Here is a 72,089-nt window from a genome sequence, read left to right as displayed (position 1 = left end):
AAGTATCTTCCTGCAATGTTTATATCTGTAACGTATTGCTTGTTTGTGTAAATAAACACAAAATAAAATCGTAACGTTTAAATTCAAATTTTATTCCAAGAATATAACTCCACGTATTAATTTGATCGATTTTTATTAGAGTTATTTCCACACAATTCCTTCAAATTCTTGAAAAAAAAAAGAACCTATAAATTCCTGACGTGCAAAAATCTACGGATCGATAAATCCAATCTACGCAGAATCCGTGAAACGACGCAGACTCTGTTCACGTCACTCGCGGTAATCGTAACTACCACGTGGTGGTGTAACGTATCGAGAGGCTTGTAATCTAAAATCTAAGGATCATAATTTTAAAAAATCTAAAAATTGGCCGTAAACCGAAAGTTACTCGTTAGACTCAATTTTTGCCGAATATTATACATAAATAAATATATGATTATCTAAAAAAAAAAACATCCGCTTCCATAAATTACTTGCTAAATTGACATCAAAATTGTATACCGTGCAACCTTAACAAATGAATATTTCCGTCGACAATCATTATTTCAGAGAATGATTACTTTATTTGAATATGGAAAGTAACGTGGCAATTGCTGTTACTCAAAATTACTGCTTTTAATAAAATTTTTTAAATAAAATTTAACAAACTACTTACGGCATTGCAATTGTCCCAATTGAATCATTTACACATATTCTTTAAAATAATTATGGAGCAACAACGTTGTGTATTCTTAAATTAATTATACTTTTCATTAATAAGTAATAACCCATCGGTGTTTCCTCGCACTCTCTACTCACGATCAATCAATTGGATTCTTCCTAGCACTATACGAAGACAGGACGAATCTATTCTGCGACGCGTGTGTAGGATCCGGCACATGGGATTTACTTACCGATATTGACAATCCTGATGCCCTCGTCCTCCAAGAACTTAAGTGCGACCGACACGTTCTCCAGTTTCTGGGAGCGGAAGGTGGGCCGTTGGTTGTGTTTCGGTAGCCGTTTCTGCGAGAGGACCTCGATGAGGCTCACCAGCCGGAGACCGTCGGACAGGTCGCATTCCAGGTCGCCGATGTGCTTGTTCGCCGCCTTCAGCCGCTCGTTCGCCCATCTCGTGAAGGTGTTCTGTTGTATTCGCTTCCACTGCGCGTCTTCGGCCAGCTCGCGCTCGAACATCTCGTCCTCCTCCTCCTCGGCGGAGTTCTCGCACTTAACTGACTTATCATTCTCATTCATTTTATCGGCTGGTCCGCTGCTACGCTCTCACGTACGAGGGTGGTGGGGGGGGGGGGTGCGCGCCCCTGTGTTGGTGCCTGAGGAAACACAGTGATGGTAGTTGCGAGCGCTATCGATGACGAGGACGAGGCACGGTTGTGTTGGTGACTCGAGAAGTAGCGATGGGCACAAACTGGCGTGGACTTGGAATTTTAAAGAGAGCTGCGCTCACGTGTGTTAGCTCAGAATTGACTTATTTGTTGACATACCCAGCTGACCTTCGGATTCACGCGCGGGTTTAATTTAGATCTTTGAATTTCATTGGCTTCCACGGTGAATATATGTAGGATTACGGGTTTGATATTTAAGAGAACGTCCCTTTTCTTTCTCGTGACTACCTTTAACTTTAATATAATTTAGAGAATACAAGTACGCGAAATATCTCTGTTTTCGAAAGCTAGCGCGAATAATCTCTTTCTTTTCGCTTTGTTCTCGGAACTCTATCTGCTATCGGGCCTTCGAAGACCGATCTTTCTCCTTGCCGAATATTACGTGGCCCAGTCGCATGTCAATATGCCTAGGAGCTATTATTATAAGGAGACGTGCGATCAGCTGTCGCGTGAAAACAATAGATACTGAGTCCTTCTCGAAAGCGCGATAATCACAAATCACAGTCGAAAGTGAAATATAAACATGAAATATAAACTAGACAACGATAGAAGTTTATTTAATTATTACATAATATTGCTAATTAATATTATTTCGTACAAGTTTAATTCATCAATTAAATTAAATGAAGAGCGATGTCAATTTGTCTCGCGTAAATAATCGCAAGAAGGCAGTTCGAGCATAATTACATTTATACGCCTTTATCGTTATCCATTGCTCTTTTCACTCTGTTTACTCATTTTTCCATCCACGTGTCTATTTTGCCAATTGGCAATTAGCAATAGACGTTGCTCGTATAGAGCGTCGCGCGTCGTGTCCATCACTAGCACGAGCACGCACATCTGCGCAACAATGGGAGAAGAGGACGTCGGTGAACTCACCTGCACGGCCGTACGTACGTGTGCCGGCGAATCGAACGCACCTTCTTCAGTATGGGTGCGTGTGTATGTATGTGTGTGTGGGATGCTGACGCGAGATCAGCTGGAGCGAGACACCGTTTCCACGCGATCCGCTGACGAGTCCGCCGAATCTGCTTTCACCGGCGGAGATCGCGGCTTCGGATTACTCAGGATGCGTGTCGGTCCGGGAGGTTTTCCTTGACAGCGGTGCGTCGTCGTCACCTTGAAGCGCCTTTTCGAGACAGTCGCTCGTCCTGCAATTCGCAGCGACGCGACGATTCACCTGCACCGCGAAATGTCATGATTAAAAGATTGCCGGCGATCGAGTTGATCTAATAAGATCGCTTATGCCTTGCGGCATAAAATAAAGTCGATATCGATATAATTAATTTTTGTATGCTCCAATAGTAATTTGTGAACTCGCAGTATGAATAGTATTTAAAAACTCGGAACTTTTCACGAAAGAAAAATAAGAATTATCCGATCTGAAGAAAACTGTTTAAAGAATAAAGGATTTTAATACAGATACAAGTTTAAGTTGATGGAAAATCGATGTGCCCATCACTTTTCATCAATCAAAGTGTCAGTTTCCGTATTTTGGACGCGATTGATCGAATCGGTGCTTATGAAAGTGCACGGAATCGATCAGCTTCGCTCGAGTGAAGATTCGCGCACGTGCTCGACTAAGCTGTCCAGCCTCAACACGACTTACGCGTTTGGCCTATCCATAAATAAAGTACCTAATTATAAATAGCGAAGCATCCCGAGGAAATGGCCCGTGTGTCTTTTTTGTTTACGCACGCTCTTCCACAATTTATTATTAGTTTATTTAAATATATTTCTTACTCAGATTTGCATCTCGATGGAGATAAGGAGAAACTATCTCAATTTATTAAGGCATCCTCATTTGAGAAATAAATCTTTATATAGTTATATCACCGTCTTCGAGCGGCCCATCGAATTTTCCGCGCATAATAGAAAATTAATCGGACGCACGTTAAATTACGAATCGCAGCGCAACGGCGAGATGCCAAGTTATTTTTGGTGCGCGCACGTATACGTGACTTTTTTCCAAGGTCTGATATTACATCCGAAAGATGAACTTCATAAGCGCGAACATTGTGTTGTTTACGAACACTGAACAGATAACATGATCGAAGTTGCCTTTTTACAGAGAGACAGTTTAGTTTACATCGCGTCAAAATACATGTGCGTATAACTTAATGATAAATAATTCGATATAATATAAGATATAGTTCGCGATTTAACATCTCGGCGTCGGAATGATAAGAAATGCTTGATATCCTGCACCGAGAGATTTTTGCAATTTATGAATCATGTTCTTATATCTGTTTTATCGGTTTTATCGGTTTTATCTGGTTCTCCGATGCTTCTTGCATTGAAGATATTATCATGAAATAAATATAATATATTTATAATAAAATATAATAAAATATAATAAAATATTATATTGTCAATGGAATTCACGTCGATACGCCATGTAATATGTTTATATGGCACATAATTGTTATCTATAATTATCTATAAAAGTTATTACCAGACGATGATGCTAAAATACGATTTGTTATCGCGGCACTCCAGAGTCAAGAAGAAGATTCGAGATACCACTTCACTCAAACGTAGACCGATCAAGCTGTCATCGAAAACAAATTTAGAGATTTCATCTATTCCCCCACATCAAAATACGATTCGCGTTGTCTTGAATCTAATTATACAAATAATATGCGAATAAATAAAAAGAATCGTCATGGATCCCACATATGTTTCTCTAATAAAAATAAAATTAATCTATATTGTCAAATCATTCATTGAAATACCAGGTCAATATTTTTCAATACACGACTAAAGATATTTTAATAATAATTAAAATAATTATTGCGTTAACACAATATTGTTATTCATGCTAAATCGTTTCTTTTATTTATATTCACAAACTTTTCAAATTTACTTTGCACAGTCAGCGAAATATCAGTTACTAAAATATAGAACAAACCTATAAATTCGTGAAAAGAATTTGAAAAATTTATAGAATGGAGGCACTGTTTTTTCGATGAATTCCTGATACTCCGGTAATTGGACAACAATCACACACAAACCTGTTTGCTCAGACAACAGAATTCTTTACTTCGTACGATCGACTGACTCTCTATCAGCGGTTCACGAAAAACTGCCGGCGAGGAGTCGCGCAAATTAAATTGCAAAATGCGACAAACGAATTGCGAGCAAGTTGCGCAGACAGATCGTGAATGAATCGCAAAGGAGTCGTAAGAGAATGCGCGTAAATCTCTTCGACAATTTGATTTTACTACAAAAACAACAGAAGATCATTAAAATTTCAACTCTCATCGTGAAAGTAAAGGAAACACTCTTCTGCACGACCTAAGACGATTATTTTGGTATATCTGGGACAATCGAGAAGAAATCAACGCGAAAAGACATAATATATTGATCATTTCAAAATAGTTTTCTTCATGTACGAAGCACTACCTGACCCATGAAAACTAAAGCATATATATTTATTTATATAACAATTGGTCTACAAGCATTTCTAGATTTGCGTACAACGCAACCTTATGAACTCGACATCTTCTCCTTAAAGCGAAGCTGATATCAGTCTATCAGAGGCATTTGCCCCCTTAATTCTGTACCCTAGTAGCAATATTCAATTTGGCGATACATTGGTTAAATATATATCAAGTATATATTTATATTGATATGACCTGGTATATTGGGCCAATATTACCTAATATAAAACCAATATCAGTTATAAATTAAATGCCAAAATAAATTAAATTGCCAACATTGTACACTGTAATGACATCAATATTGGGTAAAAACTGAAATATTGGTTTTGTATTATTGCATTATTTGTCAATACTACTAATTATATGAGTATCAGTGACTACATCTTATATACTATAAATTGAACATAATTATTGAAACTCTTATATATGTTAAAAATGTAAGTACTTTTGTGTCTTTAAAAACGGCAGAAAAGAATAATGTGGCCTCTCGCGGCAAATCGTAAACTTATAGAAACTTATATTTTCTTATTTTACGTTCAAAATATGGAAAGAATTTTTCATAGACCTTTTAGCTTCTAAATTTGTAATTCTTACATACTTCTTTATATCTTAAAATAAAAGTGAAATAAAAATTATGGACAACTTTATTATTGTAAAACTGTGCATAATATTATAATTATATAAATATATTAACATTTTAATGTATATAATGTGTACACACAATAATAATTTAAAACGTACATACTTCTTATTAAAAAATTAAAAGTGTTTTGATGTAAAAATTTCTGTGATATAATAATACTAATATTTAAAATATAAAATAAATTTCAAATTTGTAACATTAAAAAATGTATATAAATACTGGTGTATTTAAAAGGAAAAATAGATAGATTTATTGAAAAAATTTGTTTTGCAATTTTGGTAAAGAAGTGATGCAAAAAAATGTTATATCAATTTACTATAATTGCAACTAAGTAATAATGATAACCTGTTATTTTTATCAGATCATACATTTAAATATGGTCTTTATAGATTTAAGTCCCATATATTTATTTTTCTAGAAATCTTGTATGCTTAGTTGTTTAGAATTTAATAACAATCGGCCTAATATTATTTTTTATCATAGAGATATTGGCAACAGAAAAGAAATGAAAAATAAGTTTTATTAATATTACTTGAAAAAATATATGCATAGCCCAATATTGAAATTCGATATGGACCATAAAACACAAGACATATCTATTTTGCAAATGCCAACTAATGTTAGAAACCAGTTTGTAACCGATATTATCCTATTAAAGTATACTCGATACGCGTGCACTATAGTTGATTTAAATCAATTGTTTGGCCAACGGATCTTGAAGGAAAACACTTCGAGCACTAGGCATGCAGCGAGGTGTCGCTGCCATTAACAATGAGGTCAAGTTACACCGATAAACTTGATAAATTGATTTATGTGATCGCCCGCCTCTCTCCAGATAATACTCGTAATACTATATAACGATAATACCACATACTCATCAAGCATGATATCGTAATGACAAATTGTGTGATAGAATCGAATTCTATCTAATAAAAGTTTACCGCGCGTTTTAATTAGATATATAGATAAGTTTTAAGAAAACGAAAAGATATAAACGAAATCCTTTTCTATATAGTAAAAATTTGGCGCGCGATTCATTTTAACAGAAAATCTATTTCGGTCTTATAATAATTATCAATTCGGAAAATATAAACCCACGATAACTAACGATCTCTCAAATACTCGCTTAAATAGAGCAAATTGACACAATACAATGCAACATTCTACCAAAAGACCAAAACGATGATAGGTTTGTTTCGTTATCTTAAAACGAGAACGACCATCGATCGTCTTCAGACTTTGTCGTGAAAGCAAAAATAAAGTTGAATCAACATTGTGTTTCCCCCTAGATAGTACAATGTCCAAATTTTGGGCACTGTGTTCTGGGCCCGTTTCTTTTGCTCTCGCAGTCCGGTATCGTCCTCGGTTCAAAAGTTAATCGCGATCGCGAGTAACGGAATCGGATCGAACGCCGTCGCGGATCTTACATGCAGTCACACAGGGCGGCGATCTCTTCAGATCGGATTGACGCGGCGCTCTCTCGATCGGCACGGCGCGGTTCGCAGGCGATTACTGACGTTTACGCCGTCTGCGAGCCGAGAGTCGAACACACGTCGAAAGAAGTTACTCAGGATCCGTAAAGTCGTCCAAGAATAGTAACGCGCTCCCTCGCCGCCCCCTTGGCCGAGGGGCAGGGGGTCGATCTATATATATATATATATATATATATATATATATATACGTACACGCACAAATCGGGAGGGATCGGTCCCCGGTCCCGCCACCGCCAACGCCCACTCTCTCTTTCGGGGAGAGACGCAGAGACGTGTGTGCGAGGAGGATCGGGTTTAAATTCGTATACGAGGGAAACAAAACGAAACGAGTCGGTCACCCGCTAGCTGGCCTGACACTGAAGAGGAAACTAAGACGGTCATTGTTACGCGCCGCGCATCATATTATGCCATTATGCGCGATATTAAGTTCTTTCGTCACCTAGACGATCCCCTCCTTCTATATGCGGTTTTAGCAATCGCCTCCGAGTTCCTTCCTGGAGAAAATAACTCAGATAACACAATGTCGAAAATAGGGACATAAGACGTCTTAAAAACGTCATTAAGATATTTCAGACATCTTTTGAAAAAATGAGTAGATGTCAAAAAACAAATATCTGAGATTTTGAGATGAATAGGTGAAAACTGATGTTGTCGGAAAGTATTTATCATGTTTAAAGAGCGAAGAGCAAAACGATTATTCTAGTAAAATTCTAAGTAAAGCTTTATTTTTAAATTAAATTCCTCTACTCTCTCCCCGAACATTTTTACGTTTTACGTTACGCGCATCGAGATCTGTATGCCTAGTTATAAAAAGTGCGACACACTAACGCACGCCATTCGAAAGATAGAAAAAGTCATAGTCTGTTACAGTCGGGGCCTTATGCTAAAAATCACTGCCCATACATGGGCCGTCCTCTCAGGCGAGCGCCGCCCGTTCAAAGCGAGTTATCGCCTCGGCCCAGCGAAAGAGTTTCTACTTATAAAGACGCGGATACCATACATGGACGAAAAGTCGATTGCGCGTTCACGCGCGGCTATTGCTCCTCCTCTCGCGACAGCACGCGCGATTGGCGAGCTTTGAACACAGGATTCAGTCTTCGAATACGAAGGTTACTCACTTCGCCAGAATTCAGAGATTTAATTGACTCTCAGGTACTTCTCGATGCCGGCGATTAACATAGATAATTAAGTGACATAAAGCCTTATTTATGAACTTTGTCATCCTTGATCTAACAATAACTATAAAAAAATGCCATGTGAATTGAAAACATTACAAATATTCAAACGTAGAAAAATATGTGACTAAAATATGCAACAAAACTGCGGGAGATAACGATATACTTTAAAGAAGATCGAGTTTTGCATAGATTTCAGTTAAATCCTATAGTTAAAATAAAAATTGTCACAAATGTGCAGGAGATTTAAAACATAAATAATTAAACTAAAAAAATATATATATAAGGAATCAGAATTTTTATTAAAGAGATGTAGAAATATATTTATTTTCTCTTTCAGTATAAACCAATTTAAGTCCTGATAAAAATAAATATATTTACAACATAGTTACAAAACTAAAAAAAGGATATAAAATGTATGTATCGGATGTATACGAATATATACATGCATGAGCAATTCAATAACGCCGCCAAATTCAACTACGCGGCTCATAGACGTATATAATAGACTAAGCATTCCCATTGGAGAGCTTCCGGCAAAATCTGAAGGACAGAAGATATGCTTGCGGAGATACTTTCCTTTTCTAAGCGACACAATTAGAAAAGGAGAGCGTTTCCGCAAGCATATCTTGTGTCCTTCAGATCTTGCCGGAAGCTCTCCAATGGCAATGTTCTATTATATACGTCTATGACGCGGATTAATGCGACCATTTGTCCATTATTTAATAGCGGATCACAAAAACAAATCATATAATCGCATAATAAATTAACCACGTAAATTATAATCAAGTAACAATAATCAAATGGAAATCCTACATCGTCTATCGTTTGATTTAGCTACGAAATAAATGTTAAGAGACAACTTGAGACTAAGTCAGAACCTAAACCTGCATTCAATATCATTCTAGTATTCATATAACTAGGATTATAAACGCGTTAAATGTCTTTATCAGTGATTTTAAACTACACAAACACAACCCAACACGATAATATACACATTCCGATCTCGTTTTATAACAGGATTAAAATGAATTTGAAAATTCTCTAAATGATCTTACTTCCTTATAGATTCCTTATAGCAAAAAGAGCTACTTATAATCTTGGAGATATTAATCCAATTTTAACAGAAGTGTAATCGGAATGTATGTGCCTATGGATGATGATTGAATTGAAGATAAAGGTCAACAACAACATATAATACGCAACATTTTAGATGCGTATTTGAACATATGCGAATCCGTAAATCGTATAGTATATGAATTAATCGATATAACAGTATTCGCACAGAACATTCTTAAAAAAGTCGTTTGTAACAATTCCCTGCTCCAAGTTGTTCGCGTAAAGTTATTGTTTCTTTACATTAAAACCACAGGTTTCCAGTCTTAGATAAATATGAGTCGATAGTATACTGATACGATTATGCTTTTACTGAGATTACCGCTTTTTTCGCCGCTTCATCCAAATTATTCGCTGTAAGAATGGGCAATCCAGATTCGGACAAAACTTTCTTGGCTTCTGTCACATTAGTACCTAAGAAATAAATCATTAAAAAATACTTGAAATTTATTTATAAATTGTATTACAAGAACACAAATAAAAATAAACAAATTATAAATTTAGAGAACTTATAAATGATAAAAACAATAAAAGAGATTTAAGCTAATAAAAAAAAAAGAAAGGAGATTGGGGTCTTACCTTCTAGCCTTACAACAAGCGGTATTTTAAGTCCTAAATTTCGTGATGCTGCGATAATTCCTTTCGCTATCGTTGCACAATTCACGATACCTCCAAAAACGTTAACGAGAATGACTTTGACTTTTGGATCTGACGAAAAAAAAAAAATTTCCTTGCATTTCATGTTTGTATCTAACAAAAGTCGTCCTGTGCATTACATACCTTCACTGAGGATTCTAAACGCCTGGAAAACTTGGTCTTCTTTCACACTACCGCCGACATCCAAGAAATTAGCTGGTGATCCTCCATTTAACTTAATAATATCCATTGTAGCCATGGCTAGGCCAGCTCCATTTACTATACATGCAAATATAAAAGTATATTCCTATATATTTACAGGTCAACTGATTATATCATCCGTATGTTGTTCCTCACAGTTGTATACATTGGCTGCGTGGCGATATTCACTGCCAGTACTGAAAATCTATGTATACGTAACGTATAGATTTTCAGTACTGACAGTATGAATATTGGAACGCAGTTATTATAACACACTACCATGTAATAACATTATTTCATAATTCTCTATTTATTTAGTTGTTTAACTGTTTGAGTGCCGAAAGTAATTGCAAAAATTGTGCAAAAGTGCTAAACAATGTGTTTGCGTTTCTTCTATTCAGTGTCAAAAAGTAACCATGATAAGTAAAACTTACTATATGTAATTTTTTTATCCATTTTTAATAAGTTGAAAGAAATTACTTCAATTATAAAATCTAATCAGTATATAAAATCTTATTTTGTGAGAATTGCAGTAGGAGCTGAGTGCATTATCAAGCCTGCAACAGCACATTTTAACAATGCAATGATATCGAATGGCACTCAAAATGGTCAACAGTAAATTTGTTTATTGCAAAAATATTAGCAATAAGATATACTTTACCTAGACATCCAATATTACCATCCATACCAATATAATTTAAGTTAAATCGCGACGCATCCACTTCTCTGGGATCTTTCTCGCTGACGTCTTCCAAGGCAAATAGGTCTCGCTGCCTAAATTGGGCATTGTCGTCAAATGCGATTTTTGCGTCTACCGCTACCACTTGCTTGTCCGTCGTCTCCACCAATGGATTTATTTCAACTTGCAGGGCGTCAATATCCACGAATAACTTCCATAAGTTTTTCAATTCATACATGGCTTTATTAAGCATATCCGCATCGGAGAATCCCAGAAAGACGCACACATCCTTCGCTATCTCGTCATTGATCCCGTCATAAATGTCCAATGGAACGGTTTTGATCTGCTCGGGATGCTTCTCTGCGACCGCCTCGATATCCATTCCACCGGCTGGAGACGCTATCAACACTGGACCGTTGTGCTGACGATCCATAAGAATACAGACGTAAGTCTCGCGCGCGATATCCACCGACTCGGCTATCATAATTTTCTGCACCAGTATGCCATCCTTCGAGGTCTGTTTAGTGATGAGTCGATGACCTAACATATTCTTCACGTAATTCGCAACGGCATTACGGCTATTAAAAGAGAAAAAAAAGGGAATCGAAATTATACAATACTGTTTACGTTTATTGGGTAAATGTCTCATTTAACGGCCTCATCTTACTCTCTCTGATTAGATTCTAACAAAAATACACTCATTTGATATGTTTGTATGTAATAACTAAGGTTTAAAAAGCAAAAATTGTGACTCTAAAAGCAGAAATTAAGCACTAAAATGACCTAACACAAATCTAATCCTATAACTAATTTTAATTTTAACCCTCCGTCTGTTTTTTTGCACCCTTGGAGTGTATATGTAGGTCTATCACGTTTGACGCTATTTTTCCCTACCTTGAAGTATTCTAAAAAATGTGAAAAAATTCACAAAACATCTGTCTACATTGTAATTGACGATTTTATAGTCATTTTGATAAACATTGTTTATTTAATATTTTCTAGCAAGCTTGCAAGTTTTACAGTTACGAGCAGATATCATTTTGGCTCGAACGCCGTAGACCCACATATTTACAGACGGAGGGTTAATTAAATTACATCGATGCTTACTCTTTGGTAAGATGTACACCTCCCTTGAATCCATTATCAAACCATCCTTTGCCACGGCCACCAGCTAAGACTTGAGCCTTAATAACAAATTCATCGGCCTCTGCAAGAAACAGAAAGCTGCAGAATATATAATTATATCGGTTCCCACGTGAGTTACCGTCAACATATATTGGCCAGACGTGGGCATAATTGCTACGCTACATATTGACTGCAAAAGCATGATAGAACGTAATAATAATATTGCCATCAGCATCGCGAGCTCACTCACACACAAATGTACATACTCCGGGACACTCACGTAGCTTCTCCAAGGCGGAGTTCGTTTTGGTTAGGTCGTCGACGATAGCGAAGTTCTGCACCGACACACCGGAGTCACGCAGAAGTTCCTTGCTCTGGTACTCCAGCAGGTTCAGGTACCTCGCGGACGACACGCGGACGATCTCCGTGCTCCTCCCGAACAACCGCGCTGCGCGCATGGAGCGGTCGAGCACTCGCAGCATGGTTAACCTCTCCGAAGATTCGGTGCACCGAACGAGAGAAAGGAAGGCTGCTGCTGGTCTCGCTGTTCCGAATCACAATTGACGTCAGCGATCTTAGGCAATTTATCTCTCTTTGCATTCGCGGTTGCGTCACAATCGATATCGTTATCTCGGCATTACTAATGTCTCGACGAGATAATGAGCCGGCTATCGAACCTGTCGGCAGTGTCGGCTGAACCGCTGGACCATGATCACTCTAGACTTCTAGAGGAATTCCAAGCTCCAAGCTCCAATGCTCCAACCTCCAACTCGCATGGAACTCATGGAAGATGGAAGGGGCATTTATCACGATCTAAATGCGTCGCCGCTCGGTGGTGCTGTAAGCAGGGTCGAGGATTTTTTTTCAGGGAATTTCCTAGTAAAAAATGTCTCAGAATTTTTTATTTAATCAGAAGTTCTGTAAAAATTGTCAGACTTTATCAGAATGCTCAGAACTCAAGAACTTTTCAGATTTTTCATATACGAATTGGAACATTTTTCAGAAAAACTCAGACAAAATAATAATATAATAAAATATTTCAAATTTTTCCCGCCAACACATCTTTGTAAAAATCTGAATAAATATGAGAAATCATATGCAATTTATCAGAAATTTTTATACATACGGATACTGAAATAGTTCGAAAATTCTCATCCAATTATTTCTGAAAGTATCTGAGAAATTATATATATATATTTAGAATTTTTTATAAGTGATCAATTCTTAGAAAATTTCTGAGAAAATAATATAAGAAATTTTTTTCACCAGAGTTATGAATAATAACAACAGAAACTATAAAGAAAAAGAGTAAAAAAATATTGACAAAGACTCAGCGGATTAAAGATAAAAAAGTTTTTAAAAGTACTGTCCAAGCAATAAACATTATTATGGCAAACTTTTAATTAAAATATTTTAAACAACAATGGAAATATTAATCGACTCTACTGGCCATTATAATCGCAAAGATAATACGACCACGATTTGGTTCGATTATCGTCATGTAATCTTTGATACTTATATATAAGCATCTCATGCTTGATGCTTATATATAAGTATCAAAGATTACATGACGATAATCGAACCAAATCGTGGTCGTATTGTCTTTGCGATTATAATGGCCAGTAGAGTCGATTAATATTTCCATTGTTGTTTATTATTTGACTGGCGAAGTAAAAGTAATTTATTCTGTTAAAATATTTTAGTATTAAGGTATTTAATGTTAAGGTATTTAAAATTAAAAAAGAGCTGATTGACTGAGCATTTTAGCTTGCATTTTTAACAGTTGAATTGTGAAAGACAGATGTACTTAAATCTGAAAGTCTTTCAAAAGTATGTACATTCCTGCAATTAATATCTTTTCTTCTGAAAAAACACGCGATGAACATAGTGAATATATTTATGGTAAGGTTTATGTTGATGTTTGTTAGTTTAGGAGAAATCAACTGTCATTTAAAACCATATCCGTGTTTCAAAATTGTATCATTATATCTCAATTGCATCAAACATATTGTCACTTAAAAATTATTTTACTTTTCGGCATCTTCACCAAAAGGCCTTCATTTGTGTCTTACGTTCTCTGGATTGGTTTTGGTAAATGGATTTTACTTCTTTATAACGGCCTGCCGATTTTGAGTGTCGAATGCGGACTAGCTGACTAGCTCGTTGGACCAGGATGTTCAATAGGTAGGTCCAAAGACAGTAACCAGATTTCAATTAACACTAATTAAACGTCGTTTATTATAATTGTGAATATTACATTATTACGTGAACTATTTACATTACGGTTGCGCGTGTGACGCGCTCGATTACAAAAGAGGTTTACGCGGGCTGTACGCAGAACGGTTAAACGCAAGATGCGCTCAGGATTACAAATAGAAGTTTACGCGGGCTATGTACAAAACAGCTAAACGGCAAGATGCACTCCTGATCACGATCGAAGTTTATGTGTGCTATTGACTGCACTATATATGCGAATGGTCCGGCACGAGATACACACGTACGTATCTGCGAAGGCGCGAATTAAGCGCGGTCGGGATGATTTAGCGGGAATGAAAGCCGCCGCGCCGATGGCTATAGACGGACTCGCACGCACTAGCGTCAAGATATCTTGGCCGAGGACAAGCTTTCTTGATCCCGCGGTTTTGCCGGTGCGGGCGAGCAATGCGAGCATTTGCCGGACTGGAGTTTGAGCGGCGTCCAAGATCTCTTGGACCGAGGACAAGATCACTTGACCCCGGGTTCTATATGCTGCTCTTCGGGATACGCATTACGGAATGCTTCGGAGAACAGCGCAACGGAACAGTAGCTGGCTCGAGACGAAGAGTGAGGCGAAGTCCCGCTCTGGGCCCGGTTATTGTATGACTTATATCGGTTATTGTAGATCGGCCGGACGACATCCGGGCCGGATGATGACCGCCGGGAACAATGCCCTTATGAGGGTGCTAGATCCGTCGGCGAGATGCGCCTGGCCTTATTGCTGGTTTCACCGCGCGAGTAATTCAAAAATATTTTACTGTTTGCGCGTTCACGAAAAAGGCCTCGGAGCCGGTATCCAGGAGGGCGTCGAACGGTTGTTTATGAATGAGTACGGTCAGGTGATTTATAATTTATTCGGAGGACCGGGGTACGGCCGCTTTTTCCCCGGTTCGAGCGGTGCATTTCCCGGCGGCGGGTGGCAATCTTTCGTGAATACGCCGTCCCTGCCGCACTGGGAGCAAAATCGACGGGGCGGCCGTCGGCAGTCGAACCGTGTGTGCCCCCGTTGTTTGCATCTCCAGCAACATTCGTTTCGATCGTAGGCCGCGACGGCGGTCGCGGACTTTGGCGTCGCCGGGGGTTGGCGGGCCCGTATTTGTTCTTCGATGAGCTCGAATTCCTCCGCCAGGCGCAGAATATCTCTTGTACGCGTTACCGCGTCTCGCCGTACGTATATTTGGTATCGCGGATGCATATTATTATACAAGACTTCGACTTGGTCTTCTTCTGTGAACCCGGTGGCCCGTCGCATCATCGTGATCATGTCGGTAGCGAATTTACGGTAGGGCTCGTCCGGTTTTTGTAGGCGGGTCTTCAGATTCATCTCACGAACTAGTTAGGCGCGGTATCGGCGCGGGAGGTAGTAATCGCGGAAATCATTACAAAAGTCATCCCAATCCCGCCAGTTATGTCGGTTGTTCCGATACCAGAGGAGGGCGTCCCCCCGAAATAATTCTGGTAGGCTCATTAACAATTGTGTCCCGGAAAATGATAATTGATAACCGTCCTTAAGCTTCTCTAGCCGCTCAAGGAAAGCTATGGGGTCTTTCCCGTCGAAAGGACACCCCCATTTCCGTATTTGAATCATAACCTTGGCGGGGAACTTGCTCGGGCGCTCGCTTTCTGCCGCGTAAAAAATTTCGTGAGATGCCATCGTCAGCGTCGGAGAGCGGACGGCCTGCCGATTTTGAATATCGAACGCGGACTAGCTCGTCAGGCCAGGAACCAGATTTCAATTAACACCCCAGATAGCAAAATGTTAGCAGAATGCGCGCAGATTGGCAGCAAATTTGATCAAAATCCCACACCAAAACCATAGCCATCTGTGTCCGCATTAAGCTCGTGTTCTGTCGACAGAGCCTGTTGACAGGCAATGTAAAGGTGGAAGCACATAAAATTGCAGGAGCCATGGGCAGAATGCAGAAGCCATATGCGCATGCGCTATGGTATTTGTAGAGCCCTACAGATACCATAGCGCATGCGCATATGGCTTCTGCATTCTGCTCATGGCTCCTGCAATTTTATGTGCTTCCACCTTAAGCAGATTGCCAACAGAAACCGTGCAGAGCCTGCATACATAACCTGGCAGCAGATTGGCAGCAAAAACCGAGCAGAGCCTGCGCGCTCGACCTGAGAACAGATTGGCAGCAAAAACCGAGCAGACTTTGTCCATACCCATACAGCACAAAATATTTTGTAAATATTTTTTAGGAAGATTAAAATAATTCACAAAAATATTTTTTAAATCTTTCTATGTCCGCCAGATTATGTCAGAAAAATATTTTCGAAAATATTTTTAAAAGATTGCAAATAAATATATACAATAATATTTGTAAAATCTTTCTATCAGAAATATTGCTTCGAAAAATAAAATATGTTTAACCCAATCAGCAATAATTGTTTCACGTTTGAAAGATTTTTTTAATATTTGAAAAATATACATTATACACAATATACTTTACATCTTACTTTGGAAAATATTATTTTGCATATCTATATCATTGCAGCAATTTTGGTTGAGCCTTGCGTTGTATTGCTGACAAAGATATGTCTCGCGGATGTCATGATTTTGCTTCGCAGAAAGCCTGCTTATATTAGCCCTCAACTGAAATTTACTTACGAGTTAGTCTTACCATTATGCGCCGCTTAGTGGCGTCGTTGCAAACTATCACGGAAAGATGCGCTACCATGCATCTTTCTTAATTAAGAATCTGTTCGGTTTTTGCTGCCACTCTGTTTTCAAGTCATGCGCGCAGGCTCTGCTCGATCTTTGTTGTCAATCTGCTGCCAAGTATGTGTGCAGGCTCTGCGCGGTTTCTGTTGCTAATCTGCTCACATTGCCTGTCAGCAGGCTCTGTCGCATTTCTGGCTACAGTTTGACAACATCGTCTGATAGAGCAGTTTCCGCGTGCAATTTGTTGCCTTTCTGATACCAAAAATTTAATGCAGACTCTGCTTGGAATCTGCTGCTCAGGTTTGGCTATCTGGGACTAAATTAAATGTTTATTATAATTGTGAATATTACGTGAACTATTTATAACGGTTATGTGCGTGATGCGCTTACGATTACAAAAGAAGTTTACGCGGGCTGTACGCAGAACGGTTAAACGCGAGATACGCTCAGGATTACAAATAGAATTGTGTTGGAAATAGAATATTTAGGCCGTTGCGTTATGAACCTTGCGGTATGGTTCGCAATGTCAAATGATATGTAATCCGCGTGGAGGTTCGACTCGAGAATCATACGCGGAATTCAGCGGTCTCGAGCGTCGAGATAAAAGGCGCGGCGTGTTCTTGTTTATAGATCTATAAACAGTTTCGCTCGGCGAGATTTTTGGTCAGCCTATTCATAAGGCATTACGTCCGTGACATCAACCGTGATCGGTCGTGCGTAATCACACGCGTCTCTTTCGTTTCTATAACTGTACGATTTGTCTAATAAAATACACAGTAATAATACAACTGCATCGTGGTGTTGTACCAAATTATTACAACAAGAAGTTTACGCGGGCTATATACAAAACGGTGAGGAATGCGCTCAAGATTACAATATACGTTTACGCGGGCTAGATACAAAACGGCTAAACGCGAGATACGTTCCTACAATGACCACGATCGAAGTTTATGCGTGCTATAGGTATGCGAACGGTCCGGCGCGAGATGTACGCGTACGTATCTACACTGGGGACTGGGGCGAAGGGCGAAGGCGCGAAGCGCGCGATCGGGATGATTTAGTGGGAATGGAAGTGCCGGTGGCGGCCGGTCAGTTCGATGCTGGCCGGTCGGTCGGCTATAGACGGACTCGGACGCACTAGCGCTAAGATATCTTGGCCGAGACCAAGCTTTCTTGACCCCGCGGTTTTGCCGGTGAGACGGGAGTTCGAGCGGCGCCCAAGATCCCTTGGACCGAGGACAAGATCACTTGACCCCGGGTTCTATGCTGCTCTTCGGGATACGCGGAGTGCTTCGGAGCTCGAGAACAACGGATCGGAACGGTAGCTGACTCGAGGCGAAGTCTCGGCAGTCTCGCTCTGGGCTGGGCCTGGTGATCGGCCTTTTAAACCCCCTCGGAGCGATATGGTTCGGTGGGGGTAGAAGACCCCCCCCTCTCCGAGCGAGGAGAGCGCCAGGGGTTAAAACGGAACAGAGTGGAATTACGGGCTTATATCGGCTATCACCTATCATCGCTCATTCGCGTGCTGGCCACGGTCGTGAGCGGACGTGTGCGGACGCGTGCTCGGTTGCGATTGTGTTATTCCGTCGTAACGTTTCTTCATCGTAGTATCGCGGTGTGATTATCCATTGTGGAAGACGGACGATATATCGCCGTCCTTTATTGCGCGTTTTTCAACAAGCGCAGTTTCTTGCACGCGATTCCAAGGAATCAAATAATCGCGAGTGTGTGATTCCCTGACAAACCGATCGCTCACTTCAGTTCTTGGTGCCGTTCAGTGATGCAAGGGGCTTCGGCCTCTTGCACAAACTCAGAGGGGGGGCATCCTGGGATTCCCCCTCATCCCGATGTCAACCGTACCAATCCCACGTATATTTCGGCCCCATTAGGGCAATTTGAAAACTTTGCTTCCCAGCATGCGAGCGAGAGCTCACATGATTCATCCCTGCATCCAGGTGCATCCGTGCCAGATCCCCGTGTAATTAATAATAAGGACAACCCACGGGATAACTCTCTCCCCATGGATGACGATAGCGACGAGTATATGGACACGATGACTGCTAGCGCTAGCGGTAACGTCCCGCCCGCACCTAACGATAACCTCCTCCTCCCCCCTTCCCTTCCTCCCGCAAGCAACGATCGTAAAAGATCATCACCTCCCTCGGATTCGGAAACGTCCAACGACTCAGGTAACACGCCTAAAATGATTAAGAAAGGGTCGGACAAACGTGCGTCGTCGGATGGCGCACGTGCTCAACTACCTGAAGAGCCGGTATTCAAATATTCGCACGCAGATAAGCAGCCATATTCGGTCTTTGTCCAATTGTCAAAGGAAGGTGGCGACCCCTCCCTTCACCCCCTTAAAGTCAGCAGACTAATCTCACAATTCGCATACAAAGACGTCATAGAAGTTCGAAAAACCGGTCGCGGTAGAGTCACGGTCGACTTTCGTAGTAGCGAAGCTGCAAATAATTTAGTTAATAATCCTTTAGTAAAAGCAGCTAGCCTCAAAGCCTATATTCCGTCTTTTAAAGTACAAAGAATAGGCATAATTAAAGACGTGTCAAAAGAATTCCTTGCGGAATCACTTACAGATTATATCGAATCTTCTGCAAAAATTCAGAACATAGACCGGCTAAATAGAGGGGTTAAAGTTGGTGACGAATTTCAATTTCTTCCATCACGTACGTTAAGAATTAAATTTGCTGGCCAAATTCTCCCAAATTCGATCAGCTTATTCAAGGTCAAACACAAGGTTTATCCATTTATCCCCAAAATAAGAATATGTTATTCTTGCTTTAGGCCTGGCCACATCGGTAATCAGTGCAAGGGTCGTCCTCGATGCCTGTTTTGTGGTAAAGACAAGCACGGCAAAGACGAGGAGTGTCTCCACAAGGACAACCCTCCGAAATGTATTAATTGCGATGGACCGCACCGAGCTACGTCATTTGACTGTCCGATTATTTTACAGCAGAGGCAAATAAATGCATTGGCCGCCACCGAAAACATGTCGTATATTGAGGCTAAGAGAAAGGTTAAGGGTGCCAAACTGTCCGACGACCCAAGGCTCGATTTTGTTAATTTTCCAAACTTAAATACCACAAGGTCAGCACCCAATTCCTCCGCAGATAATGTACACCTCCAAAACAGATTTAATCCCCTGGTGGAAATAATTTTACAACAATTTACGTATTTCTATGAAAAATTACAATCTTCTACAACAAATCACAAATTTCTACAAATTTGTGAAAATTGTAGAAATTCACGGTGAATTGTAGTAAATTGTAGTAAATTGTAGTAAGTTGTAAAAAGTAATAGAAAATTGTAACAACTTTTTTACGAACATTTTTATGAGACGTAGTAAATCGTAGAAGTTGTAGATTATTGTAAAAATCATAACTATTTATAACTATCTACAACATTCTGCGAATATTTTTTATGAGAACGTAGTAAATTGTAGAAGTTGTAGATTATTGTAAAAATCACAACTATTTACAACTTTCTACAACGTTCTAACAAAATTTTTTATAAAAATTTTAGTAATTTGTAGAAGTTGCAAATTATTGTAAAAATTACAACTATTTACAACTTTCTACAATATTCTAAAAATATTTTTATGATTAAATGTAAGATATAAACAAAGTATACTTGTCCCACTCTAACTTATAGTGTGCACTAGTTTAGCAGTGCAGGAATAGAAACAGATCTTATTGAAAGTTGTAGATTTCAGCATAGCCTGATGTAAAAATGTCGAACATGTCGCATATTTAGTATGTTTATCCAGTGAGAAGGTTGATGTCGAATCGACGTCAATTCAACGTCGATTCACCGGAAACTCATCGACATCGAAATTAACATAAAAAATCAGCTGATTTCAATCAAATTGTTTTGGCATCAAGAGTTGCTTCTTTCTAAGTTACCTGTGTTCAAAACTCTAAAAATTTTGTCTAAAATTAAGAGACTAATGGCCGGTATTCATAGTCGGATCTTATTTCAAGACCGTCTTAAGTTATGTCTTAAGACGCTAAAGCCCCTTGCACAATGCCAGGCAACAGGCAATAGGAACAGGGAATAGAAATCAGAAATCATGTATAAATACATGTATAAATACAGAATAAACAGTGACACAGGCAATAGACACAGAGTTTCCGTCACGTTGGAAATTCTGTGCCTATTGCCTGTTGCCAACCAATCATAGTATTCGAATTTTTTAGGTTGTAATTCACGATTTTTTTGTTATTTCCTGTTCCTATTGCCTGTTGCCTGGCATTGTGCAAGAGGCTTAATACGGCTATGCGATTGGTTCATGACATTTTAAGATTCAACTTAAGACGGACTTGAATATAAGAACCGACTATGAATATCGGCCTGTCACCATATGAGAGTATGCATAGTCATCGGTTCGATATCGATCGACATCGAATCGATGACTATCTGCATACTATATGGTGATAGTCTCTTAATTTTAGACAAAATTTTTAGAGTTTTGAACACAAGTAACTTAGAAAGAAGCAACTTAATGCCAAAACAATTTGATTGAAATCGGCTGATTTTCAATGTCAAATTCGATGTCGATAAGTCATCGATTCGATATCGAATAGATGACCGACATCAATTTTGTAAGAAATATATATATATATATATATATATATATAATGAGCCGACCCTATTAAGGGCTGACACCTTCCGTACGTCTGCTAACAATAAGTATAACATATATAGACAATACGAAACGTCTTCATCAATCAATGTTGTAGCACAGTGCGGAAGGTGACTGACTCAAGAGCCAGGGGTTTCAGGTTCAAATCCAGCGGTGGTAAGCAAATTTTCTAAGTACAATATAAATTTATTTAATTAAGCTTGCACGTAATCAAGATTTTCAGCAATAAAATAATGTTCAACGAGAGAATTTAAGTAAATTTTATATTTTATTTTGTAGTATATCCAAAAAGTTGTAGTTATTCATAAAAATTTCTACGTACATTTATGAAAAATTACAAACATGGCCCAAATCGCGTACTTTTGACGTAAAAATTACGTGAAAATAGTGTGAAAAGTTGTAATTATATTATAAGAAATTGTAGTTTTCGCATAATTTTTGCGTGAAAATTTGTAAAATTATTTCCACCAGGGTCTCCTCGTTGGAGAAAATGATATACATTCAAATTCAAATTCCGGGGGGAAACCATATACGTACGCCAACATCATAGCTAAGCCTCTTCAAACGCACACCACTTCTACAAGAGGTAATGTCTCTAAATTGCTTAATGCACGAAACGGCTCTTTTTCAATTCGCAAACCGCAATTTTCAACTCAGCATCTAGAAGCACTTTGTTATCCTAACGGTAGAATACCAAGTAGCGATACAACCCCTTCTCCTACCCAAACTCCCACTTCGAAATCATCTGATACGTCGGATATGAATTCGGGGGAAAACTCTTCCCCTGTCACTAAGACAGATGAAAATTTTGCTTTCAACTTTTCTTTTTTGATAAAACCACTTCTACAGGAAGTAGAAGCTTTCTTTTATGAACAGTTAGCTAATTTGTTTCACTCTTTCAGCTTACAAGGGCCTGGCACATCCCAACCGATTCAGTCTACTCTCTTTAATTTTGGCAGTGTTACTGATAACGTTCCCACCCCACGGGCGTAACTCCGCGTCAGCAGAAATCAGAATCCTACAATGGAATTCCAGAGGAATTCAAAGCAAATTGCCTGATCTGCAACAAATTGCAGAAAATTATGATGTTTTTTGCATTCAGGAAACTCTCCTCACGGAGGTGAGTAACATTAATATCCGAGGCTTCCAGTCATTAAGACAAGACGTCGTCAACCCGGGATTATGCGGTATTTGTTTTTTCTTGAAATCGAGCTTTAAAGCTTCCTCAGTTCAATTGCCATTCGCTGTACATGACTCTATCGAGGCGGCCGCCATTACCTTACCGTTCCGAGATGATGAATTGCTCATTATTAATGTCTATAGACATCCTAACATTAATACGCCAACGCAGGCATTCAATGACTTATTTAATTTCGCGTCAGACTATAAGTATGCTCTTATAGTGGGAGATTTAAATGCGCACCACCGTCTCTGGGGCAGCACCCACAGCGATAGCATTGGCGGCCGACTAGCCTCTCGCATCGAATCATATAATTACTTTATACTTAATGACTCCGAATGCACGCGATATAATTCAAATAATAACAGCGGTTCCATTATCGATCTTGTCATGGCATCTCCGGACATCGCGGGTAATTGTCATTCCCGCACACTTAGCGATCCTATGGCCAGCGATCACTTTCCCATCGAAACTACTATTAACGGGGCGGCATCTAGGGTTAAACGTTACGCGTACAAACTCAAACTGAATGACTCACAGCTGGTCGAACTCAATATCAGACTGACAAAATGTCAAGAGCTCGCGATAACAGACTCCGACAACGAACTGGAGGAATACGAAGCTCTGGTAAACTGCATCAAGAAAACGGCCACGGAAATTCTGACGGAGGAAGGCAAAGATGGCAAAATTGGTCCCAGAAATGTAACTTACAAGGGCACTCCTGCCCCGTGGTGGAACACGAAGTGTACAGAGGCCATCAAAGCACGTAAGACGGCCTTGGAGATTTTCAAAAGAGATCCCTCCAGAGACACTTACCAGGAACTCAGGCGACAAAACAGGGAATGCAGACGCATCCTCTTTAAACAAAAAAGGATCAGCTGGCGCGCCTTCTGCACCAACTTCAACTCTAAAACTCCCACTACAGAAATTTGGCGGCTAGTTAAAGCTTTCAAGAACAGAGACAATAATGTCTTCGCGGATCACAAGAATCTTGAATCTGCACAGCAGGCGGCGATAGACAAACTTTGCCCTCCCTCCTGTTCGCCTCCACCGGCTCCTCCACTTCAGGTCTTGCAAAGGGAAGATGAAGCCACTCCAAATATACAACATTGGATGGAACTACCTTTCACAGAAAACGAGTTCAATTCAGCCTTGGCATCCGCTAAAACAAACTCTTCACCAGGCTTGGATCAAGTGAGCCATGCGATGATCAAAGCCCTTCCAAAAGAGTATAAGGCACACTTATTAAAAATTTTTAATAAATTCATTAATAGAGGCACCTTCCCGGACAACTGGAGGGAGGCCCTAGTGGTCCTTATTCCTAAACCCAATTCTAACGGTGTTCGTCCGATAGCACTGCTGTCATGCTTACTTAAAACACTGGAAAAATGCGTATACAACAGACTACGATGGCATTTCGAGGCCAACGACATCCTCTCAGAGTCTCAATTCGGCTTTCGCAATTTCAGATCATGCAGCGACAGTCTCGCGATTCTCTCGAACGTCATACATCTTGGATTTATCAACAATGAATTCACCGTTTGTGTGTTTTTGGACATCGCTGGAGCATTCAACAACGTCAGACCTGAGATACTCGACGAGGATTTAAAAAGAAACGGCGTTCCCGCTAAAATACGCTGTTTTATAAGCAATTTATTGCGTAATAGAAGAATATTCTTCTCCCGTGACGGCAACATACAAGGCCCATATAATGTCCATAAAGGCGCTCCACAGGGATCCATATTGAGTCCGCAGCTCTATAATCTTTACGTCAAAGATGTCAAGCGCCAACTGAGTCCGGGGGTGCATTCTTTAGAATACGCTGATGACAAGGTCGTCTATATTACTCACAAATCTATTAAGGAAGCCTTCCGATTATTGGAAAAATCTTTAAACGCTCTGAATGGCTACCTTCGAGATAGAGGCCTTGACTTGGCACCCGACAAGTCTCGCTGTATGATTTTCACGCGAAAAAGGAAATATCAACTTCCCAAGCCCAACATCATAATCAACGGTTCCGCCGTCCCCATGGTAAACGAACACAGATTTCTGGGAGTAAACGTAGATAATAAGATGACGGGCAAGGCCCACATGAAATACCTACTCAATAAGGGCAGGAAAATCTCCAGCATACTTACGGTTCTGTCGGGTTGCAGGTGGGGCGCCCACCCTCAGCTGCTAATTTCTTTGTATCGGGCGGTTTTCAGGGGAGCCATTGAATACGGCTGCGTCGTTTTTAAATATAAGGGCAACAAACAACTATTCCTTGCTATACAGCGTCTACAATGGAAACTCTTAAGATGCGCCATGGGATATCGTATGTCTACGCCCATCAACGTTATCTTGGACGAAGCAAAGGAACCGCCGCTAAGTTATCGCTTCGCGTACCTTATACACAACTATCTGGTTAAGAGCTTCTCTTACAATTTCAATCCAGTTATAGAAAGTCTTAAGCAAGTACAATATAACGCATTCGGAGTCACCAAACGAGCTAGGGCATGCCGCATGATACCTCTTTTTAGATCTTTCTTGGCAGTGCAGAGTATACGCGGAGTTATGCACCGCTCAGTCACACTTCCCTTTTATAACTATTCATACTTTTCTTTAATGGAGCAACCTAATTATTTACAGTTTTCTCATCCTAACATTAATTCTATTTCTCCATATGAAATTAATCTACACTTTAGAGAGTCTTTTGCAGAATATTTGACAGATTCGGTTACCTTTTACACCGACGGCTCTAAAATTGATTCTTCTCACGCCGTCGGCGCCAGTGTTTATTCACCGGATTTACCTCTAGAAATACGCTGCAGACTCCCCCCAGATGCTTCTAGCTTTTCCGCAGAGGCCTGGGCAATTTACGAAGCTCTTTTTATCATACAACAACTTCAAATTCCTTCAGCTATTATATTCTCAGATAGCAAAAGCGTTCTGCAAACTATCACCTCTTACAACATTACTCATAAAAATTACATAATTACGCTAATACGCAACATGTATTATAGGGCTGTCACCTCGGGTTCCAGAATTACGGTTGCATGGATCCCATCGCACAAGGGTATTATAGGAAACGAGAGAGCGGACTCCCTGGCCAAGGAAGCCATTACATTGGGTAGAAAGTCTAATTTTAAGGTTCCTTACCCTGATCTATATCATAGATCTAAGAATATCCTAGTAAACAAGTACAGAGATTATTTGCACAATATGGCATATGATAAAGGAAATTTTTACTACACTCGATACCACTCAGACGGAGTCAAGCCTTGGTTCTATCACTTGGCACTCTCTAGAGCGCAAATAGTAATTGCTAGCCGGCTGCGTAGTGAACATTACAACTTAAATTATAGTCTGTATCGAAAGAACATCGTTGATTCACCGGGGTGTCCTTGTGGAGACCCTCATCAGGACGCTAATCACGTAATTTTTGGATGCGATTTGACCCGCGAAAAAACCCCTCCCCTTTTCAAATACCTACGGGAAGAATACCCAACTCACCCTATGGACATATTTTCCGTTCTTCAAAAACCAACACCTAAATTGTGTCGCCTATTACTTTCCTTTTTCAGTTCCTGCAATCTATACATTTGAATCTTGCGCCTTTCCTCCCCCCCTTAGTGCGCTATCCTTGCGCCACCTGCTGAGCCGACATATCACAGAATGGAATAATGGCCGTTACTATCCGATCGGAACTTAAGTGCCATTAAACGGAAGAAGAAGAAGACCTATCATCGCTATCGGTAGACTCGTAGAGTGGCCGGACGGCATCCGGGACCTGGGTGATGACCGCCGGGAACGATGCCCTTATGGGGGTGCATTGTTACATTTTATGGGTTAGGCCCAATTTTAATTTCTGGTCTGATCATTTTGCAAACTATTAATATTAGCAGAATTTTGCTGATATTTACACTGTCTTTGTTCATTCAATCTTGAGATACCTAATATGCACAGTATAAGTAAGTATAAGATAATACTGTGCCTAATGCTTGTCGGAGAACAAGCCCATTTTTTCCTTGTTACTCGTTAATTTTTTTTCTACAACTATCTCTCGCATGGATAATCAAACACATATGACAATGCATTTTAAATAAATGTATACGTTCACCTCAGGATAAAAATGTAATTAATATTATAAGTTAATCGTTAAATTTTAATAGTCATCTAAACTTTTATAAAATCGCCGGTGCTGATGGCGCATAGAAATATACATTAGAATATCGAAGTGTTGCATTTAATAGATAAATGACTCGGAGAGGATGCTACGTAGTTTCTTTGCCTCGTGTTGTGAAATAATAGAACGATAGCGAATGCATTTTTGGCATATAAGGTGTTACTTATCGCGTTACCAGATATAATATATATTATATATAATATTCGAAAAGTATGTTAAAAATATATATAAATAACTAGGAATATATAAGCAAGTTATAAAATTGTTAGAAAAGATAGAGAACAATGTTACAATTGTAAAAAAAATGTATATTATATACAACGTGTATATTTCTGCGATATAATGCATATGCAATATATATGTATATAAAATTGGAGAAATTGATATTACTACTGTGCCTACTACCTTCTAATCAAGCAATCGATAATCGATAATCGGCAACAAACAATTAGAGCAATCCCATCATTCTCTGATTTCTCATTACTTGCATTGTGTATTGCTATTTAAACATAATATAAATAATAAACACATTTATGAAATTTCGTTGTATACTAATATTAAAAAAACGTATCAAAACATATACGTTCCTTAAATTGTAATATATAATATAGTAGCCAAATAATAATATAAAAAAAAATATATATATATATATATTTGATACTTATTATATCTTGTAATGAACATTTGATGAACACTATTATCGTTTCTATAAACTTTTTTCATATAATATCTTTGAACTATTCTAATACTGTCATCATATCTTTTTGACAGATTTTTAGATCAAATAAAAAATACATCTCTATACACAAATTTATAGAGAGTGATTAACAATACAAGAAATATAATGTAATTTTGTAAGCTATATAATAATAATATACAATTCTATAACTAAAATTTTAATAACTCACATTAGAATTATTAATATTAGAAGTATTAGAATAATTCAATGACTAACAAACATTCGCAATGTTGTCAAAATTAGCCGAGTGTTCATTACTTACATCTGTATACTTGGACGGAAAATTACGTTACACTAGCACGTTACATAATTCTTATTCGTTATCATTTGTTATAAATTCTTAGGCCGGTATTCATAGTCCGTTCTTATTTCAAGACCGTCTTAAGTAATGTCTTAAGAGGCTAATAGGATCATTTCATTGGATGGATCATTCACTGGATGAAGTCTTATTACTGCCTTTGACCAGATGTATATTTAAGACGATCTTAAATATACGATCTGACTATGAATACCGGTCTTAGTCGTTATTAGTAAATCGTAGCAATTAGTAATCGTACACGGAGAAAAAGGATTTGCTACTATAGTGATAACTAACATTTTTTTGCTGCGAGTAGTAAACTTTTTGCTATTGCAACAAAAGGTTTTGCTACTATTGCTAAATTAATTAGCTCTCGCAGCAAAAAAATGTTTGTTGTCACTATAGTAACAAATAATTTTCTAATACAGCAAATCCTCTTTTTCTCCGTGTAGCAATTAATATATAGTATATCTAATATATGTTTATCAAGCTATTAAGCCCTAGAAGGCTCCTACGTGCTTTCCTGCTTTAAATTTTAACTCCCCAGATAGACAGATGTGTTGAACATAGCATGTAAACATTTTATGCATACATTGTGCTACTAGTGTAACAGCATAAAATTACAAATAAGTAACATGAACTTTACGTGCACCTATTATGATGTCATATTGTTATTATATATTTTATATACATTTCATGATATAGCAATATGTAATGTAGCAGGTAGAAGTTTTTAATCGATCCCCTTGGGGTTACAATTTTCATTTATCGCTATCCTCATCTCTACACTTAACCCTTTTTGGACCAACGGTTTAACGTCTCTTCCGAAAGACGGAACCCAGTTTTCTCCACATGAAAGTCAATTTCTCGCGCGAGGGACGCAGTTTTCGGAAAATATTAAAATTCCATGTTTACGTGGTTCAAGTGGACTCGAACCTGGTTCAGATTACGAGTCTGTAGTGCGATTCTGTAACTCGTTATGCGTTGTTATGTGCTCATAACGACAGCATAACGAGTTACAGAATCGCACTACTTGCGCTCTACCACTAGACCACACTGCCGCCCATGATATAGCAATATGTTCCCACTATGTCTATCTGGGTCGGATCCTAATTAAAATTTTTAGATCGCAATCGATATTTAGGGGTAACAAGAATTACTCTTTCTGAAAAACAAGAGTAAATCAATAGAATTATTATTTGAGTAATGTATAACAAAAATTCTCAAAAAGATAGATAAAATCATTTATTAGTTGAATATTTGTCAGTAAAAAGGTAGAGGTCATTTATTTGCATTTTCAACCTTTATATCTTTTTTCAGGTATACCACCTCATCGTCGACTACATTTTCGAAAAGAGCATTTCTTTTTATACCTAAATATCAATTGCAATTTTGAAATTTTGATTAGGATCAGAGTTACAAGGATTTAAAACAGAAAAGAGTGTAGGGGTCTCCTAGGACTTAATCAGACTTAATGGGTTAACTGAGTATATAATTTTATGTCTTTCTATTCAAAATTTACAATCTTCTATCTCGCATTAGATCAAATGACATCCATATATTTCTAGACATGCATATTCTCGTTATCTTAGACTGTTTACAAACATCATAATAGTATAGCGTAAACATTTGTTATCAAATATTTATGCTCTTATTTTTAACAAGTAGGCTGTCTTATGTACAGTACAACTTTGTACATTGTAAAGTGAACGTATTCACATACCTTTTTTTAATAAATTGCTGATTTAATAATCCTCTGTGTAGAAATTCAACGTGTATATGATATATATTCCAAGTTACTTTGCTTATCTCGAAAATATACCGTGGAATGAGGTAGAATATTATTCTAGAGTTACAAGATAGAGATTTGACAATTTTGCAAACAAAAAACGAGCATTTAACATTTGAAATTAAAACATCTACGAGTTTTATAAGAATGGCAATAAGAAAAGTATATAAATATATAAAAATATATAAAAATTTTGCACAAAATTTTGTATTGAATACTTTTTGTGTATGTATGTACATACATACATAATTAGTTAGATAATAAAGGATAATATATTATTCGTAAATTTCAAAATAAAATATCGTTAATTGTATATGCCGAAAAATGCATATTATAGATAAACAGAGTATTCTTCTCTCATATATAGAATGAAAATTATATCGAACTCATTGCATATTATTCTGCGCGATATTCAGATCAAATGCAGATCGGTTTCAGTCTCCTTATAGTACCATGATTCTTCTTAAAAAATAATTGTGGAAGTACTTAAGTGCTGAGTTATACCGTTATTAAAACGCTGAGAACAGAAGTGACTACATCATTAAGTAGCATTAGTGACGTAGTAATACGTAGTAATAGTAATTGGCCCGTCAAAGATTAATCCAACAGATCATAAAATTACATTATTGTAAAAAAGGCCTTACCGTATCTCATTAAATCTCATTTAACTTTTGTTTTAGTCTACGTTAAATCCTTTAGCTTTCCTGTTTAATAGAACCGCACGAAATCATGGTTGTTAATCAATATAATCTTCACTTACTAGGGATTATTTTGTACTATACATAGTCGTAGATTCGTAAAAGCATCAAGAGAGCTATCCCCAGAGCGGTGTCCAAGACCTTGTTCCCAGCGCTACTCCTGAAAGCTGCGGCGTCGCCCATTTGGAATGTATGGGTAGGACTCGACATCCGGCCATCACCGCCGTTGCTGAATGCGAGCACTCTCAGATGGTACGCTTTGCCTGGGCTCAAGTTCTTGATGTCAGCCTCTAGCTTAGAACCACCCGGTATGATCGTGTCGTTTGCCGTACTCATGTCTTGATCAACCTCCCACACACGTATCTTGTATCCGATCAGCGGCTCTTCCTCCAGGCTCGGTTGCACATAACGCCAGACGACTCTCACCGTTGATGGGTTTACACCGTATACGTTCACCGACGATGGTGGTTTCTGCGGTGCCTTGCGATAAGTTCGCTCTAGATACCGTTCGCTCTCCGGACCTTCTCCGGCGGAGTTATAGGCCATTACCTTTGAGAAATTTATGATCCTTATTTAAATCTTTCACTTATAAGTTTGCCAATATATTTTAAATACTTTTCTATTTATGTATTCTTTAAATAATTAATATTACATGTAATAAATATTTTAAACAATTGACTTTGAAATTGAATTTTTCAAGTACATTCTTAGTGGATGTTCATATAGAAATACAAATAAGACTTTTTCAGCTTTACCTTTACGTAATAATATGTATCTGGCTGCAATCCAACGACCAGTGACCAAGGACGAGTGGTACGCGACAAGTAATAAGTAGCATCCTCCTCGCGATTACTCTCTTTCCAGTACTTAATCCTGTGACCGATCAATTTGCCTCGCACTCGCTCGCGAGTCTGTTCGATCGGTAGCCAGCTGACGTTTAAGCTGGTGCTGTTATAGCTCAAGGCGTACACTTGTTGCGGCGCAACCTGCGGCATGTCCTCCGCGCTGTACACCGTCACGATTTCAGATATCGACCCTTCGCCCATTGCATTAATCGCTTGTACTCTCACTTCGTATTCCGTGTAATAATACTTCGGCTGGATCGATACGACACTGCTACCGACATTGCCGTATTCCTTCAAAGACAACGACTGAAACTCCGTGTCGTATCCTTTGCGACGCCAGAATATCTTGTAATAGATTCCAGGGCCGTTCTGATCGGACGGACTGAGAGGATCCCATGTAATTGTGAGATCCCCGATTTTTCCTCCGCCACCGCTGATATTCGACGGTGTTTTCATAGGTTTGTCGGACGGAGTGCTGTATTGAGGTGAGGGAGTTGATGGCGGGCCGTAACCGAATTCATTAAAGGCAAGCACGCGGAACTCGTACGTGGAATACGGATCTAGAACGTTCTCTAGGTATGCCTCTTTTCGACCGTTATATCTATCCATCTCGACAGCCGTAATATCTAAAAGCAATTATATACGTGTGAGGTAAAGCTACATAGAAAATAGATACAGCGAAGAAACTTTTGAACATTTAATTTGAAATCGTAGAATCGAAGAAATCATAATTAAATACTAATTGTCGAAATCATGATTATCAAAGACCAAACTTACTTTCTACAAGAGGAAACCATGTGCGATTCCAATTTGTTCGCGCGCTGATTGTGTACATAGTTATCTGTTTGCCGTTCAAGGCACCGTCGGTCCACCGTAATGTGGCTGAAGTTTTGACGATATTTACAACCTGCACTCCACCAGGTGGTCCTGGTGGTCCCTGCACGATCAGATTAAGCTTGCTTGATATTTCGCCAACAGCGCTTCTCAAGATACATTCGTACTCGCCGGCTTCAGTGAATGTGGCATTTATAATATCCAGATATTCGCCACCGATACGTAATCGTGGATTATTCTGTAAGTCCTTATTACGGATACGCATACCATTATGCGTCCAAATATACGCTACGTCCAACATTTCGTCTGTTTGGGCCACACAGCGCAATGTCAGATTAGAATTATAGCTCAGAAGTATCAGTGGCGGCAGTCTTTGAATAAATTGTGGTCCACCTGGATAATAATATAATTAGCTGTTATGTCAAAATCAATTGTTATCTATATAAAAATCCCAAATTTTCATGATATGATGTAAATTTCAGTATACGATAAATATCAAAAGCATACGTGATAACTGATATTTAACCCTTAAATGCCACCCGGGGTCCAGCGGACCCCAGACCCTTTAGAATGATATATTTACAAATGTTCCCTCCAAAAATGGAGCTCATATTTATTTATTATTTTTTATTTTTTTGATTTTGGAGCCAATATTTTAACTGTTGACGATCTTAATTTTTTATACTATGTTGAAATTGAAATTTTAACAATATAAGCATTTTATTCTCTTTTCTAAGCCTTGAACAACATTGAAAATAATTTTCATAACTAAATATCAAAAAATCAATAAGTAAGGAGACATTTTTCATGCTGGGGTCTTTCAGACCCCATGTGTCATTTACGAGATTCTTGAGAGGTGTGGCATTTAAGGGTTAATATATTCTGTTAACATCTTTTTGCATAAATATCTTTGTGAAATCAGGATTTCCTTGAGCGTCAAATGATTGACTTACGTAGTACGATCAGTCGTCCGCGAGTTTCATCGCTGCCGTACTGATTTGTCGCTGTACACACATATGTTCCTTCGTCGTCTCGCGATACTGGACTGATAATAAGATTTCCAGTTTCTAGAATTCTTCGTCTGCCACCGGATCCAATCACGTTCCCATCTTTCTTCCAAACAAATTTCGGCCTGGGCGCAGCTTCAGGTTTGCATACAATTGTGACGTTACCTCCTTCTGCCGCATATGTCTCGGATTCCATAGGCCGTTTCTTGAAGGACGGTTTCAACGCTGGAATATATCAAAGAATTATATAATAATGCCTTACACAATTATACAATGACGCGACGAAAATAATGATCCGTTATTTTCATCACTACGCAATTAGATTTGAAAGAGATATACTCACACAAGACCCTAAGTTGAGCCGATGAGTACGTCGTTTTCAATTGATTCTTCGCGCGGCATTGATACATAGCCTGATCCCTTTCAGGCTCCAAATGTCGTATATTTAGTACATTATCTTGTATAGTATAACGATCCCTATCTTCAGGCGGTAGAGTATACATGTCCAAGAGTTCTCCGTTTCTAAACCAACTGTAAGTGACGTCTGGTATGCCGAATGCTTCACAAGTCCAAGTTAAATCTGCTCGGTTATCCATGTGCTTGTCGACTAAAGGAATGGTGAAATTAGGCGCCGCTTGTATGGTCAGTTGCACGGAATTTTCGATGGATAATCTGTCGTTATGCACTCGGCAAACATATTCGCCTTGATCCTCCACGCGTACATGTGGTATTATCAATACTCGATTGTAACTTGACGTGTATGATCCACGTGGCAAAACGGAACCTCTTCTCGTCCAATTGTACGAGGGAACAGGGCTGCGGAAATACATTATTTATTACAGTTACAAGATCTATATATTTTTACATATATAAAGTAAAATATCGCGAATAAACTCACTATCCGAACGCAATGCATTCCAGACGAACTTCTTCTCCGGCTACTGGTGCTTCCGGGAACGCTTTTGGAAAATTATTAGGGAATTTCAACTGTTGGAAGGAGGCTGAAAAATTTAGAAAGTTATTATTACGTTTATTAGTCCATTATTTTCGATTATGTTGTTTAAACAAATGCTCAAAAGACAATCCAAAATAATTACAGTGCATATCCACCCTTAACGGAAAGAACGGCCCGTTACGTCCGGTATCGGATGCAACGCTTTGAACATTACACGAATAGTTTCCTCGATCGATTGTTTCCAATGCGGAGAAGTAAAGCGCTCCATCGTGCGAGACAAATACACGTTTATCCTCTTCAACGAAATTGGGGAAGTAGTCGCGCGCCCAATAATATTTAACACCTGGAAAATGTTGTGGGGGATCGCAGTAAACTGCTTTGCCCCAGTGGTTATCTCCGCGTTCCTCGGAACGTTTTAAATTAAACTCCAAGATGTATCCAAACGACAGTTCAACGCTCTCGGAGATAATTGTGCCAAATTTGTTGGTTGCTTTGCAATGATACGAACCACGATCTTTTGTCTGTAAAGAATAAATAATAAATCAATAGAAGTTTCTAATATAACAATATTTTCTAATATAATATTTGAAAAAGAAATTAAAGAGATCTTTACTTGTTCTGGTTCGTAAATTATTAATGTTCCACCGCTCACGGTATATCTGCTATTTGAAAGAGGATTTATTTTTGTTGCGACAAGTCGATCGTTTTCATAATCCTCCTTAAACCATTCGTAAGTAGGAGTAGGATAGCCTCCCGCCAAACAGCTCAGCGAGACATCGTTGCTTATTCTCCTTTTCGACACGTCAAATACCTTGCTCACAGGCTGCTTTATAAAATATGGTCCTCTCGGTATTTGAAGGGGATTGTCAATGTCAATTCCATATTGATAAGTACGATCATCGTCCACCAAGTTGTGAAGAGTGACTATAGGCGCTTCGCAGATGTACAACAGCTCTTCTCTGCCAGTGACTTTCTCCAGTCCCCAACGCTGTAGATTATTGGAGTAAGAATACGCTAAGTAATCCCTTCCCAGTACATTGTCATTAGGCTCGGGCAGAAAGGCGTTGTCCATGTTTATCAAAGTCGTACTGTCAGCCTCGTTTATCCACAGGCCGCTCTGGAGCTTCATTCCGGTATACCATCTGCGGTGTTGCGGATCCTGCCACAACAATTGATAGAGCACAAACCCGTGCTCCTCCATTGAATTAATAGCGAGCAGATCGCTTTGGAATGCTTGGCAATTTCTGCGCGCATCCTCCCGCGGTCTCAACGGGCTCTTGATAAAACGATAACACGATTCTTGGAATCGTACCCAATGCTGGGGGCACTGCAGAGGCGCAAAGGCTTGTTCCCCATATAGAATGTTTTGTGCAAACGCGGGAAGCGAGAGGTTTAGCGAGAACACCGCGATGATTAATAAACGTGACATCATTCCGAACATCTTGCAATTATGTAACGGGCATCTTACAATTTTCACAAGATCACAGTATTATTGTTAATCTTGATTGTAAATATTACAACATTGGAAATGTAACTTCAGAAAATACAACAGACAGTGACAGAACACACAGCTCTCGGGAGACACTCCCTGTAGATGACCACCTTGTTAATTCGTGCTGTCTCGCCCACACATTTTCGGCGTGCAATAACTCGATTTTGTCATTTGCTATGGAACGCAGATAACGAAGTGGTATTCACTTAAATGTACTGGATCTTATATGGCGAGTGAAGCTTTCGGAAACAAGTAATAATAAAATAAAAAACTACGTTAAATAAAAGCACGAGCATCAAATCACAAACGCGACGCTACATCGCCAGTGATCGCCAGACACTCCCTGTGACGAACGGTAACGGAAATCGACGAACGTCGACGAATGTTCAATTGAGGAATGATCCCATTTCAACCTATCGGAAATTGTGTATAAAGGCGCGTTCAGCAGAACAAACCGCTCAGTAGCAATCGAACGTGATTGGCTCTTACTTTTAGATCCAACAAATCAACGTAGCGTGTTGATAAGACGACACACGACACTCAACAGTTGTTTTTGCTGAACGCGGCCTGCTACAGCTAAAGGCTATTCTACAATTGCGTAAACGTGGTCGTAAGTAGTTGTAAAGAGTGTTGTACGGCGTGGTTGTAAAGCGGTACTGCAGTTGTAAAGCCTTGTGTCCACGATGCTAGAACTGCGTCCGAGTTTCGGTTTAAGCCAATGAAACTGCTGCTTTTCTGTAAGAGTTGCTAGTTGATTGGCTTAAACCGAAACTCGGACGCAGTTCTAGCATCGTGGACACCGGGCTTAAGGCCCGATCTACAATAGATAGAGTAAGCTGTAGTAAGCCTCAAGATGTAAGAAATTGACCAATCACAGTCGATTATTCTCCTCACATTCGCCTGTAATTGGTCAATTTCTTACGGCTTGAGGCTTATGCTAATGCTAAAGCCTTGTGTACACGATACTAGAAATCGGTCCGAGTTTCGGTTTAAGCCAATCAACTAGCAGCTCTTACAGGAAAGCAGCAGTTTCATTGGCTTAAGCCTTGTGTACACGATACTAGAAATCGGTCCGAGTTTCGGTTTAAGCCAATCAACTTGCAGCTCTTACAGAAAAGCAGCAGTTTCATTGGCTTAAACCGAAACTCGGACCGATTTCTAGTATCGTGTACACAAGGCTTTAACCTTTAGACCGCCGGCATTTGATGAGCTTTAATCCTCTTAGAAAGTCCTCAAATTGTTGTGCTTATATCTTATATATAACATATACAAAGTTCCGATCACACGTAGAGTCTATATTTAGGTTTTCCGGCGGTCTAAAGCCTTGTGTACACGATACTAGAAATCGGTCCGAGTTTCGGTTTAAGCCAATCAACTTGCAGCTCTTATAGAAAAGCAGCAGTTTCATTGGCTTAAACCGAAACTCGGACCGATTTCTAGTATCGTGTACACAAGGCTTAAGGGGATGCTGGAGCCGCAGGCGAACTCGATCAGCGTCGATAAAGAAGTGCTCACCGACTATATCTGTCCTTGTATAGACAAGGATATAGACAAGGATAGCACCTAACCTTGCATCTTCCACTGGTCTAAGTAATATCTTTTTTTTTAGGCTTCAAATCTTACTTCTAATTGCACGATATTATTCCTGACAGTTTTTTGTAGAGGGCTGCATCACTATTTTCTATAGAAAAACTGCAGAATTTTTGTATAAAGCAAATATTGTCGTCAGGTGAAGACAATATTTATAAAAATAAAATTTTTTTTTAGTTTATCAGAAAAAATCATGTACAGCCCTCTACATTTTTGTGCGTACTTTAATCGTGTAAAAGGATTTTCCATTCTGTTCAGCCAATTCAAAGATATTGCTTAGACCGATTATGCCTTGTCGCTGTCACTCCAGGATCCCTTTAAAGGTTAAACCGAAACTCGGACCGATTTCTAGTATCGTGTACACAAGGCTTAAGGGTGCCGTCCCATGCAGGACGGAATTTCGGAAAACGGAATCTCGGAATCATTCTGATTGGTTAGCCCCATGGGGCACAGTACAAGCCCCATGAGGCTAACCAATCAGAATGATTCCGAGATTCCGTTTTCCGAAATTCCGTCCTGCATGGGACGGCATCCTAAGACTCCATAGACGCGGAAACGCCGTGCGGCAGAGTGCGTTGACCAATCAACAAATTTTGATTTTGCCGGAGGCGACTTGCGGCAGCCTTCTGATTGGTCAACGCACTCTGCCGCACGGCGTTTCCGCGTCTATGGAGTCTTAGCATTACTACAGCTATTAAGGGGATGCTAAAGCCGTTCAAATTACCGACAAAAACAGTCAAAGCTCCTATTTTGAAACGGCTTTACAGATCGCAAAATCCTTTTACAGGAGTAAAGTAGAGGTACTAATGAAGTGCGGGATTGTCAAATAATTAGTAATAATTGAAAAAATTTTTAAAATGCTGTCACCTCATAACCTTATTTTCTAATATAAACAGTTGTATACGTAATATGTACGAAATTAAACTTTCCCGCACTTCAGAAGACGTGCACAAACAATAACGTACCTTTGAAATTGAGATCGAAAGCCTAGAATAAAAATGGGAGCTTTGAAACGATCGTGTATATTTTTCACAAAAATATTCACGCAGAGCAGCAATCATGTCACAGCAGTAGTTCACGGATCTTGCGAGAGACGGCGCGATGGCGCACGCAGCTGTGGGCAGTTTCGGGGTTGGCTACATTGTCTGATTCCTACACAGCAATCGAACCAGGACAGATATATGATACAGATATCTCGTTAGGCATTTTTACATTTTTTTCAATTATTACTAATTATTTTACAATCCCACCCTTCATTAGTACCTAAACTTTACTCCTGTAAAAGGATTTTGCGATCTATGAAGCCGTTTCAAAGAACGAGCTTTGAAAGATATGTGGTACAGATATCTCGTTAGGCATTTTTACATTTTTTTCAATTATTACTAATTATTTTACAATCCCGCACTTCATTAGTACCTCTACTTTACTCCTGTAAAAGGAATTTGCGATCTATGAAGCCGTTTCAAAGAACGAGCTTTGAAAGATATGTGGTACAGATATCTCGTTAGGTATTTTTACATTTTTTTCAATTATTACTAATTATTTTACAATCCCACCCTTCATTAGTACCTAAACTTTACTCCTGTAAAAGGATTTTGCGATCTATGAAGCCGTTTCAAAGAACGAGCTTTGACAGATATGTCGTACAGATGCCTCGTTAGGCATTGGGCGCGTTCAGCAGACCAAGCCGCTGAGTAGCAGTCGAACGTGATTGGCTCTTACTTTTAGAACCAACCAATCAACGCAGAGTGTTGATCAGATGAACTCAACGATATATCTGTCTAAACTCGTTCTTTGAAACGGCTTCATAGATCGCAAAATCCTTTTACAGGAGTAAAGTATAGGTACTAATAAAGGGTGGGATTGTAAAATAATTAGTAATAATTGAAAAAAATGTAAAAATGGCCGCGTTCAGCAGACACACTGTTGACATGATGTACAGATGCCTCGTTAGGCATTTTTACATTTTTTCCAATTATTACTACTTTTTTTATATATTCCCACTCTTCATTAGTACCTCTACTTTACTCCTGTAAAAGGATTTTGCGATTTATAAAGCCGTTTCAAAGAACGAGCTTTGACAGATATGTCGTACAGGGCCTCGTTAGGCATTTTTACATTTTTTCCAATTATCACTACTTTCTTTATATTCCCACTCTTCATTAGTATCTATACTTTACTCCTGTAAAAGGATTTTGCGATCTATAAAGCCGTTTCAAAGAACGAGCTTTGGCAGATATGTCGTAACAGATGCCGCGTTAGTCATTTTTACATTTTTTTTCAATTATTACTAATTTTTTTATATTCCCACTCTTCATTATTAGTACCTATACTTTACTCCTGTAAAAGGATTTTGCGATCTATAAAGCCGTTTCAAAGAACGAGCTTTGACAGATATGTCATACAGATGCCTCGTTAGGCATTTTTACATTTTTTTCAATTATTACTAATTTATATATGTATACATATATCTTCCATCGCGTAAATTCTGCAAATGAACTTTGCTTGAAAAATACATATGATATAAAGGCACAAAAGAAATTTATGCAGAATTATTCTTAGTACAAAGTAATCGGAGCACGATTCTGGAGACGTCCCGTGTCCGCGATATTGTCATCGTGGACGAGGCTCCGGGCCCAGAGAAAAAATAATCGTACTAACGATCGATAGACCCCCGATATTGTCGTACAAAATGTATGTCTACCTATCCCACTATCCCTAGCTTCTTCTCCTCTGTATATTATAATGAAAAAAACGTATCCAACTGAAAAAGGCCCGTTTAGCGACATAGGAAGCCGATGCCAGTCTCACGCGAAAAGCGAACGTCGAATTTATAACACAATGGCTGCGTTCGGGAAGCGCGCTATTAGCGCTATTGCATCATTCTATCTTTATCGTTCATCAGGTGTAAAACAAGGATAAAATAAGCAAATAGCACTAATAGTGTCTTCCCGAACGCACCCAATAAATTAGTATTTAGCATCTCGAATTTCTATCAAGAAACGAGACAGGTAATTTTTTTGTTTTCTAACCGAATTTCACTAATATCTAAACGTCAGAAACGCACGTGGTCCGAGTTAGCACAGTCCGACAGATTTCTTCCTATAGACGGCATAGTTGCCAAAATATATTTCATGCATGAAAAGAAAATTAATCTGCACAAATCAAATAATATTATGAGCGCGAAAAATATACACGAAGAATTTATTTTGAGAATCAGAAAGATTAAAAAAACGCGACAAAGTTTTTTCCCTCCGGATGAAATTCCAACGTGCGCTTCTAAGGTCAACGTGCATCCTTTGCTAAACGAATGAATTCATACTCATTTTGCTGCCAGATTTTTATTGACGTGATACAGACGGGTGTACATCTGAGCCTCAATAAAACGCGAGTAATCGTAAATCAATTATGCGAAAGATATTAGATCTTATATTCGTCAATAAAGTTATAAAATCCGCAAACAATGCGAAAATTTGCGCATAGTCCCTCGTGATCAAATATAAATGCATCGCGTCGCTTCGCTAATGATCGGATAAACACTCTCGAAAACGCAACAAAATATTTGCTCCACGAAATAAGCTCGCACAAATTGCATCTGACAAAACTGAAATTTAACAATTATATATAAAATCAAAAGCTATAAATTAGTTTTTTGTTTTGAACAAGAGAAGTTGAGACACGTAGCGATAAAATTGAATGAATTCTCAACACAATAAAAATAAGTTTAATAATTTTCTTCTACGGTTTTCGTTTCCTTTTTAAGAAATAAAGATGTTAAAAAAAATCAATACAAAGTAATATGTTACAAAAGTTTCTCTTGGTGTAAATTTTCAAAAGGAGGAAAGCAAGTTTGAAAGAATAATATGATAAATCAACATTCTCTGAATACATATTAGAAACCATTTTTTTATATACAATTTCTTTTTTATTATCTGGTACATCTTTTTTCTAATTAGACTGATTGCTAATATATCTTTTAATATGCATAAAAATATATATTTAAATTCTTAGTGCTTCTGCATGATAGTGCAATAATTTCAGATTTTTTGCCATCACCTATTACTTCAGACTATCAATCTTACTGAAAAGGAACCTGCGTAGATTTAAACAAATAATGGAGAATTATGAATAATATGAGGTTTCCAACGCTGAGCTTTTTATGTAAACTCTTTCAAAGGATCTATCCATTCTTGATGGGGTAAAATAATAACTTCTATAACAAATGCAATAAATATTAAATTTATAGTATTGATTTATATAATTAATTTTATTCTGTCTTTATATAGAAAAATATACACTCAGTCTTAGCATCAGAGTAGAGGGTAACGCAGCTGATGAACAGTATAGATATAATAACAAACTAAATAAAAATCTTATTAATATATCATTATGTTATAATAATTAAGATTTTTATTCAGTTTGTTATCTATACTGTTCATCAGCTGCGTTACCCTCTACTCTGATGCTAAGACTGAGTGTATATTTTTCTATATATAAGGACAGAATAAAATTAGTTATATAAATCAATACTATAAATTTAATATTTATTGCATTTGTTATAGAAGTTATTATTTTACCCCATCAAGAATGGATAGATCCTTTGAAAGAGTTTTACATCATTCATTTACATTACAAGAAAAAAATTATTTGAGGTGCAAGAGATGCAGTAAATTGCCACGTCTAATAAGTACCCGTGTCAATACATACTATGTATACTAATTCACATTCTCAATTATGCTACTGTTATTATTTGTCATCAGACAATTATAAACATACACATAATAATTAGATACATATTATATATATATACGCACATGTGTGCATAAGAATATATGTAATTTATAAAAAGCGGGTGCTTATCAGCCTTGATACGTTACTGCCTTCTGCTACGGACGGCCAGAAAGCATTTTCAGGTTCAGGCCGTATTGCTAAAGAATCCATAGACGCGGCAACGCCGCGCGGCGTTGCCGCGTCTATAGCATATGTCTCTCTACCGTGCGTCCGTGTGAGCAATTCAGTGGTGTGTGTGTACGTGTACGGACATACACCACTTCATAGAACCTGAAATTAGTTGGTAACACTGAAACCGGAGTTTCGCGTTGTCACCACGCGAGGTCTCCAATATCAGTTCGGCCTTTGCTTTAGTTGACAGAGTTGACATTACCGACGTCGAGGAAGTTCGGCCTTAGCTTTAGCATCCCCTTAAAGGTGCGATTTCACGATGACGCTCGACGCTGGATTCGAGCGTCAAATCTGGTCACGTGATAATTCTCACTCTCTGTCTCTTTCTAACCTCAAAGGTTAGAAAGAGACGGAGAGTGAGAATTAACTACTAGTTAAGCTAACTGGCCACTGTGAAACTGGGCCTTAAAGGTGCGATTTCACGATGACGCTCGACGCTGGATTCGAGCGTCAAATCTGGTCACGTGATAGATTCAGAGGGACGCGAAATATAACCTAACCACTGGATTGGCTAAATTCGAGCGTCGAGTGTCAAAGCTAAACACAGTTTAGCCACAGATTAATAGACAGATAGCCAAAGGTCCGGGTTGAGACGAGACCAGCATTTCTCACTGGTTTCAGCGCCATACCGTGTAGCGGCCAATGCAGTAACTACGTTCTTAAGACAAAGCGCCGGGTCATTTTCGGACGAAGTCGCTCGATAAGTCGCGTCGTTAAGGCTATTTTCTGTAACTCTTATAACTATATACAATTTCATTATCATCGTTATATTATCGTTGTGCAGATATAATATATGATAAAAAAGCTGCGCAATGACAATATAATGATAATGAATTGTTGTTAATAGTTATAGAATCAGAGCACTGATCTCTAAGCCGAGAACTCCGCGTGACGTGTTAGAGAAGTTATATTGCAATCAAAATTAAGTATGTTAATTGTTAGGACTTTCAGCCCTTAGAAATTTGTTATGTCAATTGTAGTTAAAAAGATATTGATGATTAACATAGAGTCTATTGCATCAAAGTTGCGACTTATATAGACCATTATACATAGAGTTATACACAGAGTTTTTCAGGTTGCTAAATATTAATCTGATGTTAAATTGAGTTGATAAATTCAAAATGTCGGAGCCATATAGCGGCCGGATATCAAAAGTAAAAATTCTTTCATTTTTATTTTTAATATCCGCTATTTTTAATTAACTTTATTGCTATCCGATTAATATTGCGGTTATTTAAAAAAAACCCTTAACTTCGAATACATAATTAAAAAATAATTCATAAATTTTGAATGGTATTATGTATATAGTTGCAACTTTTAGACGCAATAGATTCTGTATTAATCTCGGTGTTAATAATCATGCATCAATTATATATTTTTAATCATAAATGACATAAGAAATTTCTTTTAAGAACAAATAAAGGATAAATATTTAATTCGCGATGCTTCTTTAATAAACTTATTCTATTAATTATATTTATTATTTATACTGTGTAGGAAAGTTTCATGTTTGTATATCAATTAAAATTTCAAATAAACTTTTATGTAATTTCCCTGGTAATTTCATAAAATTAATATTTTCATCAAATTAAACTGCCAAATACGGTCAGGCTGAATTTTGTTCACCTATATAGTAACAATTTTTCATGTGAATTTTAAAAGTATATTCTTTCGCTTCGTCAACTACACGCGCCGTACTTTCAATCTTGAAACGCAGTCTGAAACTGAAACGTACAATTACATAATTAAATTGATAATCAATATTTAACAATACCGATACTGTACCCATCTCTACACACACCGCAAAGAATGTTACAAAAATATTTTTAATTTATAGTTTATAAAATTATTGATTATAATTTTTATTTTCTTTAAATTTTAATTAATATCTAATATTTTTAATTTCAGTTTATAAAATTAATTTTTATTTTATTATTAATTTCTTAAATTTTAATTTATTAATTTAATCAAGAAATATATTTTTCACATATCGACTGATATCTTTCGGGAGGTCGTATCTTACACAATTCGAGGTCGATTTGACACAATTTCCGGTTTTTCTGCTTCCCCGAAGCTAATATCGTGTGTGTGAAGCTAGCGTCTCATTTTGCGGAAACACAAATTATTGAGAGTTCTGACTTCCTTTCAATAGTTCTAGAGTTCCTGATAGTTTAAACAAATAGTTCTGGCCATTAAAGCCAAAAAAACGCGTCAGTACAAACTGAGACGCTAGGTTCACGCAGCGTCTCACTTTGTCCTACACAAGTTCCACCACTGTATCTCATCAGATTTTGCGAGATCTATAGTTCTATAACAGTTCTATAAAGAGTTCTGCCATATAAAAGCAAAAAAATTAATTATAAGGTACTAAAAAGAAATTACAATGTAACGAGTATACCGAGTTGAGACGCCAGTTGAAATCTCGGAGTTCCGGTTTGTGTAAAATATTTTTCGAGTAGTTCTGAGCATATTGAAGCATTTTCTAAACAGTTCCGAGCGTTAGAATTTTTGTGTTATATTTTAAAAAATTAATATTAACCGAAAAGTACTCATGACGGAAAACGATGAGACGCTGTGCGAAATCTCGGAGTTCCGGTTCATCTCAAAGAATTATAGATTGAACAGGGATAGAATTTTTCGGGGAGTGCTATAAAGTGTATAATTTTTCGTTACCGATCTTTTTGGAAGCCGGTACCGAAATTTTTTCAATTTTTCGGGAATTAATCGAGAGAGAGAGAGAGAGGAGAGAGAGAGAGGAGAGAGAGAGAGAAGAGGGGAGAGAGGGGGGAGAGGGAGAGAGAGGGGGAGAGAGGGGGAGAAAGGGGGAGAGAGGGGGGAGAGGGGGGAGAGAAGGGGAGAGAGGGGGAGAGAGAGAGAGACTATTTGCGTGTCTTATTACATATGTCCTCCGGGGCGAAGCCCGGGTAACCAGCTAGTATAAAATATTTTTCGAGTAGTTCTGAGGATATAGAAGCATTTTCTAAAGAGTTCCCGGCACTATCAATGTTGTATAATTTTAAATAAATTAATAACGCTCGAAAGTCAGGAATTTATCGAAAATAGGTGAGACGCTGGCCGTATTTCGACAGTTCTGCGAGTTCTATTACAATTTTCGTGTAGTTATGAACGTGTTCTAACGTTTTCTAAAGACTTCTGGCGATAAGCGTTATTTAATCATTTTTTAAATAATTTTTATCGCCCGAGAAACACGCATTTACGGGTATATGGGTGAGACGCTGTAGGAAATGTCGGAGTTCTGGCTTATATAAAATATTTTTTGTATAGTTCTAAGTATATTGAAGCATATTCTAAAGAGTTCCGGGCATTGGAAATGTTGTATAATTTTTAAATAAATTAATAACGAAAATCAGGAATTTATCGAGCGTCTCACCCATATACCCGTAAATGCGTCTTTCTCAGGCGATAAAAATTATTTAAAAAATGATTAAATAACGCTTATCGCCAGAACTCTTTAGAAAACGTTAGAACACGTTCAGAACTACACGAAAATTGTAATAGAACTCGCAGAACTGTCGAAATACGGCCAGCGTCTCTGCACCCATTTTCGATATATTCCTGACTTTCGAGCGTTATTAATTTATTTAAAATTATACAACATTGCTAGTGCCGGGAACTCTTTAGAAAATGCTTCTATATGCTCAGAACTACTCGAAAAATATTTTATATGAACCGGAACTCCGAGATTTCGCACAGCGTCTCATCGTTTTCCGTCATGAGTACTTTTCGGTTAATATTAATTTTTTAAAATATAACACAAAGATTCTAACGCTCGGAACTGTTTAGAAAATGCTTCAATATGCTCAGAACTACTCGAAAAATATTTTACATAAACCGGAACTCCGAGATTTCAACTGGCGTCTCAACTCGGTACACTCGTTACATTGTAATTTTTTTTAGTACCTTATAATTAATTTTTTTGCTTTTATATGGCAGAACTCTTTATAGAACTGTTATAGAACTATAGATCTCGCAAAATCTGATGAGATACAGGTGTGGAACTTGTGTAGGACAAAGTGAGACGGTGCGTGAACCTATGTCTCAGTTTGTACTGACGCGTTTTTTGGCTTTAATGGCCAGAACTATTTGTTTAAACTATCAGGAACTCTAGAACTATTGAAAAGGAAGTCAGAACTCTCAATAATTTGTGAGTTTTCGCAAAATGAGACGCTAGCTTCACACACACGTCTACATCCTATCTTGAAATAGATTACCAAAAATGAATTATAGTTGTCGAAATTTTCTCGCATTTTCTCGTATTTGTAGATACGACAAATTTGCACTTCAAAATTATAATCAAATGAACAAGATACGACATATTTATTTTTAAATGACAATAATAAATGTTATTTAAAAATAAATATGTCGTATCTTGTTCCTTTGATTACAATTTTGAAGTGCGTCGTATCTATAAAAATTGCGTTTTTGCGTTTGTTTCCCACGAATAATATCAAATTAAACAATATATATATAAAGCTGTATTTTAATTCCAAATCACTATACTTTTGAACAGTAAAGCAAACTATCTTGTTTGTTGCTTATCAACAAAACAAAAATTTACGAATCCTGTAAAGTGACAGTTTTTGAGATACAATCTCCTGAAAGATATCAGTCGATATACGATAGAAACAATAAAAAATATGAACAGGAAAATATTTTGTCATCGTTGAAATGGAATTCGAACTTGTGAAGATCTATAAACGACAAAACATTTATGTTATTGAGTTATTGATTTTATTTTTACTGCCCAATCTATTGTATATGCAAAAGTTAAGTGAAAAAGCAAAACAAATGTAATGCGTTAAACATTATTTTAATGTACGTTGCTTTTTAGTATTATATTAAGTGTTATTTGCAATTGGGAACAAAGTTCTTTGAAAGTTTTAAACATCATCGCAGGTGATGACCATTACATGATTTATCGGGAAGATAAGTATAGGAAGATTTTTCAATTTTAAAATATTTATTGTTATTTTATAATAAAACATTACATTTACATTCTCTCACTTTATGAGATTTTACATTATTTTATATCACATTTTACTTTATTGATAATTGGATTTGCCCCAAAGAACCCTGTCTATTTTAGAACCCTCGCGTCTAACAACGAGACTTTGCTAAAATAAAAATTATTGTTAGAGGATCAGAATATTCTACAGACATAATCCTCTAAGTCGACATTGATGGTTAGAGATACACTCTCTGAAACATTAAAAAATATACTTTATAGCATTCTTTCATTCGATTTCTCGGCATCCAGGACATTTCTCCGTGGTGATAGTGGTAGGTAATGGCTACAATCAATTATTTTGAATATCCCTGACTCACATCCAGAAACTTGCAATTAGCTGGATCAGTAGTAACAAATTTATTTGTATAAAGTACTTCAATTGATATATTAAAATAGTTTATTATCCGTCATCACAAGGAGATGCCTAGGACGTCGAAAAATCGAATGAAACAAAGCCATTTTGTACATTTTTCTAATCTTTCAAAGAGTGTATCTCTGAACGGTATTAACTTACAATAAAGGATTATGTTTATACAGAAATATTTCGATCCTCTAACAATAATCTTTCATTTTAAGTCTCGTTACTAGACGCGAGGGGCCTAAAACCTTTATAAAAATGGGCAAAGTTCTTTGTAAGTGAGTTTAATGCCAAATTGGCAACAATTTGCTATTAATTTACTTACTGGATTATAAACACGCTGCTGTATTACAGACGGGTTGCAATCATATCTACCCATTAGATTATAGATATTTTGTACTCTAAACGGTAAGATACCCATGTGCACATATAGGTAGCAATTTACTCCATTTGCACGAATTCTTGTATGAACACAGTGCACAAGATGACACTAATGCAGATAGATGAGCGAGCGTATATTTTATTTGCACATTATAAACAGCGCTAAGCGCAGAATGCATTTTGACAGTAGTCACTGCGGCGAGCGCAGAATGCATTTTAACATTACTTATTACGACGGTCGACTTTATGCTTAAATGTAAAAATTAATTTAAGTGGAAAACTTTGAGTCATAATAAGTTGGGCCATAATAGACGATTTTACATATGTTTTATATTTTTCAGTTTTTGACATTTTGTCTTAATTTCTTTGATCTTCTAGATGCTGTATTTATTCCTTCTCTTCCTCCAGTGTTATTTTTTTTGCAATTGCATATATTTTAACTCTTAACATAAAGTCTAACATTTGGATTCTATGTGGATAACACTCGTTGTTCTGGTCAAACCAATGTTCATCTGCATGCTGGACGTGTTTTATACAAATTTCAAGAAACTTTTTCTTCACTTTATAACACGTATAATCATCGATAATTTCGAGAATTTTCTTCCTTTGAAAACTATAAATTTCCTTCAAAAATTAGTTATTAAGACTGTATATTTGACATTAAATTAATTATAATATAAGAACGCCATCAAGTCCGAGCTAGGATCTAAGTAGCAAATAATTTCCGTGTGAATTTCTAATACTATTTCCAACTAAACTGCGCGCCAACGAATTGTCGGTCTTGAAACACAGTTTTTCGTTAGAACAGTAAATTCACTTAAATAAATCGCAAATCGATTTAATTTTTGATGCTGATACAAATTGTATCTAACATCCCCCCTTTCCCCGAATATTACTGTAAAGAATTTATTGCGAAAAAATATTATCTCAGTCAGGGTTTTTTCGCAATAAATTCTTTACAGTAATATTCGGGGGAAGGTTTTTTGGGCTTTCAACTTGATGTGGCTTCTTAATAACTCCATGTAATTTGTATACTATAATTATTAATATTAAGAAAGTAAAAAAAACGACCGCTATGATTTAAATCAATAGAGAGGATAAATTCCATAATAAAAATGCTATAATTATTAATTAATGTTAATCTTATGATGTTAAACTTCCTTTTAATTTATTTCATCTCTCGACGGATTTTTTATGTAACGGGATTATTATGATGTACTAGCTGGTTACCCGGGCTTCGCCCCGGAGGACATATGTAATAAGACACGCAAATAGTCTCTCTCTCTCTCTCTCTCTCTCTCTCTCTCTCTCTCTCTCTCTCTCTCTCTCTCTCTCTCTCTCTCCTCTCTCTCTCTCTCTCTCTCTCTCTCTCTCTCTCTCTCTCTCTCTCTCTCTCTCTCTCTCTCTCTCTCTCTCTCTCTCTCTCTCTCTCTCTCTCTCTCTCTCTCTCTCTCTCTCTCTCTCTCTCTCTCTCTCTCTCTCTCTCTCTCCCTCCCTACCTCCCCCTCCCTCTCTCCTTCCCTCTCTCCCTCTCTCTCTCCCTCCCTCTTTCCCTCCATCTCTCCCTCTCTCTCCCTCTCTCTCCCTCTTTCTCCCTCTCTCTTCCTCTCTCTCCCTCTCTCTCCCTCTCTCTCTCCTCTCTCTCCCTCTCTCTTCCCTCTCTCCCTCTCTATCCCTCTCCCTCTCTCTCCCCCCTCTCTCTCCCCTCTCTCCCCCTCTCTCCCCCTCTCTCCCCCCTCTCTCCCCCTCTTTCCCCCTCTCTTTCTCCCTCTCCCTCTCCCTCTCCCTCTCCCTCTCCCTCTCCCTCTCCCTCTCCCTCTCCCTCTCCCTCTCCCTCTCCCTCTCCCTCTCCCTCTCCCTCTCCCTCTCCCTCTCCCCCCCCTCTCTCTCTCTCTCTCTCTCTCTCTCCCTCTCCCCCTCTCTCCCTCTTTCTCTCTCTCCCTTTCTCTCTCCCTCTCTCTCTCCCTCTACCCCTACTTCATGTATAATTCTTTGAAATTCAATCAATTATTTCCCAAAAAATTGGAAAAATTATAAAAACCGGTTTCCAAAAAGATCAGTAACAAAAACTATACACATCATGGCGCTCCCCGGAAAATTCTACCCCTACTTCATATACAATTCTTTAAGATTCGGTCAATTAATTCCCGAAAAATTGAAAAAATTTCGGTACCGGCTTCCAAAAAGATCGGTAACGAAAAATTATACACTTTATAGCACTCCCCGGAAAATTCTACCCCTGTTTAATCTATAATTCTTTGAGATTCGGTCAATTATTTCCCGAAAAATTAGAAAAATTAGAAAAACCGGTTTCCAGAAAATTGATAACAAAAAACTATACACATAGTGGCACTCTCCGGAAAATTCTACCCCTATTTCATATACTTTTGGTAAAAATTCGATTCAGGGGTTTGAGATTCGGTCAATTATTTCTCGAAAAATTAGAAAAATTAAAAAAACCGGTTTCCAGAAAATCGGTAACGAAAAACTATACACATAGTGGCACTCCCCGGAAAATTCTACCCCTATTTCATATACTTTCGGTGAAAATTCGATTCAGGGGTTTGGGCTGGGCGTTGATGAGTGAGTGAATGAGTCAGGACATCTTCCTTTATATATATAGACTAGCTGGTTACCCGGGCTTCGCCCCGGAGAACATATGTAATAAGGGCTTCACCCCGGAGGACATATGTAATAAGACACACAAAAACTCTCTCTCTCTCTCTCTCTCTCTCTCTCTCTCTCTCTCTCTCTCTCTCTCTCTCTCTCTCTCTCTCTCTCTCTCTCTCTCTCTCTCTCTCTCTCTCTCTCTCTCTCTCTCTCTCTCTCTCTCTCTCTCTCTCTCTCTCCCTCTCCCTCTCCCTCTCCCTCTCTCTCCCTCTCTCGATTATTTCCCGAAAAATTGGAAAAATTAAAAAAACCGGTTTCCAAAAAGATCGGTAACAAAAACTGTACACATCATGACGCTCCCCGTAAAATTCTATCCCTACTTCATATACAATTCTTTAAAATTCTGTCAATTAATTCCCAAAAAATTGAAAAAATTTCGGTACCGGCTTCCAAAAAGATCGGTAACGAAAAATTATACACTTTATAACACTCCCCAGAAAATTCTACCCCTGTTTGATCTATAATTCTTTAAGATTCGGTCAATTATTTCCCGAAAAATTAGAAAAACCGGTTTCCAGAAAATCGGTAACAAAAAACTATACACATAGTGGCACTCCCCGGAAAATTCTACCCCTATTTCATATATTTTTGGTAGAAATTTGATCTATAATTCTTTGAGATTCGATGAATTATTTCCCGAAAAATTAGAAAAATTAGAAAAACCGGTTTCCAGGAAATCGGTAACAAAAAACTATACACATAGTGGCACTCCCCGGAAAATTCTACCCCTATTTCATATACTTTTGATAAAAATTCGGTTCAGAGGTTCGGGCTGGGCGTTGATGAGTGAGTGAATGAGTCAGGACATCTTCCTTTATATATATAGATTACAGTTAATTAGAGGGATTTATTTGATTGATTGAAAAAGTCTTTGTAAAGCACGAAACGTCCCAGTTATTTTGACGGAATATTAAACTATATTATTTAGAATTCTGTTGTTCGGTTATTGGCTCTTGTCCTTGTTTTATCTAAGACGTACGAGCTTTATCTACTTATATATTTTTTAATTTATACATATTAAAATTATTGCAATGTTAAAAAAACTAATTTTTTACATTATCTCATGACGGAAGAGCACCACCTTCTCGCGGTTTCCGTTGAGCAACAATATGTACGTAATCTATTCGTAAAAGTGAAATACACAGAACTGTTATTGCAAAAGTTTGTCCTTTAATTTTACTATATGTATTTTACAAGACATAGTAACTTGTGCCAATGTCAAATAATTAATGAAATAAAATTGCTTAAAGTTTCCATGTGCGTAATCTATCAAGCCGGTAGAAGCAATTTTCTAATAGTAAACGTGGACGAGCGAGTAAGACGATCGGCTAGAATGCTGAAGGTCTCAAGTTCGAGTCCTGGTTTTTTTCTAACTTTTTTTGCATTTTTATTTTTTTAGGCAAATGAGTTGTTATGTAATACATATAAACTAGGAAAATTATTTGACAACCCTTATAGAAAAATACACTCAACCCATAGAAAAACCCTTAAAGTTGGGTGTGATTTCGGACCGCCAATAGAACGTTAATCATTTAAATGACGGTTAACCTTCTATTGGCGGTCCGAAATCACACCCAACTTTAAGGGTTTTTCTATGGGTTGAGTGTATTTTTCTATAAGGGAATCATTAACATTATTCGCATATTTTCTAACAACTTTAGAAAAGTTAACGATTTGCTCATAAAAAAATAAGAAATTATTTTCAAATTACAAAATAAGTTTTCTTTATTATTATATAATAACAATAGTATTGTTTATTAATCCTCGGTCTCAGCTTCATATATATATATGTACAATAAATATCATAAGTAATTAATTAATAAGTACGACAAGACCTAGGTGTGCGCGCGCGCGCGAGCGCGAGCGCCGAGATATTAATAAAGAAGCCCAGCACGATTCTCGCCGGCGACGCCGGCTCGCGGCTGACCGAGCGTCGAGCATCTGACATCACTGCTGAAATCTGGCATCACTGTATATTTAGTCCGGATTCGCACCAGGGGCAAAGTCTGTAGGTAAAATCGGGTATATTTAGTCCGGACTCGCACCAGGGGCAAAGTCTGTAATGTGATTTAGTCCGGACTCAATCCTAGGGGCAAAGTCTGTCGGTAAGGGGCAAAGTGTGTCGGTAATCAAAGCACGGAAATGCTGGTCTCGACTTTTGAGGGGCCATTGGCTATCTGTCTATTAATCTGTGTATATATGTATGTACACATGTTTCGTTAAAGCCCCTTGCACAATGCCAGGCAACAGGCAATAGGAAAGGAACAGGGAATCAAGGGAATAGAAATCAGAAATCATGTATAAATGCAGAATAAACAGTGACACAAGCAATAGACACAGAGTTTCCGTCACGTTGAAAATTCTGTGCCTATTGCCTGTTGCCAACCAATCATAGTATTCAAATTTTTTAGGTTGTAATTAAAAATTTTTTGGTTATTTCCTGTTCCTATTGCCTGTTGCCTGGCATTGTGCAAGGGGCTTAACTTTCGTAAGGGCCATCGCACACAAAATACAATAGTTTAGCATAAGCGTAGCATAGGCTTAGTTTCCACTGAGCGCGTCATGCGTCGCATTATCACAAGTTAATCAATCAAAACATCCCATTTTATTACATTACTTGTGACGGGATGTTTAGATTGGTTAACGACAGACGACGCGACGCGTGACGCGCTCAGTGGAAACTCAGCCATAATGCTGCGTTCCCACTATACGCGACGCGCGACGCGTATAGTGGGAACGCACCGACGTATAGTTGGCAAACAAATTAAAAATTATTGAAAATTATCTTACCCAATCGTTTGGAAATCATTTGGAAATATTTGGAAAAAACTTTTCAAAGTTTGGAAAACCATACAATAATCACAATTAATTAAAATTAATTAAGCGTATAATTAGCAGAAAGTATCTAAAAAATATTTTTTTTTAATCCAATCGCTCCAGAATCATTTGGATAAAGTGTCGATATAATTTTTATTATTTGGAAAACAACTCTATTCTAATAAAAATTAATTAAAGGTCAATATTTCGTTTTAATGTCTGCACTATAGTGCAATAAAGTGCACATACTTCTCCTGACGACGAGTGGCAAGAAATCAGCAACCTAACCTACAGAACCTTTTGCTCATAAAATTCTCGTAAAATGTCTGCAATTAAAGTTAGAACTAGAAGTGGAGCCAATATTCGCGAGTCTCGCATTATACGATGCCAGAGAAAAGAAAAAGGTATGATATTTTTTATCATTGAAATTACAACTTCAAGAATGCATAATGCTAATTACAAATTGTTATATTTCAGATGTCCGAAAATTTCTACGTCGAGATATGAATTCAGAGGGATTGAAAAGAATGCTTGGAGGACACATCGCTTATTATAGCAAGTACCTTAGCTAGAAGTTGCGTTTTGAGCATCAATAAACAGTCCCGATTTGTTTCTTGTCGTACGGCTCGAGAAAGTATTGCAGGGCGATATATCGGAGTGTGCCGAACCGTATTTACGCGAAGATAAAAATAAAGATAAGGTAATAAAATGTTAAAATAAAATACTGATGCATTCAAAATGACAATTTCTCATATTATTGTCTTATTCATTTCCGTATAGGTCAGAGCTGCCGCCGCTGCTGCGTGCGAACGCCTGGGTCATTATAGAATGCCTCTCGCGTGGACTGCAATTCATCTGTCTGGTGTAATCGGAGGCGGTGGTGATACGGATAGCACTGGCAGTGCTGGATCTTTAGACAGAAAGTCGGGCAGTCTGGAACAGTGGCGAAAGAAAGTGGAACCGCTGACGCGACGTGGTTCGCTAGAAAGACGGAGTTCGGATAAAAGACGTAGTTGGTCGCCGGACGATTTTGCCAATTTCCTCGATAGCTTTAGGTTTGTATAATGCTCCATTTTTCTATCGAAAGGCTTAACTAACATCTTGATATTCTTATAGGCCCATTACTTTAACAGTCTCGAGCTTCTTCAAGCAGGAAAGCGAACGACTTCGCGATGAAGATCTTTATAAGCTTTTGGTTAAACTACGAAGACATGGTTCCAACTTGAAACGATTAAAATGCTTACCAGGGATATTGAAATTGGATCTCAGTCTCAGACCCGAAGAACTACCGAGGTGTCTTGATCCCGACCTTAGAAGATTAGTTCCATATCCGGATGAAAAGAATCGACCGGTTAAGGAGATACTAGAGTTTCCAAGCGAAGTTGTTTCGCCCGATTTAACGTATCGTAATCTTCTATATCTTTATCCCAAGGTGCATATCGAATAAAATTGTACGATCAATTATTTCTTATTAATTATACGACATGAGAAATTATATTTTATTATGTGTAGGAAGCAAACTTCAGCTCCAGAACTGGCTCAGTCCGTAATATCGCTGTAAGAATTCAGCTTATGGGAGGTGAGCAAGAAGCCGACGCGCTTACAGCTATCTTAGGCAGATCATCGTGTCCTGAGATGACGCATGAGTACTTTACTTCCGTGTCATACCACAACAAGAATCCGAATTTTTACGACGAAATCAAGATGAGACTACCCGCGGATTTAAGTGCGAAACATCACTTATTGTTTACTTTCTATCATATTAGTTGCCAGAAGAAAGCAGAGCAATCAAACGTCGAAACGGCGGTCGCGTATACAGTAAATTTCAATCAGTAATTAATAAAACCAGGACTTAGTAATTTGATTGATGAACTAAATATGTAAAATTTTATTTATAGTGGCTACCGCTTCTAAGAGACGGTCATCTCCAATCAGGCGAATTCAGTTTGCCTGCTATGCTAGATCCGCAACCCGCAAATTATTCCTACATCGCACCCGATGTTCTTTTGCCAGGCACTCGATGGGTGGATGCTCATCGAGGGGTCTTCACTGTCATATTGGAGCCTGTTTCCAGCGTTCATCCGCAAGACAAATATATCGACAGGTAATAATGTATTATTTTTTTCCTTTGTGCAAATAAAAAGTGAATAAAAAGATATGTAATAATTTTTTACATAATTTCCATATTACAGATTTTTATCATTATGCGGCTTTTTGGAAACCAGTCAAGTTCCGCCTCGTATCGGCGAAGCGGGCATGGAATCAGAATTGAAATCAGCTCTTCTCGAATTAGCGCGTGCCTCGCATTCCGCCTTGGTGCCTTCACTTCCCCAATTACTGGATCAATTACCGTGTCTTCTAGTGCGACCGTCAACATTACCGTCTCAATCGTTGAACGTTGCCGCCACCATCTTCGAGGCTCTGGGACTGCTCGTACGAAATATCACCAATTTACCGGACGGTCGCATGGAAGACACGCCCTATTGGCCACTTACATCGCGTATCAATGCTCTTTGCCGAGCATGACTCACAACGGGGGCGTCGTGCGAGCACAGAGCAATCCCGATCTGTCTCTGGAAGACCTGGAGATGGAGATCCACTCGCGGGGGTTGGACAGAACCGCGTCGATGCGACAGGAATCCCCCTCGATCAACAGTCATCCCACCAGAAGACTTCTACACGAGGAACTTGCCTTGCACTGGGTTGTATCCACCGGTCAGGCACGCGAACTGGCGATAACTCATTCCTGGTTCTTCCTGGAGCTGATAATGCGCTCGATGGTTGTCACGCTGTCTGAGATGGCGTCCTTGGAGGCACTGCGAAAACTGAGATTCTCACCGCAGTTCTGCGACGATGTCGCAACGCTCACCGCTGCGTTAACGTCCGAGGTGATATCGCGTTGCGGCAAGGAAATCCGCGTGGAGTCCAACTTTATATCGAGCCTTGGCAATTTCCTATCCGACTTGCTATCCGTGATGGACAGAGGATTCGTGCTGTCGCTCGTTCGCACCGCCTGTTGCTCGCTGTCGGATGGGTCAATGCATATTCCCGACTCCGCAGCGTTATTCGCTCTGAAACTCGATCTCGTGAGAACGGTATGCTCGCACAAGCACTATGTAGCATTGAATCTTCCCTTTGGCACTGGCTATACGTTGGGGTCGGCTCCGGCATCGCCCAGTCCATCGACTGGCAGCTCAGGCATTCTGATATCCACTCTCGTGCCTGGGGATAGAGCCCGGTTTTCGGAACTCAGTCGAGAATTCAGGCAGCAGCACTTCTTGGTCGGCATCGTTCTGTCCGATCTGGCAAACACCTTGGAGATACCAAATCCGATGCTACAGAATAAAGCTATTGGGACCGTCCGACATCTTATGAGCTGCCACGATGCTGATCCGCGATATTCCGATCCTGCGGCGAAGGCTAGAGTTGCCGCGCTATATCTGCCGTTACTTATTATCTTGATGGATGCCTTACCCCAGCTTTATCATTGGGACTCCAAAGACAAAAGCGTTTATCCGGATGAATCCGGATCGATCACGCAATCGTGCATTGGCTATTGCTGGCGGAATGTCGGCGGACACCGCGGGCAATCAGTGCCGTGTATCTCTGAGTTCCGAAGCTACTCGACATTTATTAATGTGTGCCTTATGGGTGCTGAAGGGATTAGAACGAACCGCTCTAGCACAGTGTGTTCCAAACTCAGCGCGAGACATATTCTGAGCTTGCTGCAAGTATTGAATATCGCCACCGCAGCTTTCGAGTACAAAGGCAAGAAAGCACTTAAAAGATTGCCACCTCAAGCAACGGCCACCAGCGATATTAGATCGCGACGTGATTCTCAGTCAGGGAAGTGCCAAGAGCGAAATGATGCTGCGAAGAAAGGAGAGAGTGACCGGAGACAAATTGAGATGGCGCAAAGATCAAATGCCTTACAGGTACAAATATTATTATATTATTTTAATTTTAATTTTAATTGAAGTCATAATTATATAAATATATTGATTCTTCAAGATCTTGCGAACAACCGGAAGGAAGAGCTGGGGAACAAGACGCTCATATAGAAGAAGCCTTAGCGGCTGAGGCTTCTCTTGTCGTATTAGATACCTTAGAATCCGTAGTTCAAGCTGACGGCGGTGGAGGTATTCGTCGACTTTTTATTTCACTACTTAAATATGACAAGATAGATGAATTAAACGTTTGAAATTACTTAGGTGCGTTTGTCGGTGCGGTATTGAAAGTGTTACTAAGAGCGTTGGCTAGAAACCAAAGTACATCGGTGCTTCAGCACATGTTCAATACACAGCGGGCTTTAGTCTTCAAGTATCACAGCGCATTGTTCGACGAGGAAAGCGAGCGTTGCGGGGATTTGTGCTTAACATTGCTCACTCGATGCAGTTCGCCCTTAAGCGCTATTAGAAGTCACGCAGCTGCGAGCCTGTATCTGCTGATGCGACAGAATTTCGAAATTGGGAATGTAAGCTGTCATGAGATCTCGTGATGTTGTGAACTATGAAGCGTTGTTTTAATCTTACATTCTTCACAGAACTTTGCGCGCGTCAAGATGCAAGTCACAACGTCCTTATCTGCTCTTGTTGGAAGAGGAAGAACACCTAGCGAGGGTGCGTTACGTAGGGCCTTGAAAACGGTGCTGATATACGCCGAGAGAGATACGGAGCTTTCAGACACGAGTTTTCCTGAACAAGTGAAGGATCTACTATTCAATCTTCATATGATCCTCTCTGATACTCTCTTCGCTGTGTCAAAGATCACGGGAGCGATGGGTGTGTGTCTCGATCAATGTGTCCTTTAAATTATATTCGATTAAAAAGGTTGTAGGCCTATTTGTGCGCTCGCAAAGGATGTCGTACACTATGAATAAAAATGTTACACTGTGTTTAATCGTAGTAATGTTCACCATATAAAAGTTTTATTTTTTATTTATTTATGTTTTCTTTATTTCAACTGCATATATATATATATATATATATATATATATGTTTGAGAATAGTATATTAGCGGGACCGAAAAACTTAACCAAATTTTTCAGTATACATAGCCTTACATTTGTCTACATATGTGTACATATGACGAATAATTCTGATGTATATGATATTAAGAAAGTTATTGTAGAAAACAAGTATGATATATATAAAGGATTATAGCGGTACCCTTTCCTACCTATTATATGTATATTAAAAGAACCCCAAATAATGTAGCTTAATTTTCGCAAAACTATAAAAATTATACAGAGATTATATTTATATACATTTATAGATATATAAATAAGAAGCTTTCAATTCGCTTTGTTATACTACACGGCAGTAAATCTCGATAACTAAAAATAATAGAAATATGAATCCTAACGAAACCAACGAGCGATGTTTTATTTATATTAAACGCTTATATCTCGACAACCGGAAAAAATATAAAGATTTTAGAAGCACTTTTTACTTCGTAAGCTGCACTATTGGAATTTTACAACTGGCAACTATACATTTTCGATTATTAGTGACACAGCACGCGCAAGTTTAGCGAAACGGGGGCCGAGCCCGTTTTCTCAATTTCACTCAATCTTTATATCTCATTAACCACCATAGGTATCAATATTATTCTCCGGAAGTAATAAAGTTTTTAAGTGTTCAGGAAATCCTTCAAAAACGCCTGATGGTAGCCATCATGGGGGTTTTAGTGGGTAGGCTATGCATGCGGTATCTGATGAACATGCATAGAATCCCAAATTACCTTCGGTTTCCGACATATGACTCTGGCCTAGAGAGACTCTAGAAGAGAGAGGCGACAACGGGTCATGTGACCAGCCACTCCGTGATTGGCCGGCAACAATCATTGAGGGGGGCATTGGCGAGATTGCGACACCAATGCAGAAGAGCGTAGGAGTGGGTTAGCGCGTGATTCGAGTGACTGAGTGACAGATTGACATCAGTTAGAAGGAACGGTAAGTCTTTATTTAGCAAATGTTAAAATAACATAAAGAAAATTATTAAGATGTTATTTACGTGCTATAATAGTATCACAAAGCTATTTATATACGAAATCTGCCGCACAGAGCAGAAGTGTCATTATTTTTTTAAACCGATTATATTGCAGTTTCCTGATGAATAGTGTGTTAAAAAATAAATAAATACTACAGTACTGTTAATTTATTGTCCTTGTATTACAGGCACCAATCTTGTATCATGCCATCGAGATGCATCGCATATAAGTGCTGTAAGAGCAGCAATGACGGCTATGGACTGATGAGATATCCGCACAATGAGTCGTTGAGGCAACAATGGGTTACTGCGGTTGGAAGAGGAGAGAACTGATCACCTAGTAATTCTCAAAAACTTTGCGAGGTTAGTAACAATATGCAGTATGCTCTGACTTTGCACTTCGGAAGATGAATAGATGTAACAACGTAATTTATTGTTAGACTCAAGTATATATTTGTGATTTCCTTTCTCTAGATACACTTCCAGCCATCGGAAATAGAATTTGTCGCTGGGCGCAAACAAATAAAACTTGGTGCTAGTTCCTACTCGTTTTTGTACGTGTCCTTCAGAAGATCAAGAGAACTGTCCAAGAAAGATTAAAAAGAGTCAACAATCAGAAATAAGCAAGGACATTAAAAGTGTGACTAAAAATCATTGTGATCACGCATCGTATGTTACATCGGATCAGCGAAAGCCATTAATTGTAATATGTCCAGTGGAAAGACATATATAATATAAGAAAAAAAAACGGAAAATCTTGGCCCGCAAATGTTCATTATGATACTCCTCGGTAAATTCGCATTCTCGTCCATTGGCTGCATTTCATCCATTTGTTCTACAATTTCTTGAGACTTTGTAGTAGTTTATACATCTTCTTTGGTTAGTGGTTTGCAAGTCTGTACACAGCCATCTTGATGTTGGGCCAAGATTTTCCGTTATTTTCTTATATATGTCTTTCCACCGGACATATTACAATCAATGGCTTTCGCTGATCCGATGTAACATACGATGCGTGATCACAATGATTTTTAGTCACACTTTTAATGTTCTTGCTTATTCCTGATTGCTGACTCTTTTTAATCTTTCTTGGACAGTTCTCTTAATCTTCTGAAGGACACGTACAAAAACGAGTAGGAACTAGCACCAAGTTTTATTTGTTTGCGCCCAGCGACAAATTCTATTTCCGATGGCTGGAAGTGTATCTAGAGAAAGAAAATCACAAATATATACTTGAGTCTAACAATAAATTACGTTGTTACATCTATTCATCTTTCGAAGTGCAAAGTCAGAGCATACTGCATATTGTTACTAACCTCGCAAAGTTTTTGAGAATTACTAGGTGATCAGTTCTCTCCTCTTCCAACCGCAGTAATCCATTGTTGCCTCAATAACTCATTGTGCGAATATCTCATCAGTCCATAGCCGTCATTGCTGCTCTTACAGCACTTATATGCGATGCATTTCGATGGCATGATACAAGATTGGTGCCTGTAATACAAGGACAATAAATTAATAGTACTGTAGTATTTATTTATTTTTTAACACACTATTTATCAGGAAACTGCAATATAATCGGTTTAAAAAAATAATGACACTTCTGCTCTGTGCGGCAGATTTCGCATATAACTTTATGATACTATTATAGTACGTAAATAACATCTTAATTTTCTTTATGTTATTTCAACATTTGCTAAATAAAGACTTACCGTTCCTTCGTAACTGATGTCAATCTGTCACTCGAGCACACTCGAGTCACTCGAATCACGCGCGGATGACCGTGCAGCGTGCTTAACCTGCCTGCGCTAACCCCTTCCTACGCTCTTCTGCATTGGCGTCGCAATCTCGCCAATGCCCCCCTCAATGGTCTCGTTTCCACCGAAGTCGTTAATTCGCTCCTTGCGTTCGGAAACGTCACCCGAGTGCACATAAGTATACTCCTTTCTCTTTCTATATTAGCGAGTTAGAAATAGACTGCGTTTACACGGCACCGTTAATCGGGTTTTATAACATCGGTAGTTCTTAGGCCGGTCAATCACAGCTATTCCATTCTTCTGAAGAATGATTACGATTGGTCTTCCTGACAACTACCGATGTTATAAAACCCGATTAACGGTGCCGTGTAAACGGAGTCATAGAAGAGAGTATACCCATGTGCACCCGGGTGACGTTTCCGAACGCAGCCCTGCCCCGGGATTCTCTAACTCCTTAACGACAGTTTCGGTATCGTTGCGCAGGTATTATATATGATAAAAAAGCTGCGCAACGATACCGAAACTGTCGTTAAGGAGTTAGAGAATCCCGGGGCTGGAGCCCTATTCTCGAATCGTTTTCATGAAACTCGCATGCGAAATTCAATGCTTTTCAAATAGAAAGTCGCATACGAAAATCATTAGGGCAGGCTCGAGAATACGGTCCCTGGCCCACAGGACGCGGCGACGCGGCAATGCGTAATGCTGCGTTCCCACTATACGCGTCGCGCGTCGCGTCGTCTGTCGTTAACCAATCTAAACATCCCGTCACAAGTAATGTAATAAAATGGAATGTTTAGATTGGTTAACGACAGACGACGCGACGCGTATAGTGGGAACGCAGCATAAGGCTGAGTTTCCACTGAGCGCGTCACGCGTCGCGTCGTCTGTCGTTAACCAATCCAAACATCCCATCACAAATAATGTAATAAAATTGGATGTTTTGATTGGTCGAAACGGATGACGCGACGCGTGACGCGCTCAGTGGAAACTCAGCCTAATGCTGCGTTCCCACTATACGCGTCGCGCGTCGCGTCATCCGTCACGACCAATCAAAACATCGTATTTTTTTACATTATTTGTGACGGAATGTTCAGATTGGTTAACGACACATAACGCGACGCGTGACGCGCTCAGTGGAAACTCAGCCTTAACGTGGCACCGCGGTAACCAATCAGCGTCTTGCCTTTCCATTCTACTTCCAAAAGTAGTACGGAAAGGCAGATGGTAATTGGCTACCGCGGTGCCGCGTTCCCGCACTGCGTCCTGTGGGCCAGAGCCAATAGGAGGTTGAAGGTGTCTTTGGAAGATTTCCCCCATGTAAATAAAAAATAAGGTATCAACAACATACAAGAACGACGGAAAATATAGTGATTGGCATTATGTAATTTACAACATCAACTGTACATTTCGTATTAGCGAGGTGACAGTGACGGAAGATTTTTTGGCGCCAAGACACTTGGATGATGTTGATACCTATGTTGGTCAATGACCTACCCTAAGAGCACAGTTGACGGAAAGTCGACGGCAAGTCGACTTATAAAAGTCGACTTCTAGTCGACTTCTAAAAATGGCGGAAAGTCGACTAAAAGTCGACTTCTAAATAGTCGACTTCTAAAAATGGCGGAAAGTCGACTAAAAGTCGACTTCTAAATAGTCGACTTATAAAAAGACGGAAAACAGTCAAGCGGCGCGTCATGCATCATCAATATGGCGGCGAATCTCGAGGAGGCTGGAGGACCAGATGAGTGGACCAGAGTTTACGCGAGTGCGAGGAATACGTGCCGCGAGACAGGACACGATAAGACGCCAGATAGTTCTTGCAGGTATGGCGGATCAAGTCGCGAGAAAGGTTTTGCCCGACGAGGTAAAAGAGGATCAGGATAAGGCCAAGTGGAAACATGCTTACAGGTTAGGTATGGTGTGTTATTAATTATCATCGATAATTAAGACCTATTGAATGCGACCTCTCCATTCTGTATCATCTTTCAGAACACCAGAAATGAAGGAACCTGTGTTCATGCATTCTTCGTGCGTTCTACGGAAAATCAGTCCGGAATAGGTGGTTTATAAAGAGGTGTACGAAACGAATAAGATGTACATGCGAGGTGTCACGGTGATAGAACCCGAATGATTGCCGAAATTCGCCCATGCTATGCCATCTTAGTGAACCATTGGTTGATCCACCGCCAAGGTATTTTTATCACAATTGTTGCTTTATAATGTTTTTCCTACTTATTTATAAAGATATTTATAGATATAATCAATGAACCGGGAAGATCATTTGCCGGGTGTCTGGTACATTCGGAAAGGCCGAATGGGCACTACCATCGATGGATATAGAGCATCCGTGGACGGTGTCAAGTGGTTAGCGTATTTCTTCTTGGAGGGTCAAGTGTGCCCTAAGCTGAAACGATTTGTCCCGTCGCTGCTGACGACTCCTGGGAGCATCACTAAGTCATGGGCCAGGTAAATCGTTATTCTATCTCCTTTCGATTTCACGTTGATTTATCGAATAGATTACATCAATTCAATACGATTTTTTCAGGTTGATACCACGCACTCAAGCAATAGTACAAACGCTGCAGTCGCAGGGAGTCGTGTCCAAACACAAACTGCTAGAAATCTGGGGTTCGGATAAAAAATGTGAGATTTTAATTTATAAAATAATATTTAGATATTATCATAGACTTCTATACAATACTAGACCGCTGACAGACATCTCGGCCGTGATGCTTGCCGCCATGTTGATTTTAGTCAAGATATGCTATACTACTATTCTATACAAGTGGTTTTATATAAGATTTCTATACAATAGTCTGGCATATACAGAATGTCCAAAAGAAAGTGTTTAATACTACAGGAGTAGTGGTTCGATTTCGGCATCCAAGTACGCTACACGTCGAAGGCATGACTTACAAACTTATTGATAACATGTACCAATATTTAACACAAAAACATTCGCCTGCTTCGTTATGTACTGTAATAACGAATGCAGATAAACGCACATCATGAGCAACTGAACACCCGATAGTGACTTATTGTTAATTCAATATGGCCGCACCCTTCACTAACACTTGCACCTTGCACTCGCATCAGCTTTTCGGCAGTGCGTCCATAGATGTTAGTGGTCTAGTATAAAAGTCTGTGGATATTATATATTTATAATAATATATATATATATATAAAACAATATTATTATATATTTACAACATTATGATAATAATATGATATATATTTATATAGCTAATTTTGCATATTGTTTCGCGATTAACGCTGGAATGTTTTAATTTTAGTTCTGTTATTGTCAGCTTACCAGAAGTGGCTGCCGGAATCCGCGCACGCAGAAGTGGCACAGATATGGCCGCCTTTGTAATTAAGAATAAAACATTAGGATTGTAATTATACAGTTTTTTAGATAATTAAATTATTTTTTATATGAAAAAAAATCGAAATGCATCAGTTTTAGCCCTCCAGCAAGGGGTCGATTGTGTATCTTGAAATAATGAGGTAAAAATTACAAAAGTGAGAAAATTCATTAGCGTATCTACGATTTTATTTATCAAAATCTAATAAAATCTGTTAACTTTTGTTATTTTTACCTCGTTTTAAGATACACAACCGACCTCCAGATGTACGCGGCGGTTTATTTTATCGACTTTAAAAGTTGGCGGGAAGTCGACTTTTCGTCATGACGGAAAGTCGACTTTTCATCATGACGGGAAGTCGACTTTAAGTCGGTGGTTTTTGCGACATTCGCCGACTTCAAGTCGACTTCAAGTCGACTTTCGTCCTTAAAAATGTCGACTTCTCTGCCAAGTCAGTTTCGGTAGAAGTCGACTTCAAGTCGACTTAAAGTCGACTTTTTGCTCTTAGGGTAGTTTACACCGATCTCTTGATACGCGTATCAAATAGTATATTTGAGCTGATCAGCCAATAATCAAACTAATTTACTAGTTATTTACTATTTAATACGCGTATCAAGTGATCGGTGTAAACTAAGCCAATATTGAGATCTAACAATAAGCATTTAAGGCTGCATCCCCATAGAGAGAGAAATAGCGGAACGGAACTAAAACGGAATTGATCTGATTGGCTAATCTTCAGGTGGGGGCTCTCAAGATGGGATATTAGCCAATCAAAGGAATTTCGTTTTAATTCCGTTCCGCTATTTTCTTGCTCCATGGGGATACACCCTAATGGAAATTGAGAAATTGCTCGTCGTTCGTTTCGGTACGAATTCACGCGCTTTATCATCTTAAGCTGCGGTCCACTTGACGCTACAAATGCTTTGGAGCGTTCTTCTTCTCCTTCTTTCTTCATTGAAAGAAAAGAGAAGAGGAATGCTTCGAAGCATTTTTAGCGTCAAGTGGACCGCAGTCTTAATAAACGGAACTGTGTAATTGTTAGTAATGAGATCTAGTAATCTTTGCTATTGGAATTACTCGATCTTACTGCTAGCAATTATGCAGTTCCGTTTATTAAGGCAAAGAAGCGTAGGAAATTTTAACGAAATGGACGCCAAGCGTTTTCTTATTATCATTCAATTTTTATATCTCATAAATCACCATAGGTATAAATAACATCAAAGAACGACGAGAAATATTGTAATTAGCGTGATTGGAGTTATATGTGTTTTACAAGCATATATAACATACGAACATTCCCATTGGTGAGCTTCCCTGCAAGATCTGAAGGATAGAAGATATGCTTGCAATGACGATTTCCTTTTTTAACATTTAGGTTAGGACACAATTAGAAAAGGAAATCATCACTGCAAGAATATTTTCTGTCCCCCAGGTCTTGCCGGAAGATCTCCAATGGGAATGCTCAGTCTATTATATACATCCATGGTTTTACAACATGGTTTTACAACATTATGAATTATACATCTCGTATTAGCGAGGTAACAATGACTACGTTTATACAGCCCAATTTAAGCCGAAGTTATAACATCGATATTATAACTAAATGACGTTATCGTGTAAAAGCTCGTTTACGATCGATTACATCGATTAATAACTTCGTCGTAAAAGAGCTTTTACACGATATTTAACGTCATTAGTTATAACATCGATGTTATAACTTCGGCTTAAATCGGGCCGTGTAAACGTAGTCAATGGCTGCGTTCAGCCGATACTCCGCTAGCCTAGCAATCGTGAGCAGTCGCTCGTTTGGTAGCGGTTTTGATTTGCAACGACCAACCGCTAACAACCGCTAACTACTAGCGCTTCTGTCCAGCCAAATTTTTCCGTAGCAAATGGTAGCAAAGCGCTCGCTGCTTACGTGCGCTAGGCTAGCGGAGTATCGGCTGAACGCACCCAATGACGGCGTAAACGACGATGCTTTGGAAGCTAACCAATCGCTAATTACAATTAACTTTTAAGAATCAGGCGATAGTAAAAAAAAACTGAAACATTTACATAAGCCAGTGTCGTGCACACCGCGATTCCCCCTTTCTACAATAATAATCTCGGTCAGAGCACAGCTGATGTGACAAAAAAGTCCCGCCGCAAGATCAAGGCCACGTCTGTTGGCGCCAGAAAGTCATTTATAAACAATCTCAGCAACCGTATGAAATAGAAATGTGTTTCAAAAAGCACTTTTTAGATTGTATTCTGCTTTATTGAACTTATTGATCTCATTCCTGGCAATTATGCAGTTCCATTTATTAAGACGGAAGAGCGCTGGAAATTTTAGCGAAACGGGCGCCAAGCGATTATTCGTTTCCATTAAACAAGCTTGTATATTGACAACAGTAATTGATAGAAATATTTAAATCATATTTATATCTTTTGCGGTTGCTGAGATATAACCATTTAATGAAAATGAATGATTGCTCGGCGCCTGTTTCGGGACAAATTTGCGCGCCTTATCATCTAAATAAATGGAACTGTACAATTGCTAGTAATGAGATCGAGTAATTCCAATAGTGCAGATTACGAACTAATGAGTGCTTTTTGAATCATATTTCTACATCTTGCGGTTGCCGAAATATTTGCGTTAAATCATGCGGAAGATTTTTTGTCGCCAAGACACACGGCCTTGACCTTGCGACGAGACTTTTTTGTCACCTGGGGATCGATCATGTATCTTTTCCCCTAGGACGAAACGTGAAAAGTGAAAAGTTTATCTCTTTCTATTCAACACCAATAGAAAGAGATAGTTACATGAAACTTTTCACTTTTCACGTTTCCGCTCTAGGGAAAAAGTGACATGATCGCTACCCTGTTCTCTGTCCGAGATTATTATCGCGGAGATCAGGCATCGTAGCATGCATGGCATCGACGTTTGTAAATATTTCAGGATTTTTATTATCGCCTGATTTTTAAAAGTTCATTGTAATTTCAGCGACTGACTAGTTTTCATATTACAATTTCCCGTTGTTCTTAGGTGATGTTGATACCTATATTTGTTAATGTGATATAAGCATTTAATGGAAATTGAAAAATCGCTTGACGCTCGTTTCGGTACGAATTCGCGCGCTTGATCATCTCAATAACGGAACTGTATAATGCTAGTAATGAGATCGAGTAATCTACCTACGCTATTGGAATTACTCGATCTATTACTGCTGACAATTACGCAGTTCCGTTTATTAAGACGAAAAAGCGTGAGAAATTATATTGAAATAAACGCCAAGCGTTTTCTTATTTTCATTCAATACTTATATTTCATAAACCACTGTAGGTTATAAACAACATCAAAGAACGACTGAAAATATTGTAATTAGCGTGATTGGAGTTATGTGTTTTACAATATCATCAATTATATATCTCGTATTAGTGAGGTGACAACGATGGCGTGAACAATGATGCTTTGGAAGCCAATCGCTAATTGCAATTAACTTGTAAAAATCAAGTGATAGTAAAAATCCTGAAATATTTACATAAGCCAGTGCCATGCACACGCAATTCCCCTCTCCCCGATAATAATCTCGGTCAGAACACAGTTGGTGAGACAAAAAAGTCTCGCCGCAAAGGTCAAGGACCTCTATTAAGCTGGACCCCCCACCAGCGCAAATCAAGTTCGCACTAGGTCAAAAATTTAGTGCTATTTAGGTGCTAATTAAGTGCCCTAGTCCGAATTGTGGTGCTCGAACGGTTTAGCAGGAAATCACGTAAAAAATGGGGGGGTCCAGCTTGCCATTAAGCTGGACCCCCCCATATCAGAAAATAAAAAACAAGTACACTATAATTTAGTGCTAATTAAGTGCTAATTAAGTGCCCTAAAATAACGATAAAATATTGACAGATTATAACATTTATTTAAATATACAACTAAATATTGAACACAGTACCGTCGCGGTCGACACAAACACTTAAAAAACTTGCTGCATGAATATATTCGTTACTAAAATGATCGAAAACATATATTATCAAAATATTCCCAAATCTGAGTTTATTGCTAACAGTAAAACAATTACGATAATTAACTTAGACCAGCCATTGGCGCTGAGTACTAAGTTCCGTCACCTGATCGTCTACGAATTAGTTGCTCGCATGATTATAGTATTAAAATAATTTTCATACATTGTACTTTAAAAGAATATCACGATTCGAAGCGCGCCGCGCTCCATGGATAAATTAATTAATTTCAACGCTATGCAGCTAGCACTAAATTCGAATCGTGATATTTTCTTAAAGTACAATGCCTCAGGATTACTTTGGGACCATAATAACGCAAGCACCTAATTCTTTGACGATTCAGTAACGAACTTTAGAGCGCGGCGCGCGCATTCCATGGGTTAATTAATTAATTTCAACCTTTTGCAGCTAGCACTAAATTCGAATCGTGATATTTTCTTAAAGTACAATGCCTCAGGATTATTTTAGGACCATAATAACGCAAGCACCTAATTCTTTGACGATGCAGTAACGAATTATAGAGCGCGGCGCGCGCGCTTCATGAGTTAATTAATTAATTTCAACCCTTTGCAGCTAGCACTAAATTCGAATCGTGATATTTTCTTAAAGTACAATCCCTCAGGATTATTTTAGGACCATAATAACGCGAGCACCTAATTCTTTGACGATGCAGTAACGAATTATAGAGCGCTGCGCGCGAAATTCATGAGTTAATTAATTAATTTCAACCCTTTGCAGCTAGCACTAAATTCGAATCGTGATATTTTCTTAAAGTACAATCCCTCAGGATTATTTTAGGACCATAATAACGCGAGCACCTAATTCTTTGACGATGCAGTAACGAATTATAGAGCGCTGCGCGCGAAATTCATGAGTTAATTAATTAATTTCAACCCTTTGCAGCTAGCACTAAATTCGAATCGTGATATTTTCTTAAAGTACAATGCCTCAGGATTACTTTGGGACCATAATAACGCAAGCACCTAATTCTTTGACGATTCAGTAACGAACTTTAGAGCGCGGCGCGCGCATTCCATGGGTTAATTAATTAATTTCAACCTTTTGCAGCTAGCACTAAATTCGAATCGTGATATTTTCTTAAAGTACAATGCCTCAGGATTATTTTAGGACCATAATAACGCAAGCACCTAATTCTTTGACGATGCAGTAACGAATTATAGAGCGCGGCGCGCGCGCTTCATGAGTTAATTAATTAATTTCAACCCTTTGCAGCTAGCACTAAATTCGAATCGTGATATTTTCTTAAAGTACAATCCCTCAGGATTATTTTAGGACCATAATAACGCGAGCACCTAATTCTTTGACGATGCAGTAACGAATTATAGAGCGCTGCGCGCGAAATTCATGAGTTAATTAATTAATTTCAACCCTTTGCAGCTAGCACTAAATTCGAATCGTGATATTTTCTTAAAGTACAATCCCTCAGGATTATTTTAGGACCATAATAACGCGAGCACCTAATTCTTTGACGATGCAGTAACGAATTATAGAGCGCTGCGCGCGAAATTCATGAGTTAATTAATTAATTTCAACCCTTTGCAGCTAGCACTAAATTCGAATCGTGATATTTTCTTAAAGTACAATGCCTCAGGATTACTTTGGGACCATAATAACGCAAGCACCTAATTCTTTGACGATTCAGTAACGAACTTTAGAGCGCGGCGCGCGCATTCCATGGGTTAATTAATTAATTTCAACCTTTTGCAGCTAGCACTAAATTCGAATCGTGATATTTTCTTAAAGTACAATGCCTCAGGATTATTTTAGGACCATAATAACGCAAGCACCTAATTCTTTGACGATGCAGTAACGAATTATAGAGCGCGGCGCGCGCGCTTCATGAGTTAATTAATTAATTTCAACCCTTTGCAGCTAGCACTAAATTCGAATCGTGATATTTTCTTAAAGTACAATCCCTCAGGATTATTTTAGGACCATAATAACGCGAGCACCTAATTCTTTGACGATGCAGTAACGAATTATAGAGCGCGGCGCGCGCGCTTCATGAGTTAATTAATTAATTTCAACGCTTTGCAGCTAGCACTAAATTCGAATCGTGATATTTTCTTAAAGTACAATCCCTCAGGATTATTTTAGGACCATAATAACGCGAGCACCTAATTCTTTGACGATTCTGTAACGCACTTTAGAGCGCGGCGCGCGAAATTCATGAGTTAATTAATTAATTTCAACTCTTTGCAGCTAGCACTAAATTCGAATCGTGATATTTTCTTAAAGTACAATGTCTCAGGATTATTTTGGGACCAAAAACACGCGAGCACCTAATTCTTTGACGATGCATAGCGTTGAAATTAATTAGTTTATCCGCGAAGCGCGCACGCCGCGCTCTAAAGTGCGTTACAGAATCGTCAAAGAATTAGGTGCTCGCGTTATTATGGTCCTAAAATAATCCTGAGGGATTGTACTTTAAGAAAATATCACGATTCGAATTTAGTGCTAGCTGCAAAGCGTTGAAATTAATTAATTAACTCATGAAGCGCGCGCGCCGCGCTCTATAATTCGTTACTGCATCGTCAAAGAATTAGGTGCTCGCGTTATTATGGTCCTAAAATAATCCTGAGGGATTGTACTTTAAGAAAATATCACGATTCGAATTTAGTGCTAGCTGCAAAAGGTTGAAATTAATTAATTAACCCATGGAATGCGCGCGCCGCGCTCTAAAGTTCGTTACTGAATCGTCAAAGAATTAGGTGCTTGCGTTATTATGGTCCCAAAGTAATCCTGAGGCATTGTACTTTAAGAAAATATCACGATTCGAATTTAGTGCTAGCTGCATAGCGTTGAAATTAATTAATTTATCCATGGAGCGCGGCGCGCTTCGAATCGTGATATTCTTTTAAAGTACAATGTATGAAAATTATTTTAATACTATAATCATGCGAGCAACTAATTCGTAGACGATCAGGTGATGGAACTTAGTACTCAGCGCCAATGGCTGGTCTAAGTTAATTATCGTAATTGTTTTACTGTTAGCAATAAACTCAGATTTGGGAATATTTTGATAATATATGTTTTCGATCATTTTAGTAACGAATATATTCATGCAGCAAGTTTTTTAAGTGTTTGTGTCGACCGCGACGGTACTGTGTTCAATATTTAGTTGTATATTTAAATAAATGTTATAATCTGTCAATATTTTATCGTTATTTTAGGGCACTTAATTAGCACTTAATTAGCACTAAATTATAGTGTACTTGTTTTTTATTTTCTGATATGGGGGGGTCCAGCTTAATGGCAAGCTGGACCCCCCCATTTTTTACGTGATTTCCTGCTAAACCGTTCGAGCACCAAAATTCGGACTAGGGCACTTAATTAGCACCTAAATAGCACTAAATTTTTGACCTAGTGCGAACTTGATTTGCGCTGGTGGGGGGTCCAGCTTAATAGAGGTCAAGGCCACGTCTGTTGATGTCAGAAAGTCTTCCGTATCGTTTGTAAACAAATATCTCGGCAATCGTATGAGATAGAAATATGATCTATCATCAGCGGTTGTCGAGATATAAGCGTTCAATGAATATGATGAATCACGATGCGCAGATTTTCTTAGGTACTCGAGCGCTTTATATTCGATTAGGAGTAAGGATTGTTTCCCCGCTCCACATTCTCTCTCTCTCTCTCTCTCTCTCTCTCTCTCTCTCTCTCTC

At 38.6% G+C, this 72,089-nt stretch overlaps 4 protein-coding genes, 1 long non-coding RNA gene and 1 pseudogene across 11 annotated transcripts in view; 2 read left to right on the top strand and 4 right to left on the bottom strand.

Annotated features, from left to right (window-relative positions):
- Positions 1-7,042, bottom strand: part of Cher (filamin protein cher) — a 56,295-nt gene extending 49,253 nt beyond the window's left edge. For 2 of the 4 annotated variants that reach the window (XM_071715190.1, XM_071715193.1), the window contains exons 1-3: positions 6,899-7,042; positions 2,265-2,565; positions 894-1,313 (exon numbers count right to left, since the gene is read on the bottom strand). In XM_071715190.1, the coding sequence (XP_071571291.1) occupies positions 894-1,236 (343 nt within the window). In that variant the 5' untranslated portion in view covers positions 1,237-1,313; positions 2,265-2,565; positions 6,899-7,042. The remainder of the gene's footprint in view (positions 1-893; positions 1,314-2,264; positions 2,566-6,898) is intronic. The other 2 variants (XM_071715192.1, XM_071715191.1) reach the window with 1 other exon arrangement.
- Positions 7,043-8,420: 1,378 nt separating this feature from the next.
- LOC139777637 (succinate--CoA ligase [GDP-forming] subunit beta, mitochondrial-like) lies at positions 8,421-12,720 on the bottom strand. Its single transcript, XM_071715199.1, has 6 exons — positions 12,177-12,720; positions 11,879-11,978; positions 10,754-11,349; positions 10,036-10,170; positions 9,835-9,963; positions 8,421-9,669 (listed from the first exon to the last, which is right to left on the bottom strand). The coding sequence occupies exons 1-6, from the start codon at positions 12,376-12,378 to the stop codon at positions 9,557-9,559; spliced, it is 1,275 nt and encodes a 424-aa protein (XP_071571300.1). The 5' UTR covers positions 12,379-12,720; the 3' UTR covers positions 8,421-9,556.
- Positions 12,721-26,792: 14,072 nt separating this feature from the next.
- Positions 26,793-35,854, bottom strand: LOC139777646 (contactin-like). The gene is made up of 8 exons (XM_071715210.1): positions 34,613-35,854; positions 34,142-34,520; positions 33,943-34,045; positions 33,388-33,860; positions 32,991-33,269; positions 31,981-32,430; positions 31,114-31,829; positions 26,793-30,907 (listed from the first exon to the last, which is right to left on the bottom strand). Exons 1-8 carry the CDS (start codon positions 35,438-35,440, stop codon positions 30,437-30,439), a joined length of 3,699 nt encoding a protein of 1,232 aa, XP_071571311.1. The 5' UTR covers positions 35,441-35,854; the 3' UTR covers positions 26,793-30,436.
- Positions 35,855-52,717: 16,863 nt separating this feature from the next.
- On the top strand, positions 52,718-58,192 carry LOC139777644 (dedicator of cytokinesis protein 7-like; annotated as a pseudogene).
- A 1,746-nt stretch (positions 58,193-59,938) lies between these two features.
- LOC139777630 (uncharacterized) lies at positions 59,939-61,233 on the bottom strand. Its single transcript, XR_011719398.1, has 3 exons — positions 60,995-61,233; positions 60,602-60,776; positions 59,939-60,490 (listed from the first exon to the last, which is right to left on the bottom strand). It is a non-coding gene; the product is annotated as an uncharacterized lncRNA (long non-coding RNA).
- Positions 61,234-62,599: 1,366 nt separating this feature from the next.
- On the top strand, positions 62,600-64,485 carry LOC139777633 (probable ATP-dependent RNA helicase DHX37). 4 transcript variants are annotated; one of them, XM_071715187.1, is made up of 5 exons: positions 62,600-62,947; positions 63,029-63,230; positions 63,294-63,505; positions 63,585-63,682; positions 64,333-64,485. In XM_071715187.1, the coding sequence occupies exons 3-5, from the start codon at positions 63,303-63,305 to the stop codon at positions 64,410-64,412; spliced, it is 381 nt and encodes a 126-aa protein (XP_071571288.1). In that variant the 5' UTR covers positions 62,600-62,947; positions 63,029-63,230; positions 63,294-63,302; the 3' UTR covers positions 64,413-64,485. The 4 variants fall into 4 exon arrangements, with proteins under 4 accessions (XP_071571288.1, XP_071571287.1, XP_071571286.1 ...); XM_071715186.1 differs by having other exon boundaries at positions 62,600-62,957; XM_071715185.1 differs by having other exon boundaries at positions 62,603-62,952.
- Positions 64,486-72,089: the final 7,604 nt, after the last annotated feature.

This window comes from Temnothorax nylanderi, unplaced genomic scaffold, assembly GCF_030848795.1.
Source record: "Temnothorax nylanderi isolate EJ_2023f unplaced genomic scaffold, tnyl_v1.0 TNYL_tig0156_pilon, whole genome shotgun sequence".
In the NCBI taxonomy this organism is placed as follows: Eukaryota; Metazoa; Arthropoda; class Insecta; order Hymenoptera; family Formicidae; genus Temnothorax; species Temnothorax nylanderi.
The sequence above is the reverse complement of the archived record's forward strand: the minus strand, read 5'-3'. Positions and strand labels throughout refer to the sequence as shown.

Excerpts from the sequence above, each read along its gene's own strand:
- LOC139777637 (XM_071715199.1), bottom strand. The coding sequence starts at position 12,378 with ATGCTGCGAGTGCTCGACCGCTCCATGCGCGCAGCGCGGTTGTTCGGG. Across the intron at positions 11,979-12,176 it reads CTCCGCCTTGGAGAAGCTAC|AGGCCGATGAATTTGTTATT; the intron begins GTGAGTGTCCCG and ends TGTTTCTTGCAG. Across the intron at positions 9,964-10,035 it reads GTTTAGAATCCTCAGTGAAG|ATCCAAAAGTCAAAGTCATT; the intron begins GTATGTAATGCA and ends TTTTTTCGTCAG.
- LOC139777646 (XM_071715210.1), bottom strand. The coding sequence starts at position 35,440 with ATGTTCGGAATGATGTCACGTTTATTAATCATCGCGGTGTTCTCGCTA. Across the intron at positions 34,046-34,141 it reads GTTAAGGGTGGATATGCACT|CCTCCTTCCAACAGTTGAAA; the intron begins GTAATTATTTTG and ends TAAATTTTTCAG. Across the intron at positions 33,861-33,942 it reads GAATGCATTGCGTTCGGATA|CCCTGTTCCCTCGTACAATT; the intron begins GTGAGTTTATTC and ends GTATTTCCGCAG.
- LOC139777633 (XM_071715187.1), top strand. The coding sequence starts at position 63,303 with ATGAACCGGGAAGATCATTTGCCGGGTGTCTGGTACATTCGGAAAGGC. Across the intron at positions 63,506-63,584 it reads ATCACTAAGTCATGGGCCAG|GTTGATACCACGCACTCAAG; the intron begins GTAAATCGTTAT and ends CGATTTTTTCAG. Across the intron at positions 63,683-64,332 it reads CTGGGGTTCGGATAAAAAAT|TTCTGTTATTGTCAGCTTAC; the intron begins GTGAGATTTTAA and ends TTTTAATTTTAG.